Source organism: Canis lupus, chromosome 4 (genome assembly GCF_011100685.1).
Source record: "Canis lupus familiaris isolate Mischka breed German Shepherd chromosome 4, alternate assembly UU_Cfam_GSD_1.0, whole genome shotgun sequence".
NCBI lineage: Eukaryota > Metazoa > Chordata > Mammalia > Carnivora > Canidae > Canis > Canis lupus.
In genome coordinates, this window is record NC_049225.1 from 80,316,261 (window position 1) to 80,388,349 (window position 72,089).

General features: G+C 33.8%; 1 pseudogene; it reads left to right on the top strand.

Moving 5' to 3' along the window:
- The first annotated feature begins 11,080 nt into the window (after window positions 1–11,080).
- LOC100684764 lies at window positions 11,081–14,747 on the top strand (annotated as a pseudogene).
- Window positions 14,748–72,089: the final 57,342 nt, after the last annotated feature.

Sequence of the window (72,089 nt, forward strand, 5' to 3'; positions counted from 1 at the left end):
ATCACTACAGCTTTGTAATATAACTTGAAGTCAGAATTGTGATGCCTCTAACACTTATTTTTAATATAGATTGCTCTGGCTATTCAGGGTCTTCTGTGGTTCCATACAAATTTTCAGGACGTTTACTCTAGCTCTGTGAATAATACTTGTGGCATTTTGATAAGAATTGCTTTAAATGTGTAGATTGCTTTGGGTAGTATAGATATTTTAACAATATTTGTTCTTCCAATCCATGAGCATGGGATGTTTTTCCACTTCTTTTTGTCCTCTTCTATTTCTTTCATCAGAGTTTTTACGTTTTCAGAGTAAAAGTCTTTCATATCTTTGGTTATGTTTATTCCTAGATTTTTTTGTTGGTGCAACTATAAATGGGATTTCATAACTTCCCTTTCTTCTGGAAAGAGAAACAGAGGAATGCAACAGATTTCTGTGCATTGATTTTGTATCTTGATACTTTATTGAACTCATTTATGTGTTCTAGTGGAGAACACTAAATGGAGTCTTTAGGGATTTTACATATAGCATCATGTCATCTGCCAATAGTGAAACTTGACTTCTTCTTTACCAATTTGGATGATTTTATTCCTTTCTCTTGTCTTATTGCTATGGCTAGGACTTTCACTACAGTGCTGAATAACAGTGGTGAGAGTGAAAAATCTTGTCCTGTTTCCTACCTGAGGCAAAAAGCTCTGTTTTTCATCATTGAGTATGATGTTCACTGTTGGCTTTTCATCGAAGGCCTTCATATATTGTGGTACGTTCCCTCTAGATCCACTTTATAGAGGATTTTTTTTTTTTTATCATGAATGGATATTGTGATTTGTCAAATACTTTTTCTGAATCTGTTGAAATGACCATATGGTTATTATACCCTCTCTTACTGATGTGACGTATCATCTTGACTGTTTTACTATTATTGAACCCACCCTTGTATCCTGGGAATAAATCCCACTTGATCATGGCATTTTATATTTTTAATATGTTGTTGGATTTGGTTTGCTAATAATTTGTTGGGGATTTTTGCATCTATATTCATGACAGATAGTGGCCCGTAGTTCTCTTTTTTTGTAGTGTCTTTTATCTGATTCTGGTATCAGGGAAATGCTAGCTTTATAGAAAGAATTTGGAAGTTTTCCTTCCTCTTGTATTTTTTTTTGGAATGGCTTGAGAAGAATACGTATTAGTTCTTCTTTAAATGTTTGGAAGAATTCACCTGTGAAGCCCTCTGGTCCTGGACTTCAGATTTTTAGGAGTTTTAAAATTATTAATTCAATATCATTGCTGGTACTTTTTCTGTTCAAATTTTTTATTTCTTCCTGCTTTTTTGGTAGGTTACATGTGTCTAGGAATCATCTTGTGACAATTTCTTAAAATTAGACAATAAACCTCACTGCATAATTGACTCTACCTTGCACAAAAGATCTCTCTATAGCATGTGATGCTGTTTGGTAAATATTGTGACCCACAGTAAAACTCAAAATAGGAGACAATCCTCTCAAATGCTGCCCTTGTTATATCAAGTAAGTTTGTGTAGTGCTCCAAATGCCTTGTCATCATCTCAATATTACATCTTTACCATAGATTTCATCTCAAGAAACCACTTTCTTTTCTCAACCACTAAAAACTCTTCATCCATTAAAGTTTTATCATGAGATTGCAGCAAGACATTCACATCTTCAAGCTCCACTTCTAATTCTAGTTTTCCTACTATTTCCACTACATCTGCACTTCCTTCCTTCATAGAATTGTTGAACCTTCAATTTGTAAAAACAGCAACATCTGTGAAATAAAATAGAATGAAATATAATAAAACCAGGTATGCTCTATTTAGAACTTCCTTCATTTTTTAACAAGGTTTCATAGTTTTTAGTTTAAAAATCTTGATTTTGGGCTCCTGAGTGGATCAGTTGGTGAAGTGTCTTCCTTAGGATCAGGTCATGATCCCAGGGTCCTGGTATTGAGCCCCACATCAGGCTCCCTGTCAGTGGGGAGTCTACTTCTCCTTTTCCCTCTGCCCCTTCTTTCTCCTTGTTTGTTTTCTTTCTCTCATAAATAATAAATAAACAAGTAAATATATAACATCTTTAAAAAGTCTTGACTTTATTATCTTATTCTTAAATGTATATATATATATATTATTTTTTAATAATAAATTTATTTTTTATTGGTGTTCAATTTGCCAACCTACAGAATAACACCCAGTACTCATCCAGTCAAGTGCCCCCCTCAGTGCCTGCCACCCAGTCACCCCCACCCCCCACCCTCCTCCCCTTCCACCATCCCTAGTTCGTTTCCCAGAGTTAGGAGTCTCCCATGTTCTGTCTCCCTTTCTGCTATTTCCTATAAATTTCTTCTCCCTTCCCCTCTATTCCCTTTCACTATTATTTATATTCCCCAAATGAATGAGACCATATAATGTTTGTCCTTCTCGATTGACTTATTTCACTCAGCATAATACCCTCCAGCTCCATCCACGTCGAAGCAAATGGTGGATATTTGTCATTTCTAATGGCTGAGTAATATTCCACTGTATACATAAACCACATCTTCTTTATCCATCATCATTCGATGGACACCGAGGCTTCTTCCACAGTTTGGCTATTATGGACATTGCTGCTATAAACATCAGGGTGCAGGTGTCCCGGCATTCATTGCATCTGTATCTTTGGGGTAAATCCCCAGCAGTGCAATTGCTGGGTTGTAGGGCAGCTCTATTTTTAACTCTTTGAGGAACCTCCACACAGTTTTCCAGAGTGGCTGCACCAGTTCACATTCCCACCAACAGTGTAAGAGGGTTCCCCTTTCTCCGCATCCTCTCCAACATTTGTGGTTTCCTGTCTTGTTAATTTTCCCCATTCTCACTTGTGTGAGGTGGTATCTCATTGTGGTATTGATTTGTATTTCCCTGATGGCAAGTGATGCAGAGCATTTTCTCATGTGCGTGTTGGCCATGTCTATGTCTTCCTCTGTGAGATTTCTCTTCATGTCTTTTGCCCATTTCATGATTGGATTATTTGTTTCTTTGCTGTTGAGTTTAATAAGTTCTTTATAGATCTTGGAAACTAGCCCTTTATCTGATGCATCATTTGCAAATATCTTCTCCCATTCTGTAGGTTGTCTTTTAGTTTTGTTGACTGTATCCTTTGCTGTGCAAAAGCTTCTTATCTTGATGAAGTTCCAATAGTTCATTTTTGCTTTTGTTTCTTTTGCCTTCGTGGATGTATCTTGCAAGAAGTTACTGTGGCCGAGTTCAAAAAGGGTGTTGCCTGTGTTCTCCTCTAGGATTTTGAGGGAATCTTGTCTCACATTTAGATCTTTCATCCATTTTGAGTTTATCTTTGTGTATGGTGCAAGAGAGTGGTCTAGTTTCATTCTTCTGCATGTGGATGTCCAATTTTCCCAGCACGATTTATTGAAGAGACTGTCATTCTTCCAGTGGATAGTCTTTCCTCCTTTGTCGAATGTTAGTTAACCATAAATTTGAGGGTCCACTTCTGGGTTCTCTATTCTGTTCCATTGATCTATGTGTCTGTTTTTGTGCCAGTACCACACTGTCTTGATGACCACAGCTTTGTAGTACAACCTGAAATCTGGCATTGTGATGTCCCCAGCTATGGTTTTCTTTTTTAAAATTCCCCTGACTATTCGGAGACTTTTCTGATTCCACACAAATCTTAAAATAATTTGTTCCAACTCTCTGAAGAAAGTCCATGGTATTTTGATAGGGATTGCATTGAACATGTAAATTGCCCTGGGTAACATTGACATTTTCACAATATTAATTCTGCCAATCCTATGAGCATGGAATATTTTTCCATCTCTTTGTGTCTTCCTCAATTTCTTTCAGAAGTGTTCTATAGTTTTGAGGGTATAGATCCTTTACCTCTTTGGTTAGGTTTATTCCTAGGTATCTTATGCTTTTGGGTGCAATTGTAAATGGGATTGACCTCTTAATTTCTCTTTCTTCAGTCTCATTGTTAGTGTATAGAAATGCCACTGACTTCTGGGCATTGATTGTATCCTGCCACACTGCCAAATTGCTGTATGAGTTCTAAGCAATCTTGGGGTGGAGTCTTTTGGGTTTCCTATGTAGAGTATCAAGTCATTGGCGAAGAGGGAGAGTTTGACTTCTTCTTTGCCAATTTGCATGCCTTTAATGTCTTTCTGTTGTCTGATTGCTGAGGCTAGGACTTCCAGTACTATGTTGAATAGCAGTGGTGAGAGTGGACATCCCTGTCTTGTTCCTTATCTTAGGGGAAAGGCTCCATGACCAAGTAGGATTTATTCCCAGGATGCAAGGTTGGTTCAACACTCATAAAATAATCAATGTGATTCATCATATCAGCAAGAGAAAAATCAAGAATCATATGATCCTCTCAAAAGATGCAGAGAAAGCATTTGACAAAATACAGCCTCCAATCCTGATCAAAACTCTTCAGAGTTTAGGGAATGAGGGAACATTCCTCAACATCTTAAAAGCCATCTATGAAAAGCCCACAGCAAATATCATTCTCAGTGGGGAAGCACTGGGAGCCTTAAATATATTTTTTAAAGTTTACATTTAGTCATGAGAGACAGAGAGAGAGAGAGAGAGGCAGAGACATAGGCAGAGGAAGAAGCAGGCTCCCTGCCAGGAGCCCAATGCTGGACCTAATCTCAGATCTTGGCATCACACCTTGAACTGAAGGCAGACACTGAACTGGTGAACCACCCAAGCATCCCAAATATTTTCTTCTTTTAGATAATTTATTTGAAAGAAAAAACAAGACAGAGAGAGAGAGAGAGAGAGAGAATGCACACAAGCGGTTCTTTCTCATCTAAAAAAAAGTACTATTTTCTGAATATCTTGTTATTTCTTCCTTGATTCATTCTTATTTAGGAACTTGTTCTCTAATTTCCATATATTTGTGTATTTCTCAACTTAACTTCTGCTATTTATTTTTGTTTAATTATGCTATGTTTGGAAAAAATATTTTGTGTTTTCACTTTTTTTTTTTTAATTTACCAAGGCTTGTCTCATGGCCTAAACTATGATCCAGAGAATGTTTCATATGTACTTGCAAAAAATGTGTCTTGTGCCATTGCTGGGAAGAGTGTTCTATAGACATGTTAGGTCTAAGAGGTTTATCGTATTGTTCAATAGTGTATCTAGGAATTACTTAAAAGTCTCCTTCAGGTATGACATACAATTTTGCTGGACATAAAATTCTTGACTGGCAGTCTGTTTCCTTCAGTTATTGTAATATGCCATCTATCACTTTTGGCCTTCATTAGTTCTGGTAAGTCTCCTTTAATTTTATTGAGTATATTTTGAATCTGAGGAATCAATCATCTTTCTCTTATTTTCAAGAATGTCCCTTAATCTCTCAATAGTTTGAGTATAATGTGACTAATTAAGAGTGTCTTTTGAGTTTACCTACTTGGGGTCTGTTGAACCCCTTGTATTTGCAGCTTAGCATTTTTCATTAAATACTAAGCTCAAGCACAATGAGCACATTTCTCCTTCCTCTACCTTTTCATTCAATTCAGACTCTACATGAACTGGATGATGCCTATAGGCATTGGTGAAGGAAACCTTTGCTCAGTTTACTGATTCAAATGCTAATCTCTTCTAGAGATACCCTCACAAATATGCCCAGAAATAACTTGTTTACCAGCTATCTGGGCATCTTTCAGCTCAATCATGTTAACACACACAGTAATAACCATCATGATAGATATCTTCTCAAGTAAACTGTAAGCTCTTGGCCACAGCTGTGTTTATTTTGTCATAACCATAGCATGAACTTAAATATGTGTTGAATAAGTAAATGAGTAGTTTAAATTAAGCTTGGCAACTTAATAATATATATCCAATACTGGAAAATATTGAAAATAAGCTTACTTTTAGTGAGCAAAATTTTCAGTGGGCACAAATAGGTTTTAGAAAAATTCCTTTCAAATTAATATTCAAAAAATCTTTCTACTGACAATATGTCTCCATTTTCTTAAGGCTTACTAACTTGCTTTTTATGATAAAAACTAATAGATATGTTTGTAGAAAAAAGCCAATTTTAGTATTATTTTCTTTATTTGTGACTTACTATATGAGAGACTCCTTTCTTTTCAGTATTGTATACTATCAATGTCTCAATAAGTTAAACTTGTCCAAGTTTCTCACCTTTACCTATTACTCTGTCCAGTTCAAATAACCACAAATTTGTTGGTTATTAAAATAAATTCTTATATAAATAAAATATACAAATGTTAAATTCATGGAAAAGATGTGATTAAATAACATATTTAAGCTTAAGCATATTATATGACATGAAACTTGAAAAACATACCAACAAAATATAGGACACATAAAAAAGTTCAGTCCTACTGTAAGACTAAAGAATCATAACTGATGCTCACAGTGATAAACTAAGGAATGGCAAGATCCTGAAAAAATGTGTGGTGGGTTTGGGGGTTTTGTTTTTCTGTTACTGTTTTTTTTTTTTGGGGGGGGGGTTTTTTTGAAGAAAGATGGGCAATGGATGAAATGTTGAACATTTATCCATATCCTAAGGTATAGGAGAAAAAAGAACTTGTAGTTTTTTGGGTTTGCTTCTTCTACTTGACAAGTAAGGAGTCACTAAATGTTCCTGAATTGTAGTTTCTTTATCTATACAATTAAATATATAAAATTATAAAGATAACTTCAAAAGATTTATGTGAATATAAAAATATTAAAAAATAATTTTAACATGCAACTACTACTACAATCAGCAACACACATTGTTGATAATTTATTAGGACTTTCCATTAATTGCCTCATTTTCTTCTCATACATACATTTAGGCATGTTCTGTATTTTTGCTTGTTACAAAGGATGAATATGAATTCTATTGAGATCATATAAGTTGCTCTTGAACACCAAACTCTACCTTTTGAGCAAGAATTTAAATGCATGCGGTTTGAAATCTTTATCCTTAACTGTAATGTGTAACATATATGAAGATTCTTTATTAGTAGCTTAATCATTTCTATGACCTTTCTAACTTATACTGAAAAAAACAAAACCCTCAGTATATTCATAAATATATAAATATAGAGCAGAACCGATAAGTACTTTTTTTTTTTTTTTTCTAAAGCCTGGTAAGGTTCAGCTGTAGTCATACAAATCAATTTGGAGTATCACTCTAATGGCAGCAAGAATCTCCAAGTGAATGGAAAATTACAAGGTTGGATTTATTCCATTTACCAAATGAAAACTACAATGTTGTCTTCTTCTTAGTATAGAGAGATCCAATAAAAATACTTCATTCTGCAAATGCCAAGCACTGCTTTTTGGACAATTACAGTACCAACTCTTCCCTTCTAACTGTATATTTGTGGGTTTTATGTACCGACCAATCAAGACTATTTACTTCACGTAGAACTTCTCCTGCCAAACAAACATTTTGTGTATAAATGGCTCCAATCTGGGAAGCCATCCAAAAGAAGCTGTTCAGGTGAATAACAGTGTGATTTACATGCAGGTGCAAAACATAAACCTAGAAATAGTTTGAAAATGCTATCTAAAGATATGGAGTAGAATTAAGTTAACTAGACAGGTATATCATTTTACTTCTGGTATTTTAAACACCCTAGAAATGTTCTATTTTTGTTTTATTATTATTATTTTTTATTTATAATATGCATCTTCCTTTAAGGTTTGCCTATGCATTTGATTTTTAGTAAGATAGGTATTAGGGAAATGATTCCTGGCCACACAGTATCTTATGGTAAAAAATACTGTGGAGTGAAAAAGATCTTTCCAGCTTGACTAAACAGAGAATTACTCCCAGGGAATGTTTTCAAATACCTAAAAATATAATGCAATTTTTTTCTACTTTCATCATAGCCCTTCATACAACTATAATTTTATTTGTTTATTAATAGCATACAGCATAAAACAATCTTGCAAATCATCAACAGGCCAAAGTTAGAATAAGAGACCACATCTCGTGCAAGTTGGAAATACATCTACCTACACTATTGCCCCTGGATAATTTCAGAAATCAAAAAGAAATTATGAGCCACAGAATCTATGAAATAAAGATTTGAATCATTGTTTGTGAGATGTAAAGGCTTTGTGTGTTTCTTTCTTTTGTCTTGGGTACTCTTTTAAGTTCTGATTGGCTAACAGTTGTAGCAGGGATGTTAAAGAAGAGGATGGGGCATCCAATGACTGGCATTTTGGTGCCAGGACCAACAGGTATTAAAAATGGAAATTTAAGAGCACTAAATGATAATTTTATTAGAAAATAATGCTTTTACTGACTACCCTTTAAATCTGTTATAAGAGTAGAGTGATTTAATAGTCATAAAACCTTATTTTTATAAAATGGATTTGTAAATGGGCTTTATAGGAAAAAAAGGAAAAGCACTTTAAAACTACTTAATGAATAAGTGCAATAATTTACAAAGTGTTACTAGCAAGTATCTTAGATACTCCAGGTATTATAACATTTTTTTTTAAGATTCCTATTTGAGACATTTAACAACAGTGCTTCTAATATGTTAAACATAATGTGATGAAATAATTCCTAAATATGAGAACTAAAAACATATCAAATGTATGTATTTTTGGATCTGTGTAGCCACTGCTATATTCCAATTATTTCAAACAAACAGTAAATATAAAAATTTTGCATGAAAAATAGCCTAATATTTCTCCAATGGCCTAATTATTTACCAAATAAGTAGATGAATATTGTCCATAATCAGTCTTTCCTGAATATCAGATGAGTTGCTAATTTCATAGTTAGCCATCCTTGGATTTACACTTTATTTCTGTCACATACTGAAGTCTATGACCTTCGATAAGGCACATAACTGTTTCAGTCTCCTTCTCTTTATTTATAATAGTTAGTATAAGAGGCCATAGAAAATAGATGTAAGAGAGAAGAGGATTAAGATAGGAAAAAGAGAATTATTTCAGAAATAAATGAAGGAGCTGGAAATTAAAACTACATGAACTCTAAGCCATTGGTTTATAAAACTGGTTTAACAATATATGTTTGTCCTAATTGATGAGAGGACTCAAAGGAAAAGTTCTGTTATGAAAATAACTGTAAATTTAGCTTTGTCCTTTTCTACAAAAAATTTTTAATATAGTAATATTTTGTATATACATAGTCACATTTCTGTGAATTATTCTGATAGATTGTGACTTGTATTTTCCTTACTTATTAATTATTAATAAGCTTACTTATTAATTAGTAATTGATAAAGTAGAGATCTGACTTTTATACTTTATCTAAATTCCTAACCCTGAATTTGATTATTTTTCTACAATAATTCTGTGCATTAACCAACTTTATTGTATTTTTAGTGCTTAGCTGGATAACCATCAGTAGGGTTTACAAGAAATCACTAATTAAGCCACTAGAAAATAAAAGTTGTTTTAAGCAAATATTAGGCAAGTATTCATTACATAATAGTGGCCCTGGTACTATGGGTAATTGAGCAAATGTGTAAGTGATGGCTTCCAAAGGAACATCCAGTAATTTTAGATAAAAGATGTGGTAATAAATGGAGTTATATTTGCATAAATATTCTGAGAATTCAATGGGACCCAAAAGGAATTGAATAGAAAGAAAGAAAGAAGGGGATACTATATATGAAAGGAACTGGGTTAAATTGCTATTTTCAGAAATAGACACTTCTATATATTAGAAGTACCTGCTTTAGTGATCTACGGAATTAGGGCAACGTGTAAGATTAAACTAACTGTTTTTATACTTATACACGATATACGTATTTTACAAACCCACAGTGGAAATATGGCCACCTCTCTATAGTCAGTAAATACTGCATCATAAACACTTTCCATATTCTCATAATATAAGATATAAAACACAATTACCACAAAATAAAACTTTAAAAAATTTTACCAATATTTAATAAAATATAAAAGGTATAATATAAAGTGGAATTCCCCAGCAAAAACACTACTCCCAAAATAAGTTCTCAATAACGTTCATGGTATGTTTCTACAATATTTCCTATTATATACACACACATGCAAGGGCATGTGATTTTACAACTAGTATTTTTACTACATAGTATTCCAATATGTGAAAATACAATTAATTAAATCAACTAGATTATTAGAGTTTATTATTAAAAATTATGACATTAATTATTCATTCAGAGTATGATCTATATTAATCTGTGTGACTCAGGAGAAATACTTGTACTTACATAGGACACATTTTAATCATGAAATTGCAGTTTATGTGCATTCCATAAATAGATAGATATTGCCAAATTCCCCATAAAGCATATGATAGCAATGAGAAATCTCATCATTTGTTAGTGTAGTTTGTTAGTGTATTTTCCACTCATTATTGATATTTAGCAATATATTTTTTAATATTTTCTAAATGATACTCAAACATATATAAAATGAATGCTATCATTTTAATGTCTCTATTTTTCATCACAGTTCACTTCTTTACCCATGTTTATTTACCATTTTTTCTTCTGCTTTAAATTGCCTTTTCATATCTTTGCAGACATATTCTGCTTTTTGTTATTTATTTGTTGGCTATGAACATTATTTTCTTTTAACATGTATGAAAATAATCACGTAAATTTGACATGTAGCTCCTTCTTCTTCTTCTTTTTCTTCTTTTTCTTCTTCCTCCTCCTCCTCCTCTTCTTCTCTTCTTCTTCTTCTTCTTCTTCTTCTTCTTCTTCTTCTTCTTCTTCTTCTTCTTCTTCTTCTTCTTTTTAAATGGAAACTATTCTCCAGTGAGAGTTTATAATCTACAATTTTTGCTTGGTGTCACACCAAGAAAACTTTCCCAAGACACCACCATTCCTCTTTTTAATACATTTTTTAGGTTTGATCTATAAGTATGTTACCGTTATATGAAGCTTTTGAAATTGTTTAAATTGTTTAGGCAATGGGTTAAATAAAAAGCACTGCTTATCGCTACTGTCCAATGAGTGATTCAAAAAGCTAAATTTATTATATGTTAAATTTATATATTCATAAATGTGTATCTCTCATATTTTTCAAAATGTGACTGCCATGAATATATATTTTTAAAGATTTACTTATTTTAGAGAGAGAGCGAGCGTGCATGTACGTGTGCGAAAGTGGTGGAAGGGGCAGAGGGTGAGGGAGAGAGAGAATCCTCAAGTAGACTCCCCACTGAGCACAGGGCCTGCTGATCCCAGGACCCTGAGATCATGACCTAAGCTGAAATCAAGAGTCGGCCTGCTTAACTCACAGAGTCACCCAGGCACCCCATCATGATTCTTCAGGATTTTATTAACTTTTCCTTCCCTATTTATTTTCCCCTTTATTGTCAACTTGTAAAATTGACAATAAGATTTTCATTAGAATTTTAGAGGCAAAAAAAAAAAAAGAATTATTAGAGGCCACCCTTAGTGCTTGTGAAATGTGACTCTCCCACATGACAGTCTGCTTCACCAAAATAAGGAATAAATGAGTCTATTAGCATCATGGACGCCATAATCTTCTGTAACCTAATCACAGATGGCATCCTTCAGTGCTGATCTGTTCTCTTAGTTAGCAGCAAATTACTAAGAGAGAGGTCTGCTCTAGTCATTGGATACTACTACGTGGAGATTCTTAGAACTACTGTACAGGGGGAGTATGAAACATCAAAACCAAATAAAAACATTGGAAAAAGGGAATCTGTAGACCAATATCCTTCATGAACACAGCTATAAGTATCCTCAAGATATATTATCCAATTGAATCCAGTAATTTATAAAATGATAATACATTCTGAGTAGAGTTCATCCTAGAAATACAAAAGTTGTTCAACATGCAAAAATCAACCTGTAAAATTCATCACATTAACAGAAAAATAAGAAATACCGTTTGATCATTCCAATAGATGAAGAAAAGTTATTCAACTATATTCGGCAACCACTCCTGATAAAAGTCTCTTAGGAAAATAAGAATGTTTTCCTTGTTCTACCTAATAAAGTGGATTTCTTAAAAATGTATAGCTAACATCTTACTTATTGGTGGGAGACTGAATAGTCTCTCACTATTATGGACTAAACTATGTCTCCCCAAAATTCATACATTGAAACCCTAACCTCTAATATGATTACATTTGGGAACAGGGTCTTTAAGTAGAAAGGTAGATGAGGTAATAAAAGTGGTGTCCTAATTCAACAGGACTTCAGATCTTAAAAGGAGAGAGAGGATATGTACATAAAGACTATGTAAAGATGCTATGAGAAGGTAATTGTCTGCTCCTGAAGGAGAAATACCCCCGGAAAAATCAAAGACATTGCAAGGTGGATTCAAATTTTATTCAGAAGAAAAAGGAACTATAATACCTCCAAACAATTCTGAAAAGAACAAAGTTGGAAAAGCCATACTACCATATTTTACTATGTTTACTATAAACTACTCTATGAAGACAGGGCTGTATTAGTGAAAGAATAAATACATAGATCAATGGAACAGAATAAGACCCAAAATAATCCACACCAACAGAGTGACTTGATTCATTATAAAAATGCAAAGGTAATTCAATGAAGAATCTGAATCTCTCAACTAATGGTAGTGGAATGGTAGTGGTTTTCTGAATGCAAAATGTTTCAGGCCTCATCTCACACCTTATACAAAAATGAATTTTAAAAAATGAAAATTAATTCAAAGTAGATCATAAACCTTATTTTTTTATCATAAACTTTAAAATAAAATGTAAAACTATAAAATATCTGGAGAAAATCTGTGTGACCTTGGGTTTTGCAATGAGTTTCTACATATGTATTCATTATCCTAATCTATGGTTATATAGGAGGCAGGTTTTATTTGAAAAGATGATGCCTAACACATTAACAATAACAGATTATCTAGTTCTAATTAATTCAACAAGTATAAACTGTTCATTTGTTTTTAAAATTATAGATACACACCATGTATAATCATTGCACAACAATATCCATCCACAGAGCATTCCGCAAAGCATGGTGTATTCATATAAAATAGAATACGATAGCAATCATCTAGTGATCAATGCACCACATATACATTATCAATATGGATTAACACAACAATCACAGAGGTTAGGGAATAAAGAGACCTGTAAAAATATACTTAGAGTGTTTTGCAATTAATATATATTGACAGAACAATTTTGTGTCAGTAAAAATACAAAGATAGGATATATATGAACTATATAAAACTTGTATGGGAATGATAAATCTCAAAATCAGTATAGTGATCATATATCTTCATAGGGAAGAAATGTGTCCATCAAGACAAAGGGATTTATTTTATTTGTAATATTTATTCCTTAAGCTAGAAGAAAGATAGTTTTCCATGGAAATATTCTCTAGCAGGTTCTCTTAAATCGACTGTCTGAGAGTCATGCTGTAAGAAGCAACAACCTCTCCTTTTCCTCACCACCAACTCCTTGGCAGGGGCAAAACAACAACCATGTGTGAATGCATCTCCATCTCCAGGCTGGTGTCCAGATTGGCAATGCCAGTTGGAAGCTTTAGTGCCTGGAACATGGCATTCAGTCTAATTAATGGTCAGATGTCAAGTGACAAGACCACTGGGGAAGGAGAACACTCCTTCAATATCCTCTTCAGTGAGACAGGTGCTGGCACACACGTGCCCAGGGCAGTGTTTATAGATCTGGAATCCACGGTCACTGATGAAGTTCGCACTGACACCTACCCCCAGCTTTTCCACCCTGGGCAGCTCATCATGGGCAAGGAAGATACTGCCAATAACTATGCCAGAGGGCACTACACAATCAACAAGGAGATCTTTGACTTTGTCTTGGACTGAATTCAGAAACTAGCCAACCAGTGCACGGGTTTTCAGGGCTTCTTGGTTTTCCATAACTTTACAGGGGGAACTAGTTCTGGGTTCACCCCCCTGTCAATCATGGAGCAAGTCCAGACTGGAATTCTTCATTTACCCAGGCCTCCGGGTTCCCACATCTGTAGTTGAGCTCTACAACTCCATCCTTACTACTCACACCACCCTGGAGCACTGTTATTGTGCCTTCATGGTAAACAATGAGGTCATCTATGACATCTGTCATAGGAACCACAATATTGAATGCCCAACCTACCCTAACCTAAATAGGTTGATAGGTCAGATTATGTCCTCCATCACTGCTTTCCTCAGATTTGATGGAGCCATGAATATTTGTCTGACAGAACTCCAGACCAACCTGGTGGCCTATCCTTCCCTCTGGCCACATATGCACCTGTTATCTCTGCTGAGAAAGCCTACCATGAATAGCTCTCTGTAGCAGAGATCACCAATGGATGCTTTAAGCAAGCCAACCAGATGGTGAAATGTGACCCTCAACATGGCAAACACATGGCTTGCTGCTTGTGCTGTGGTGATGTGGTTCCCAAAGATGTCAGTGCTGCTGTGGTTACCATCAAGGCCATATAGTTTGTGGACTGGTGCTCTACAGGCTTCGAAATTGGCGTTAATTACCAACCTCCCACCGTGGTATCTGGTGGAGACCTGGGCAAAGTACAGTTGTGTGCATGGTGAGCAACACTGCTGCCACTGCTGAGGCCTGGGCTTGCCTGAACCACAAGTTTGCCCTGATGCACGCCAAGCATGCCTTTGCTCACTGGTATATGGGTGAAGTCATGGAGGTGGAAAGGTTTCTGAGGCCCGTGAGGAAATGGCCGCCCTTGAGGATTATGAGGAAGTTAATGTGGATTCTGTCAAAGGAGCAGGTGAAGAAGAAGAGGTATGCTAAAGTTAAAAACGCCACAAAGGTCCTGCTTTTACAAGGAAGCTTATTCTGTGTTAAACATTGAAAAATTATGTTCTGATCAGTTAATTTGTATGTAGCAGTGTATATATATGCTCATATACAGTCACTATCCTATGCTTTAAAACACACCACTTTGTTACAGACCCAAGCTGTCCATTTCCCTGGTGGCTTTGAATAAAGTATTTCCTGTCTTAAATGAAAAAAAAAAAATAAACAACAATAACTACAATATTCCCAGTGACTTTAATCAGTTTGAAATACTGTATAATAAATATAGTAATGGGACGCCTGGGTGGCTCAGCGGTTGAGCGTCTGCCTTTGACTCCGGGGCATGATCCTGGGGTCCAGGGATCGAGTCCCACATCGGGCTCCCTGCATGGAACCTGCTTCTCCCCCTGCCTGCGTCTCTGCCTCTCTCTCTGCATCTCTCATGAATAAATAAATAAAATCTTTAAAAATTAAAAAAAAAACAAATATGGTAAATTGTATGTTCCTTCACATTTAGTATTACACATGACCACTATTTGGAGAGGTTAAGTATAATCTAAGATTGATGTCATTGTTGGTCAGAACCTGAGTAAAATTTTGGAAAGCAGACTCAGATGCCCTCCTGGAGGAACACATTTTTGTTCAAATTAAGGGCTGTGGGGACATGAAGAACTTCCAAGTAAGATAGAGCGGGTTTGGTAAAATGCAAATATGGCCAGAAGTCATTCCTTTCTTTATATACTGGACCTTTGGTAATGCTCTTACATGCTACGCTGAGGTTGGCCATGGGAATGACATATTTTTCTAAATAGCCTTCACTGATAAGAGAGCTAAAAAATAAAAATACTTTATAAAATTAACATAAAGATATATGAAAATACTTCCTCTTTTCATTCTTCAAGAGACTCAAGATTCAATCTTAAATTTCTGCTTGTACCACTATATTTTCATTTGAGACTTGTCTGTCTTTCAATTTCCTTCTGCTTTTCTCCTTTCTTTATTCTGCACTTATTGCCTATATTCCCCTTCTTTTCCTTTCTCTCTCTCTTTCTCTCAGTCTCTCTCAATTTAAGCTAATAGCTTCTAAATGATTTTTTTAATCTCCAGAGATAGAGAAGTAAATTATTTCTTAGAACTGCTGCTATTCTGTATACTGAATATAAAACAATTAAATCATCAATTATTACCATGTTTCCAATCAACAATGTATGTTTTGGGGGCTAAAGGAGTCTGATAAGTTGAATTTATAAATGAGACACACCACTGTTCAGAGTAAACTAGTCACCATTAGGGTGACAAGATAAGTCTTCAGTTCTTGAAGGCTTATCTGTAATCTAGGATCTTTGGATGTAGGCTTACAGAGTATGAAAGAGGAATGAATGCCTGTAATGAAGAAGGAACAAAAAAAAAGAGGAATTAAAGGAGTTGAGGCAGGTAGTCTTGATTTAGTAAGAGCTAATGTTGTAATTTAAGGCTGACCAGCATGTTGCTCCAGGACCTTAGCCACTTTCCTCAACATTTATCTTTCACTGGCATTTAAGTAGTCTAATATTATCCTTGTAATTTTTAAAATAAAATAAAAATTACATGTTTACAGATGTGCTATTTATTTCCATTTCTTCCAAATATTTGTTCTATAAATGCTGGAATTTTATCTGGTAGTAAAAAGATATAATTTCACTGTATCACCTTAGTTTTGAAATTTATATGACTAATTTAAACAATCATCTAATCATAGGAAAATGGAAGTACACTTTGCAGTGACTATAATTTTTTATATTTACATATTCTAAATATTAAAAGTATATGTATAATAATATACAGAGGTCCCTCATTAAATAATATTTGCAGTTGATTTAACTCCATATTTTTAAAGATGTTTACTATAGCTAGTAAAAATGTATAGCTAAAATAACCATAGTACTAACATAATGCTATTGAACTATAAAAAGAGAAAAATGTAGAATTTTACCAGTTAAATTTTCTTATATTTCAACATATTAATAATTACACAGCAATTAAAATCAAGATCTCAAAGATATACCTACACTCTCAGGTTCATTTCAGCTTTATTCACAATATCTAAGCTATGGAAACAATCTAAATGTACCTTGACAGATGAATATATAAATAAAATACAGTGTATAAATACAATGGAATATTATTTAGCTTCAAAAAAGAAGGAAATCCTGTCATTGCAACCATATGGATACATCTGGAGGTCATTATGCCAAGTGAAATAAGCCAGACACAGAACGACAAAATAATATATTTCACTTATGTGTGTAATCTAATATAATCACATTCATAGAAGCAAAGAGTAGAAAGGTGTTGCCAAATGGGAAATGGGGAGCTGATGGTCAAAGGATACAGTTACAGTAATGTGAGATAAATAATTCTGTTGATCTAACTCATCTAACTATACACATTAAATACATGGTTTTTACATGTCAAACATCTCAATAAAGTGGTTTAAAAATTAAATTATTGTGGTTGTTTCTGCACTATCCATCTATTGATGAATTTTAACATGTTTAGATTATTCTCTCTCACACACACACATAGAGTTTTACAATGGCTAGAAAATAATTTTGGATTATATGCATCTACTTCAGTTTAAAATGTCAAAAGACAGCGTGCACTCAGATTGACAGTAAAAAAAATCAAAGAAAAATATATATGCATATACTTGTGTTACAAGAATAGTAAATAGAAAATAAACCTTAAATATCATGTCATTTGAACGTTCAGTATCATAAAAAATAGTGACATAAACATACAAGGAAAATCTACAGGACATATTTATTGCAGAAATTTGAAGAACTTGTTAAAAAGGGATCTGTTTTGAAAATTAAATGTATCCTAAAAAACAAAACACAACTAGTGTGTTTTAAGAAAGAAAAACTAGTGAGTCATGAGAAAAATACACATGAACATCTAAAATGTTATAAAAATGACACTGACTAGGTACAATCAATGACAAAATTTCCATCTTGGAAAAATTAGATATAGCTAATGTATAAACCAAATGAGAAATATACTTTTAAAATGTAGAGAAAAGGAAAGGATAAAGATGGTATGAGAGACAGTGATAGGCACATATAATTCAGAGCAGACACGAATTTACAAATAACCAGAACCCCGGAAGTGAAGAGCTACAAATGAAGCAGTAAAAATATTGGTAAAATAAAACCAGGATTCTTAAACCTAAAACAAATCAGAAAACAAGTCTGGAAGATGTATATTCTTAGAGCAGAGTAGGATTCAAAAATATATATTGTACTTTAAAAAAATTTAAGAGTGAAGGAAATATCTAAGAAGTTCAGTATCATACAGGCTGAATTTTTATTGGTGAAATCTGCAAAACTCACTTGCCATATATTATACTGTCCTCCAAATTTTGCAAATTATATATTCCGTTTGAAAAGATGAGACATTTGTCATTTTCACTGTTATCAAATAGCTTGTAGCCAAAAAATAGTACCAATGAGAATTAGAAAAGCAGATTAAACATGAACAACAAGAGCAAACAACAGTCTCCTATTTGAAGATACATGAGATATGCTGAGCCAGCCAGGATTTGAAGAACTAGATGTGGAAAGGATTATTATTTATGTTAGTCAAGTTCAACTTTCTGCACCTGCTTTCCTACCGGAGTATTTGGTGGTGCTTGGCTCAGGGCAAAAAGTCTAAGAAGTGTGGCATAAGGGTGAACAAGTGCTTTAGACTATCTCATGGACTTGTGGCCACAAAAACTGCATTTTAGGATTATAAAAACAGTCAGAATATTAGGGACCAAAGTGCCAGAGAGAAAGGACATGACATACAGAGAGACCTCCACAGAACACTCTCTTTTTCCAATTAATGGTTTTAACTCAGTGATTTTTTTTTTTTTTTTTAAGTATTCTAGCACCAAGGTAATGCAAAATCTAAGTTCTGTGTCAGTCAAGGATAAGCTAGAAAGTCAAAACAAGGCTCCAAGTTGAGATGACAGCTACATCTAAAGACTGGAGTAAACCAGATTAAGTAATGTGTCTTTAGTCTACAAATCTGCCTTGATTAGGTACAGATGCTGATTATTTATAAGTGATCTGTTCCCATGCTGATTATCAGAGATGAAGTGAATACTTCCTGTATGGTGTAACAGCATTTATAGCTTCCAAATTTTTTTCATACAAAATGTCTGGCATCCAGTTAAAAAACAGAAGTTTATTTTTTTTTTCTTTAAAAACAATCGAGCAACTTATTAAAAATTCATAGAAATGCAAAGGACCAAAATGTAGTTGAAACAATTTTCAGTAGTTTAGGACCTAAACTACAAGATGCCAAAAATTACTATAAAGCTCCAATAATTAAGACATTTTGGTAGTGGTTCAAGACTGACTATAGAACAAAAAAATGATATATTAAATTCAAAACAGGTCTAAGGACTCTGAATTTGACAAAGCGACTTTACAGGACACTGGGTAGATTAAGACATTTTTAATAAATGGTACTGGGTAAATACCATGTAACAACATAGTTACATAATTAGTCCTCAAAAAAACAAAACTATATAGGGTTGAAAACTTACATACTACACATAATTACCATACTACCAAAATGGCTAAATTGGAAGAGGCAAATACTGACATATCGACAATAGGTATTACCGAGTACTGATCAAGGTATAAAGCCACTGAAATCCTCCTTTCACAGGTGGTTAGAGTCTGAGTTGGGACATCTGCTTTGGAAAATCATTTGGCAGTATTTTAAAAAACAAACATGGAAATAGCTATGATTCATCCACATATTTCTCCAAAAGAAATGAGTACACATTACCAACTTACTCAAGCATGTTTAGAGTAGCATAATTTATAAAAGGCAAATGGTAAAGTGACTTGAATATTTATTGATTGCATGGCATTCAGATAATAATAACAATAAAGATAATGATATTGAAAGAAGCCAGATGCCAGGCACAGAAATGAACCTGGAGCATGATTCCATTTAAATAAAGTTCAAAAGTAGGAAAATTTAGATTTCAAAGTAAAAATATTGGCTCTTCTCAGATGCAGTAATGATTAGAACAGTCTCAAGTGAGGATGTGAATGTTGGTAATTGTGTGTCTTAATGAAGATGTGATTTCAAGGACAAGTTTACTTTGGAAAACTTCATGGAGCTGTACATTTAAGATTTGTTCACATTCTTTTCTTAATTTGAAAAAAGTCTACCAAAATTAGGATGTATATTTATCATCAGTGAAGTACCTCACTTTTTTTCCCCTTTTAATAGTTTTTGGATTTTTTCAAAATTTCAATGAAGAGAATGAGTTATTATTACTTTGAAATTAAAACTTTATACTTAATAATGAAACTGGAGCATGAGAAACAAAAATGAGGTGAAGCAGAGGAAGAACAGCATAGATGTTGCTAGAGTAAAAGGACATCTACTTCAATGACCACATGTGAAATAAAGCTGGCTATGTCCCCAAATCATAATACTAGCTAAAAACATACATATGCAGTTACTTTTTTAAAAAAATATTTATTCATTAGAGACAGAGAGAGAGAGAGAGGCAGAGACAGAGGCAGAGGGAGAAGCAGGCTCCCTGCAGGGAGCCTGACGTGGGACTTGACCCCGGGACCCCGAGGTCATGCCCTGAGCCAAAGGCAGATGCTCAACCACTGAGTCACCCAAGCGTCCCATATGCAGTTACTTTTAAAACCATTTTCTCCTTGCTTTTAGGCTTAAGCAAAGTGCAGCCTACTATATTTTGGTAATATTGTCTTCAGCACCATTTACATTTTTTAATTTGAGGAACAAATATAATTGGTTCCTCCAGACATGACTAAAAATACCAGACAGAGTCATGTATATATTTTATGGTCCCAAGTTACTTTATTTATTTATTTATTTATTTATTTATTTATTTATTTATGTTTAATGACAATAAAAATATTTTTTTTTAATTTTTATTTATTTATGATAGTCACAGAGAGAGAGAGAGAGAGAGAGAGAGGCAGAGACATAGGCAGAAGGAGAAGCAAGCTCCATGCACCGGGAGCCCGATGTGGGATTCGATCCCGGGTCTCCAGGATCGCGCCCTGGGCCAAAGGCAGGCGCCAAACTGCTGCGCCACCCAGGGATCCCCAATAAAAATATTTCAAAAGCAATATGAAGAAGACCGGGCTGAAGGCAAATGTGATCATAAGTTACGAAACAGTTTTCCTTTACCAAAATTAAAAGTACATACATTTGAGATTATCTTTTTTTCTGACTCTAGTAGATTTTAAGAGTAGGGAAATTTTGGAAGAACAACCTGGGAAGGCAAAACAAGCATGAAAGGGCCTAAGTGTTATTCAACTTAAGCCTGTACTTTAGAGAACAACAACAACAAAAAAGTCTTTTAGCAATTAAGAAACATTCATTCACGTATTATTCATTTAGATGTGCTCTCACTGTTTGGGGAAACATTGAGTTTGCATGTGAAAACTAAGAAAATGCTCCATGCCGACTGCAAGATGTAAACGTGCTCCATAATTTTGCCTATCCTTTCTCGAGATGCCAATGTTCCCTATCTGCCTTTTGGCTGTTACTTTGTGGAACATTTATTTTTGTTTTCATAAACCCTTTAAATAAAAAGCCATTTAATCTAGTCATCTGAAGCATAACATATGCTTTTCCAAGGTTATCAAAATATCTTACTTTTCTTTTAAAGGATCTTAACTATGCAATTCCAGTTTTGGGCTGGCTTCCAAACAAGACTAAAATAGACTTGCAGTTGCACAATAAACAAGGGTTGCTAATTGCCAATTTTGTAGAAAATCTTACAAAAAAAGGAATATCACTTCGAAATGTGTTTTGATGGAACTTTTCCCTCTCTATTCATCCTGTTTCTGATAACTCAGGACTATTTCTTTGCACTTGTGCATTTGAATTTTGCCTATGTTTTGAAAGACAAGTTTCTTTTGTTTAATTTTCTCTTCACTAAGTGCATTTTTTGCCTTTCTGTTCCAGAATAAGAATGCAGTAATTTTCACAATTTATAATTTACCCTCATAACATTATGCTTATGTGTTCATATTCAAGTAGAAACTGAGTAAGATTCTTAAAAGTCATGATTAAAGAAGATGACTTCAACAATATAATCAATAGAGTTGTTGCTTCCAGTTGTTTACCAGGATGCGGATCTTGCCCTCTGTTTTGTTTACGTTCACTGCTCTGGACTCCTATGTGCTTAGTTTTGAGATAAAAAGCCATTTTTAAATAGATTTTTATTTATTTATTTGAGAGAGAGAGCGCACCAGTGAGGGAGAGCACTATCAGGGAGATGGGCAGAGGAGAAGTCGACTCCCCATCAAGCAGAGAGCCCTCTATGGGGCTGCATCGCAGGACCCTGGGATCATGACCTGAGCTGAAGGCAGATGTTTAACCGACTGAGCCACCCAGGTGCCCTGAGATAAAAAGCCATCTTTAAGAATGTTTAACTGTTGGGGTGTTTGGGTGGCTCAGTTGGTTAAGCATCCAGCCCTTGATTTAGGTTCAGGTCGTGATCTCAGGGTCTTGAGATCAAGTCCCATGTTGGACTCCCCACTCAGTAGGGTGTCTGCTTGTTTCCCTCTCCTTCTCCTCATTCTCTCTCTCTCTCTCAAATGAATCAACACATGTTAAAAAAAAAAAAAAAAAAAAAAAAAGAATGCCTAACTGTTGCTAATGATTAAAATAACCTTTATTGGGGTAGCCCTGGTGGCACAGTGGTTTAGCGCTGCCTGCAGCCCAGGGCATGATCCTGAAGACCTGGGTCAAGTCCAACATGAGGCTCTCTGCATGGGGCCTGCTTCTCCCTCTGCCTGTGTCTCTGCCTCTCTCTCTCTGTGTCTCTATGAATAAATAAATTTTAAAAAAAAACCTTTATTTTATCAATTTCTCATATTTATTAGTTCTATAAAATGCATTATTAGATACATAAAGTCTCCCAAAGAAATTTCTGTCACTAGCTTTCCCAGAATATAGAAATTTTTTAAAGGTCAGTGAACTGCCAAGCTGTCAATCAATTCAGAATGTTTTTATATATTGTTCTTTGCTCAGAACCACTTCCTTTCATCCCCTAATCTTTCTCCCATTCATTTTTCACACCTAATTTTATAAATCATTTCAATGATCCTTGATTTCTTAAACTAGGTAAAATTCCCTTGCTATAGGTTCCCATAACTCCTCCCACAATTCCTTTCTATGTCGTAAGCACAGCATACTAGACCGGCAATAATCTCCTAAATTTAGGTACTTCCCACCCAATGGTCTGCAATCTTCTTTAGGTGGGATATTTTACCTACATTTATAGGAGCTAAAAACTTTGTTGTTACCTCTCTCCTTCTTAGTAATAGCTATCATTAATATATATGTTTTAATTTGTTAAATGACAGACTAGTGTTTTATGTGAGGGAGAATGTTTGTAGGCAGGAGCTTATAACTCATGTCAGATTATATATATTTGAAAGAAGGAAGCAAAATTTCTGAGGCAACTCAGGCCAAAAGTGGCTTGAGGCATATTTGCATAAACCATGTTTTGGATTAAGACATGGATCTCCATATTCAAATCAGGAAAAAGACCACTGCTAGTGATGTGGAAGCCAAGGTCAGTTTGATCAGCTCCAGGAAGCCATCAGTGGAGCTAGTTTTATAAAAGTTGTATGACTAGTACCTTTTTCTATTCCAAGCCACAGAGGCAAGGCCAGAGATTGGCTTACAATTTTGGGAGAGAAGAGAGTATGCTGGAGGTTGGAGCTGTGGTGCCTGCCAATATCTCCTGCTGCCTTTAAGCAAAGTCTATGGCAGAGCTCCTGATTGCACAAAACCCAGCCAGAATTTCCACTCCAGAGGTGATTTTCCTGACACATGCCACATGCTAATACAAAAACCATAGAGCGAGGCAATGAATAGTTGGTACAAGATACGAGAGTTAGACTTTTTAACAAAATAGTGGGGAACTGTTTGGACACTAAAATAGGAAGAAAGGAGAGCATCTACCACACTTTAACAGAGCCCATAACACAGGTGAAGTGTGAGAGAATATAAACAGCTTCCCATTGGGAAATCTGCCCTGAAGACGGTGTCCTCGGGGAACTGTCAGATTTCAGTTAGAGGAGGTGGGAAGGAGGAATGTCCAGGGAACAGGTGAGAATATATGAAGGGGCATTGCTGATAACAGCTTGTCAGTTATAGGCAGCACACAACACAACAGAAGGTCTTAGAGGTTGGGGAAGGTAGAGAATTAGGATAGATGAGTAAGTGTGTGGAACAGAATCGAGGTGATGATAGACAACGAGGGGTATTAAAGAATTCCAGGGCTGCTGCATGGAGTATACTGCCTCTCATGTCTATTCCCTAGACCTTTTGGAGAAGTGGTTTCAAAACAAGTCAAATGGCTCATGCGGCTTATTCAAAAAGCCTTCAAGAGGAATCTGGGTGTGGGCAGTTTTAATAACTTCAACTTCAGAAATGAAAGCTTCTCTTAAAATCAATCTGCATGAGATGGTCTTTTTGAGAAGATGCAGATTTTCCATTCCCATTTTTTCCTTTCAAAACGATCACATTCTAGTTTTACATAAAAAAGGCAAACCTCTCACAAATCCTTAATGCTGTTATCATACAGGGTCCTGGGATTCAATCAAAACAAACAAAACCGACCTGATCCCCTCTAGGATAACTAACTATTCTAGGAGGAGACTGAGATTGATCCTGGTCCTATGATGTTAAAATAATCCTAAAGACTCCATCGCAATTCAACTTTTTAGTTAGATTTCTATTCTTTGTTTTCTACACATTTAAAGAACAAATCAAATCCATTGTCAGCTAATGGATCGTTATAAATAGTTGTAGATAAAAGAACACTGTATTTTTTTTTTACTTATGAGTAATTCCAATATCTAAAGGATACTCCCTGTGTCCTTATTTAAGTTAACAAAATCACTAAGCTTTTAGATCGATAGAAACATTTAAAAAAGTAGAAATACAATTGTTGCTAAATTCTCTCATCGCAACACATGGAATTTATCCAAATGTGTATTAATTATGAAAAATACAATCTTAGCTCATTAAGAACTTCATTTTAAAACCCTTTTATGTTTAATAGCTGTTTATCCAGTTTTGAAGTATATTTGTGCTGTTTTAATCAATCATGTAATTTTAGAGATCAAGCAATCCAGAAGAAAGTTTTGGGAAGTTAGGCTCATATTGGAACAACATTAACAACAAAAGTATTTATACGTCTGATTTTGATCAGAAGAGTATTATCATTCAGGAAATTTTAAGCATTTGATGTGTCAGTGTAGTATATAACATCATGAGCAAATATAATAGAAATAGGTCCTGTGAAACCATTTAAAGATTCTCATTATTAGAAATATTTATTTGCACATAAATTTTAACTTCATTTGAAACATTTTAGGTGTACACAAAGGTAGAGAGAACAATATAAGAAACCTATATGGTTCCGTAACACATCTTTATATAAACCGTCAATATTTTAATAGATTTTTTTTTTTTTTTTTTTATTCATGAGAGACACACACACACAGAGGCAGAGACACAGACAGAGGGAGAAGCAGGCTCCATGCAGGGAGCCGGACATGGGACTGGATCCTGGGTCTCCAGGATCATGCACTGAGCTGAAGGCGGCACTAAACCGCTGAGCCACCCGGGGCTGCCCAAACTGTCAATATTCTGTATCTCCACCTTCCTTTCTCCACTCGAGCATTTTAAAGAAAAACCAGGCAGGGTGCCTGCATGGTTCAGTTGATTAAGTGTCCCACTCTTAATCTCAGCTTAGGTCTTGATCTCAGGGTCCTGAGTTCCAAGCCCCTCTCCCCCCAAAAATCATGGACATCATATTGTCAACAGATATCAAGCAAATGGTTATATGTTTCATTTAACATATAACCATCATTTTATTTATTTATTTTTTCTTTCCTTTTTTTTTTTTTTTTTTTTGTAGAATTCCTGACATCCTGCCTATGGCTGAATGAATACCAGTTTGCTTCTTTTAAACCATATATTTCACTAATTGATGAGTTTATTTGAATACCAAAAAGTATCTCAAAATTAGTATGGCTAATGAAGAACTCATGATATCCGTTGACCACAATTCTGTTTCTCCTATTATCTTTCTCTCTTTGTTCATGGTACAATTCTCTCCTTTGCTCAAGGGAAAAACTTGATAATTATCATGAATGCTCACATAGGTTCCCTGAGGACTCAACTTCCTCTGAGGCTATCCCAGCAGAGAATTTCTGTATTGTACAATCCAATGAACCATTTCATTAAAATGGGAGATAATACATTTTCTAAGAATGCAGAAACTTTCCCAAATAATATTTTTCTGTTGTCATATAATTTTCCCCCTACATCATCAAGTGACATTATGTTGCTCGCAGTCTTATTCTCCATTCTTGGTTTTTCAACACTCTAGATTTAATGTATATATGAATTAATTCTGAATCATTAAATACATTCACTTCCTTCACAACTCCGACTTTTTCATAAAAGTCAAATATTTATAGCAATAGTCTTAGTATAAACCTTGTTAAAACACTAACTGGCCTACTAAAGTCTTTAAATCAAATGTTGTAATCAGTAATAATGAACCATGAGTGCATTTTCAATAAACCTAGCTTTCCATGTGCATGCTTCTTCTACATTTGTTATTGGTCTTATGAAAATATTATTTCATATTTACTTTTTTCCCCTAAAACCACTGGCTGCCTTTGACCTCACTTTCCTTTTTCCCCTCATTCCTATCTTTACTGTATGTTTTATCAAATAGCATATATACTAAGGCTTTCCTTAAAAATAAGGGAAAAATCATCACAGCAACTTAAATAAGATAGAAGTTTATTTATTTATCACAAGGGTCATCAAATTCAGCCAGATGCCTGTTTGCCCAGCCCAGTACAGAAGGAAGAAAATGTCTGAATAATAATAAACACTAATGAACAACAGTAAAATCTATCATATCTGTTTTTTTCATACTTTTACTACCTCCTGTGAATAATCGGCTATTATAGAGTCTCCATCGTATCACTAAATTATATATTTATATGTGCATATATGTGTATATTTCAGTATTATACCTTGTATTTACCTCAGAATTTTAAACTAAGGCGATCTTTTCCCCCTGAATTGCAAAATTCTAACTCATCTTCTTGACGTATAGTAGGCAGTAAATAGATATTTGTTAGATGAGTCAAAGAATGAATGAATTGGTGCATGCATGCATGAATTGAGTAATAGCATTTTGGCATTTTCTAAGTACATTTGTTTAAGATGGTGGTTTTATTTTGTCTTTCTTTTATTTATTATTAAATTATAGATATATTCTATATTATCCCATAGCCATTCTAAAACTCTAATACAGATACCTATGTGGCACAGTCTGTTAAATGTCTGACTCTTACTTTCAGCTCAGGTCGTGATCTCAGGGTAGTGAGACTGAGCCTGCAGCGGGCTCATGCTCAGTGTAGAGTCTGCATAAGATTCTCTCTTCTTCTACTTCTGCCCCTCTTGCTCATGCTCTCTCTCTCTAAAATAAATAATGTTTAAAAATTCTATGATACATATTGTATACTTTCATGAAAGAATATATTAATTCTTCCCCAGTAATGATATTTTCTATGTTTTTAATTTTTAAAAGTGGTTGGGGGTGGGAGACAAAACAGGTGAAGGTGATCTAAAGGTACAAATTTCTAGTTGTAAAATAAATAAGTTTGGGATAATAATGTACAACATGATGACTACAGATGACAATATCATCTCACATTTTTGAGAGTTGCTAAGGGAATAGACCTTAAAAGTTCTCATCACAAGAAAACAAAATGAACCCGTGTGGTGATGGATGTTAACTAGACTTATTCTGGTGATCATTGTGCAATATATACAAATGTAAAATCGTAATATTATACAATTGAAACTAATTTAATGTTGTAGGCAAGTGTATCTCAATTACAAAAAATAATTAGAAAGCTATTTGTGCTGATTTATATATTTTTAATCATTTTCATGTATAGATTTCTACTTGTAAAAATGGTATTTTCTGATAATTTTAAAAAATTTTATATAGCTATATATATTATATATGTCTATACATATATATGTATGCATGCATTTATTTATATACATATGTATTTAACACTCATGATGCACTTTGCCATGCTGATTTGTTATACAGATTATGAAATGGTATTATTCAATTAATAATACAAGAAAATCCACCTAGCACAACTCCAATAATATCAACTGTTAAAAAGGGTGGAGTTTTTCAGGTACCCATCCAGAAAACACTGTTAAGTCAGAAAGATTTTAAAGCTTCACTGTCCAAAAAAGTAGCCATTAGCTATGAGGCACATTTTTTTAGTTTAAATTTAATATTGGATTAAGTAAAACTTCAGTTTCCTATATCATACTAGCCACATTTCATGTGCTCAATAGCTTTATGTGGCTAGCAGCTATCATACTGGGAAGTATAGGTATAAAACAATTTCATCACTACAGATATATATATATATATACATATATATATACACATATATAAATTTAACTTGTATTATATATAAAATTTAACATATTTGAACATATTTAACAAATATAAAATATATATACATACAATAAGTAACTATATATTTTACTTATTTATTTATATAAAAAATTAAAGTGTTTTTCTTAGTGAATATTTAAATCCTTTTCAAACTTTTGAGATGTCTATAACTACACAAAGCTCTTTTTTTTTTTTTTTTGCTTTGGTTTAAATGATATCTGAGCTTCATATATAAAAGAAGTAAAAACACACTAAATACTCATTCCAGGTGGAATTCTTTATCAATCAAGGTCCACATTTTAATTAGGTAATTTCAGGAAAGCTTAACAAATCAATTCCACACAGTCATGTGGGCTGGGGCAGGAAGCCACAAAGGAGAGCACAGAACCACTGGGCTCTTCACAACAGTACAGTTCTAACCCCAAGGTTGAAGAAACAAGGGTGACAGAAAGGAAACAGCTATATAATATCCCAGAAGCCTTCAGAAAGCAGCTAATATGGGGCTTCAGCAACCCATAATCTGGTATCTGGACTTTGGTGTAAAATGAAGATCAAAGTTCTTATTAATTCCTACCATCAAGCAGATATATATTTTTAAGATTTATTTATTTATTTTAGAGAAAGAGAGAGCATAAGTGGAAAGGGCAGAGGGAGAGAGAATCTCAAGCAGACTCCACACTGAGTGGGGAGTCTGACACAGGACTGGATCCCAGGACCCTGAGATCATGACCTGAGCCAAAACCAAGAGTCCAACACAACCAACTGCACCACCCAGGCACTTCATCAAACAGATATTTTTAAATTAAACATACACATACATAAATGCAATACATGTAATGCCCAATTAAACACAAAAACCATTTGTACAATATTCCTAAAGAATACCGATGGTTCTGAGAGAAAGCAAATCTTCTCTTCATATTACTGAAGAGCTACTTTTTTCTAAAAATAAGACAATATACTCTATACCCGAGGTGTTGATATCTTGAGCTAAAATTTGTACCCAGGGCAGCCCGGGTGGCTCAGCATTTTAGTGCCGCCTTCAGCCCAGTGCATGATCCTGGAGACCCAGGATCGAGTCCCGCGTCCGGCTCCCTGCATGGAGCCTGCTTCTCCCTCTGCCTGTGTCTCTGCCTCTCTCTCTCTCTCTCTCTCTCTGTGTGTCTCTCATGAATAAACAAAATATAAAAAAAAATTATACCCAAAGCCAAGGCGAAGACTGAAACACAGATGGATCTTCAGGAAACGTTCCCCTTAGCTGTCTGCTCTTCTTAGAAAGCCATGCTCACATCTAAGAGGTGATTGGAATGATTACAGAGCAGTTTTATTTCTAGTCCTTGGACATATCCCCTGAGCTCCATCTTAAATACTGACCTTACAAATTAAACAATCTAGTTTTGAAGGAGGCAATATCTCTGTGTTGGCTTAACAACCTACCTCAGAATTATAATAGCACCTCTAAATTTGGCACACACACAGATGTACATACCTCCATATATTCTTAGAAGGACCGTATTCACACAAAAATTCATTTTTTAGAACTGTAGCTTCTGATTCCTGTATTTCATTTTTTTCCATGTGCTAAAAATATTATGTAAGGAACAATTTACTACTAATCATTCAAAATATGTCTTTTTATTTTTTAGTATTTGAAATTTACATATATGCTAAAATAAAATAGCTCCTTTCTCTTTCACATTTAAAAACGTCCTAACTTTATCTCAATCTAATTCTCATTCTCTTTCCTATTGCTTCTGTTTTGCTGGTTAACTAAGTAAATGCTTTATTTGCTAGTTATATTTGCAAACAATGGGTATATCCAAAGGTTAAGAGGACAATTCATTTGGACAGAAGTCAGAGGAGATTGGAAGCATTGACCTTCCAAATTTAAGCAATTCCATCTCCCTCCTCTAATTTGCTGTGCACTTCTTTTTATCTTTTTTGTTTCAAGTTTTTGCTTAAATTTTAGTTAACATAATTAGTGTAATATTAGTTTCAAGAGTAGAATTTAGTGAGTCATTATTCACATATAGCACTCAGTGCTCAACACAACCAGTGCTCTCCTTAATACCCACCACCATCTGGCCCATTCCCCCTTCCCCTCCACTCCAGCCAGCTACTCTCAGTTTGTTCTCGATATTAGAGTCTCTTAAGGTTTGCCTCCCTCCCTCCTTTTTTTCCCCTTTCTTCTATTTGTCTTGTTTCTTAAATTCCACATATGAGTAAAATCACATGGTATTTGTCTTTCTCTGACTTATTTCTATATCCTTCTAATAATTAGTTGAGAGAGCCAGCCTTTTTGCACTATGTGGGGCATTGCTTTTTAGTAAGACCTTTAATTATTTAAGCAGATGAGGATGGAAATGCAGACTTTTCAAACTACATCTCCCATGGTCAGTAAATTTGTACAGTATCTTACTTTAATTTGTTCTATTACAATGTTTTTGTGTAGATAAGCAGAGTCCTCAAGATATGACTAATTATGGGCTAATCTATCCCACTGAAGAATTTACCAGAAGTTCTCAAATTACACAGTGAGAGCCAATTTACTTTCTGTAGTCTCTGCCTATTATGTAGTTTCTTTGTTATCATGCCATGCCATCATGTTGGCATGAGTCAGGTCAAATTATCACATAAGTTTCTTATCCCAAGTTTTAAAGAATTAGTGATAGTGGGGCTTGTTCTTTTTGTTTGTTCTTTTTTGTTTTTATTTTTACAAATTACAGATTTTATTATAAAGGCAAAATATGTGTGGGAAATATCAGAAAGGGGAGACAGAACGTAAAGACTGCTAACTCTGGGAAACGAACTAGGGGTGTTGGAAGGGGAGGAGGGCGGGGGGTGGGAGTGAATGGGTGACGGGCACTGGGGGTTATTCTGTATGTTAGTAAATTGAACACCAATAAAAAAAAAAAAGAATTAAAAAAAAATAAAATAAAGACAAAATAAATGTCGACATCCAGGATAGTTTTTATGTAGTCTATTTAAGGATGTTTAGATAAAGTAGCTGATAAAATTTGTGGTCTATATCCTGTATTGTTCAATGTGTTTCGTATTGATTTAGAGGACAGGCCATACAGAGGCAAGTCCACAGTTCATATTCATAGCCGGAACTAACTTGTCATTATTTTCTATATCTAAAACTATTGTAAGATAATGGATTACTACAGATGCACAAATAGTCAGGGCATCTTACATCAATAGGCATTGAGAGGAAAAAGTGCTGGGCAACAACTGAACTAAAGGAAATGGCTTTCAAAAATAACTTCTTTCTTCTCATACTCATGAATCTTCAGATCTACTTCAGATGAATTAATCTAAATAAAGCTGTTTGGGGACTCTGCTTCTAGCCAGGGGCCCAGTTTGATTCTTTATTCCAGGCTAGTTATCAGTGTGGAACAATAGGGACCCAGGCTGGAGGAACAGCAGCTACCCAAGAAAACCTATTTTCAGTGACAGGAGAAGCACATGTGGATGAGTTTAACCATCAAAGCACAATAGAAACATCTGCATTTATCACACTGGATAATATCTCATTTGTCAAAGCAAGTCATATAGCCTAGCCCATAGGCAAGCTCTCAGGATAAACAATCTGCTCACTTTTTAGCCAAAGCCTAACTAAAATGGCTTTGAAGTATTACTTCCCCAAAAAGATAGGAAGTGGGAATGCATGTTAATGAAGAATAATCTGATCTATCTCAGAATTTAAATTGTATGTGATGCAGTTTAAGTACATACCGGTTTAGGACACAACCAATGAAAATTTTTTGACATATATATATTTTTTCTTCTTCTGATATATATGTGTATCTGTTTAATAAATTTGAATATGATTATTATTAAAAAATAATTAGAAGTTATTTAAATTTTAATACTGTGTTTTATTTAACCCAATATAAAATTTATTAGTGAGATATTTTTCACTCTTGGTTTCATTCTAAGACTTTAAAATTTGGTGTGCGTCTTATACTTACTGATGCAACATGACAATCTAAAGCAACACATGTTTCTGGATAGATTCCTGCATGGTGTAAGAAAGATCCGTTGTTGGGAAAGCTGGAAGATTTGAATGTGAATAGGGTCTGTGAATTTAATGGTAGTCCTGTATCAGTGTGGATTTTCAGATTGGTAGGGTTGTATGGTTATAATGTATGAGAGATCTCTGGGAGAGACACACTAGAAGTAAACTTTTAAACGTATTTTTATATGTAAATTTTATTTTCAAAATGTCAAAATTTTGCTATTTGAACCAGTCATTAAAAATGATGATGCTAAAAATCCTACTTTTGGTGGCAGCCCGGGGTGGCTCAGCAGTTTAGCGCCACCTTCAGCCCAGGGCGTGATCCTGGAGACCTGGGATCGAGTCCCACATCGGGCTTCCTGCATGGAGGGAGCTTCTCCCTCTGCCTGTGTCTCTGCCTTTCTCCCTGTGTCTTTCATGAATAAATAAACAAAATCTTTTTTAAAAAATCCTACTTTTGTATAATTGTTTACTTTAATCAAGAGGCCAAAATAAATTTGCAAATGTATCAGAATAAAGCATATCTATTTTTTAGTTTTAAATACTAATAATAAACAATAATTTATATTAATATATGATGACAAGTCATAATTATCATTTAAAATAGCTTGAAAACTGGTGTATTTTAAAAAATACAGATTTAGATACACCTAGGGACAAAATTTAGGGATCTTACATTACAGGAAACTTTAAAAAAAAAGCAATCTGTCATCTAGTACAATGATAATAAATTTGGTAGAAGTATTAGACATACAGAATATAATTTGTGTAGTAACATATTTTAACTTCTAACTGGAAAAGAAGCTAAGATTTTCATGTTGCTAATAGCAAATCATGTCATTTTAAAACATGATGCCGTTACTTCAAAACCTCTAGCCATTTTAATTAAAAAATGCATTCTGTTAATAATCCAGATGTTTCATTTTAATTACACCAAGCATCTGGGTATTTTGGAACATCTGTTTGGCTCTCTGTTTTACAACATCCAATGTTAACTTTTGAATTGAACCAGTGCATTTGCCTATTAAGAAATATGGGGCAAATGTACACATACCCATAAACTTAAACCTGTAAGTACAAATTCTCCCTAAAATCTTCTATTCCAAACAAATTGATGAATGCATGCAGACGCCTTTTTAAAATGAAAGTTAATAACAGATTTATTATCAGCCTAATAAAATATCCATACATATATGTTTATAATACCTACATGCTGCATACATGTAGGTATAGAATTTATATTATACATGTAAGACACTATATACATATAATATAATCAGGAAATACATATTTATATGGGGGGGAAAGGCTGTTCTGGAGAACTAACAGAATGGTGTCCCCTGGTTAGCAAAATAAAATCTGTGTATATGTTAGAAAAAAATTATCCTGTAAGTGCTATCCGAAGATTATTTCCAAGATACCTAAATTGAATCACTATAGTGTACATCTAAAACTGAGACCACACTGTATGTTAACTAACTGGAATTTAAATATAAACTTAAAAAAGAAAGAAAAAGAAAAGAAAATTAGTTATAAATCATTTAATTGTATATTTCATCATGTAGATATATGAAATCTGTTAATTCTTGTCAAATTTCTAACATGCAGGTGATTTTCAATAAATAATCACAAAATTTCACAAAACATAAAAAAAAATAAATTTTAAATGGTAAAAGTTTAGGAACCTGATCTAAAATCTCTATTGTTTTCTAGTAGATACAACAAAATACAAGTCCCTAAATTATGGATGTCCCTTAAACTATACACAAATATGAATGTGTATATGAATGCAAGTTGTTAACCCACAAAGAAAGCGTTCATAATTATGATAATAATGAATGAGTTTTCCCTTTTGAGAAGTTTTTGGAATAAAGCTATTATAACTATAAAATGGTGACATTTCTCATATAACTGGTTTTCTCTAAATAGGCTCACATGTTATATTTTATATATTTAATAGTCTTTTTTGATAATATCATCATTATTTTAAAGTATAGAGAATTACCAATGATTATCTAGAAATGTACAGCATTCACTTTGGAACACACGAGAATGGAATGATTTTATAAATCCTTGAATTTTTACATATGTAATTATGCCTATTTGCATAAAGTCTTTAATTATAATTATTTAAAATATGTAATTTTTAAATCTGGAAACAAATCCTGCCTAGTATTTTGAACACTCAGGTTAAAATATTATCTGAAGAAATTCACATCTCTTAATTTCTGTAAATAAATAATTTATGGTCATTCAAATTAATGTGCTTCTTAACAGTCCCTCTGACATTACAATGTTATTTCCTTTTTTCCTCCAGGTATTTTTAATATATGACCAGTATTTCCCTACTTCCCCCAATCCTCAGCCCCTGTTCTGCTTTTGAGTTTGATGACTTTATATTTCCACATATAAGCGAGATCACACAGTACTTGTCTCGATTTCTCTTACTTATTAGACTTAGCATAATGCACTCATAGTTCATCCATGTTGTCTCAAATGGCCCATTTGCCTTCTTTTCTTATGGCTGAATAATATTCTACTGTGTATTTGTACATGCACACACACATCTTCTTTATCTTGCTTATTGTGAATAATGCTGCAATAATCATAGGAGTGCAAACATCTCTTCATATCCTAATATCATCGCCTTTGGATATGTACCTAGAAGTGGGATTGCTGGGACATATAGTAGTTCAGGTTTGAATTTTTGGACGGAACCTCCACACTGTTTTCCATAGTAGCTGTACCAATTTTCATTCCAACCAATCAATAGTGCTCAAGGGTTCCCTTTGCTACACATCCTTACCAACAGTTGCTCTCTTTTGTCTGTAATTATAGCCACTCTAACAGGTGTGGGATGAAAACCTGTTCTTTTTTAAGATTGCTTCAGTAGTATGGGCATTTTAAAAAATATTAAGTTTTCCGATCCATAAGCACAGTATATTTTTTCCATTTCTTTGTGTCTTCTTAAAATTTTTCATCAATGTCTTATAATTTTGGCGATATAGAATTTCACTTTCCTTTAATTTTAAATTTATTCCTAAGTATTGTAAATGGGAATATTTTATTTCTTTTTCAGATAGTTCTTTGTTAGTATATGGAAATGCAACTCATTTTTGGAGATTTATTTTGTATCCCAAAACTTCCAAATTTATTATTTCTGTTTTTTGGTAGGGATATTAAGATTTTCTATATACAAGATCATGTGATCAACAGAGACATTATTACTTTTTCTTTTGATACGTGGATAGCTTTTAAATCTTTCATGTCAAATTGCCAAGATTAAGATTTCCAGATTGTTAAAGAGGAGTGGAGCAAATAGGTACACTTACCTTGTCCTCGATCTTAGAAAGCTTTCAACCTTTCAGACTTGAGTATGGTGTTAGCTGTGGGGTTGTCATATATGGCTTTTATTACATTGGTATAGGTTTCTTCTATATCCAATTGTTGAGAATTTTTCTCATGAAAAGATGTTGGATTTTATTAAATATTTTTATACATTTACTGAGATGATCACATGGTTTTTCTTTCATTCTATTAATGCAATTTATCTCATTTATTGATTTGCATATGTTGAACTATCCTTGAATCCCAAGGATAAATCCCACTTGATATGGTTCTTTTAATATGCTGTCAAATTTGGCTTGCTAGTATTAAGTTTAGAATTTTTGTATCTGTATTCGCCATGATATTGGATTGGCCTGTAGTTTTCTCCTAGTATCCTTATCTGGCTTTGGTATCAGGGTGATGCTGATCTTGTGAAACAACTTTGAAAGTGCTGCCTTTCTTCACTTTTTTCAGAACAATTTGAGAAGAATTGGAATTAGCTTTTCTTAATGCTTGGTTGAATTCACACATGAGGACATCTGGTTTTAAGATTTTTGGTGGGAGGGGATCCCTGGGTGGCGCAGCGGTTTGGCGCCTGCCTTTGGCCCAGGGCGCGATCCTGGAGACCCGGGATCGAATCCCACATCGGGCTCCCAGTGCATGGAGCCTGCTTCTCCCTCTGCCTATGTCTCTGCCTCTCTCTCTCTCTCTGTGACTATCATAAATAAATAAAAGTTAAAAAAAAAAAAAAGATTTTTGGTGGGAGTTTACTGATTACCAATTTAATCTCCTTACTTATTATATGTTCTTTGAGATTTTCTATTTCTTCACAAATCAGACTTGATAGATTGTAGAAATTTATCCATTTATTTTAGGTTACCTGATTTGTTGGTATATAATTGTTCTTAGTAATTTCATATGATCCTTTGTATTTCAGTGGTAACAGTTGCAACGTCTCCTCTTTCATTTGTAATTTCATCTTTTTTTCTTATGGTAAGTCTAGCTAAATGTTTATCAATTTTGTTTATATTTCTGCAAAACTAAATCTTAGTTTTGTTGATTTTTTCTATTGTTTTTCCATTGTGTTTCATAAATTTCTGCTCTGATCTTTATTACATATGACCTTCCTTCTGCTTCTGCTTTGTACTTATTTGTTTTTCTATTTCCTTGAGGTGTAACACTCAGTTGTTTATTTGAGATCTTTCTCTTATTTATTTTATTTTTTAAAGATTTTATTCATTCATTCATGAGAGACAGAGAGAGAGAGAGAGGTAGAGACACAGGCAGAGGGCAATGCAAACTCCATGCTGGGAGCCCGATGTGGGACTCTATCCTGGGTCTCCAGGATCAGGGCCTGGGCTGAAGGCGGCGCTAAACCGCTGAGCCACTGGGTTGCCCTTTCTTTTATTTTAATATAGGTGTTCATCCCCATAAAATTTCTTCCTGGTATTGTTTTGCCAAATCTCATTAATTTTTTTATGTTCTATTCCCTAATGTTTCCTAAATATTTTCCTATTTCCTAATTTTATTTCCCTTTTGATTTCATCTTTTCCCATTGGTTGTTCAAGAATGTCTTGTTTAATTTCCACATATTTATGAATTTTCCAGTGTTTCTTCTGTTATTAATATCTACTTTCATACCAATGTAGTAGAAAAATGCACTTGGTATGATTTCAATCTTTAAGTATTTTGAGACTTGTTTTGTGACCTTACATGATCTATTGTGGAGAATGTTTTATGTGTCAATGAAAAGAATGTATATTCTGTTACTGTTGGATACAATGCTCCATATATATCTTCTCATAGGCCCATTTGATCTAAAGTACAGTTCAAGTCCAGTATCTTTTCTTTTGGGGGGGGGGTTAAATTGATTTTGTTTGGATGATCATCCATTGTTGACAGTGAGGTACTGAAGTCTACTACTATTATTGTATTGTTGTTTGTTACTCCCTTCAGATTAGTTAATATTTGCTTACGTATATTTAAGTGCTCCAATGTTGGGTACATACACATGTACAACTGTTATATTGTCTTGATGGACTACTTTATCATTTTATAATGACCTTCCTTTTCTCATGGGGTTTGACTTAAAGCCTATTTTATCTGATAAAATTATAGCTACCCCTGTTCTCTTGCTTTTCATTTGTATGCAAGATCTTCCTCCCTTCACTTTTAGATTATGTGCGTCCTTGAAGCTGAAGGGAGTCTCTCAAAGATTGCATATAGTTGGCTCTTGTTTTTATTCATTCAGCCAATTTATTTTGATTGGAGAATCAGTGTTCTTTAAATGAATATGATTTTATTTTGTTTCTATGTGAAATATATATTATCCATCAGCAAAAGACCTTATTTTTATTGCATTTCTAATGTTTAGAAGTCTAACTATCTATTTTCCAACTATTGTCCTTTCTTAACAAGGAAAATTAGAAAAGGGAAGGATTTAGGAAAACATCTACAGAAGTAATACTAAGATTTAATGCCTGGAATTCTGACATTAAAAAAATAAAGATAACAAAAAATGGAAGCTTATAAATTCAAAACCAAAATTATGTTTCAATGTCAGAGAACATAGCTTATACAATATATTATTTCCAAAGCACACTTCTCAGTCATAGTACAATAATAAAATTTATAATGATGACTGCAAGACATCTAAAGTATAAGTTAAATTGTGTGCCACAAAACTGACTTACAAAATTAGGAACGCAGGTAATATATTCAAGAACTCATTTCAGGTAAACCATTGATCATTCAATTACATAATGACTTCATGGAAATACTAAGGCATATACACTTAAGAGTTTATCAAGTGTTCTTATGATAACTCATAGTGTCAAAGTTATTAATATTGTTCACAGTTCTGAAAATTTCATGTAATTTTTTGCATGTTTTTAACATTTCTCTTTTACTGACAAAAACTGAAAGTAGCATAGATGGGTATCTATGCAATTTAGTTAAAGCCCTAGTATCTAACATACTCAAGATTTCTGTGGCCAAATTAGGCTGAAAAGATAACAGGTACACTTACTAGAGTAGTTTATAATTTTTAAGTTAAAAGAAATGGTGAATCTACTAAAAATACATATATTATGATTCAGTAGGATAGAGAAATGAGCAAGACTCTGCTTTTGACAAGCATAACAAGGAAACACATTTCTGAATCCTCACAGAATAGAGTCTTATTGCAATATGTTGCACTACACCACACTGAATCCAAAAGATGTTTTTAAATGTTCTATGGATTATTCATATTGCTCTTCTTGGATCAAGTTCTAATTTGTGGAGTTAATATCTTAACCATATATAAGTATTAAATTAAGTATTATATATGTAAAAATGTTTATACATGTATCATAAACGTTTACAAATATATATACATTAAAGATTTTATTTTGCTCATTATTTAAAGGAGGGAAAATAAGCTGTCATGATCAATTTTAGAAGTTCCTGAGAATATGAATAATTATATTATCAACAAACAAATATATAAATACAGAGAGAGAGAGAACTTTAACAAAAAACGTTTAAGATTGTTGGGTTAAATACAAAAATGATTTATTTTCCTGTTTTATAGGAGAATAAACCTTGAAGGTTATTTGTTACACTAGACAGAGATTATTTGCATCCTTACCAGTCAGAGATCTACAAGTTAACCTCTGTTCCTACAGAGCTCTAAAATAGGTTAGGAAGTAGGAAATCAAGCCCAATATTGCACTAAAAGAGCATCTAGTTGTTTTTTGTTTTTGTTGTCTATTTCCAAGTTTCAGATGATAGTTGTGATCCCTTTTAAATTATTATAGATAACTTAATAGGGACCATACATTAAAATATTTTTTTTGTTTTATAACAATCTAATATTATATTCATACCTTTTTACATTAGTTTTCTAATATATAATTAAAAATAAAATGATACTCAAGGCAAAAGTGAATAAGTCCAACATTAGTATTTTGCAATGTGTATATAAATTAACTTACACAAGATTTGTTTAAACTATGTAGTAATTATTTTTCTGAAAGAGGTATTTTAAATAGTTTTTGTATATTTCAGATATTGTTCTAAGAAGCTTAAGATATATTAAGAACTCTTCCAATATATAAGAAATAAAATTGACATATGTAATAAATATATAAATGATATATGAGGTGACTGTTTCTTAAGAATGGTAAAAAATTGAGACTAATTAGGGAGCTAAGATGTGAGGCATGACTTACACTTCTAAATAGTTTTGTCAGATAATCCTAATGAAGGAGGAGACATCAAACAGATAGAAGGAGGTGAGAGGATCATGGAGACATCAGGAGGAGAGAAAAGGTAGAGAGACCGCAAGGGCACAAATTCGGAGGCTGGAATGTGGCAGGCCTGCTGTCTAGGCCAAATTACTGATGGAACTTACATATTAATAGGTCAGGGGAGACGCATTAATAAAAAGAGAATGTCTGATATTTAGCTGAATAGTATGATATTTATCTGATAATTCTTCTGAAAGTATATTATCAAATATCTCCTATAATTTACATGTTTTATTATAAAGAGAAGAGGGAAAAAAATTCCTCAACCAGATGTGATTCTCAAATGTTTAATAAGGACATTCATCATTACAAAATAATGCTAGTGTAGGGCTGACCCCATTTATGTATTTGTTTGTTTAAGAGAGCCTGCGTGCGTGAGCAGGGTGGAGCAGCAGAGGAGAGAGAATCTTAAGCAGTTTCCATACTGAGTGTGGAGCCCCATGCAAGGCCAATCTCAATCCTGATATCATGACTTGAGCTGAAATCAAGAGTCAGATGCTTAACCCACTTAGCCACCCTGCATCCCTAGAGTTATCCCAACTGAAATGTGCCATTGTTCTTAGTACTAGGAATCTATGAGATGATCTTCCCCTAAAATCAGTATTTTTTCTCTTTTTTTTCCAAATTGTCTTGATTATATTTCAAATACAGGTAAAGATTAAGACAATTTGGAACTTCACTTATTCTTAATATTTATTAATTATATAAATGTGCTTATGTTTCTTTCTTGTGTTTCTATATGACTTTCAAGAAATACTGTTAGGAGTTTTCTAATTTTAACTTGAATTGCAATAATACATATTAAGCAAATATAAACAAGTAGGCTTTTCTGTGCACTTCATACAAGTTGAAACAGATATCTATTTCATAAATTTTTATGTTAAATTACCATGTTTTATCTCAATTTTTTCTTTAAACTCAGTATTTAAACTAGCAACTTACTTAAAATATATAGTTTGGTCCAAATTCACTTAGCTTTTTATTATTTTTAGAAAACAACTGGAATTTAATGCTATTTTTCCCAGGCTAGGGATATTTTCAGTTTTTCTGGAATCATAGTCCTTAATAACCTATGAAGTTTTACTTAAATTGCTTTAGCAAATAGGTCTCAATAAGTTAACAATCACAAAGAAAACGTTTTATATCAACAAACTAAAAGTTATTTGATTCACCCAAGATAGAGGTTGTGCATTCTTGAATGAAAACATGCTTTATTTTGAAATATGTGTCCTTGAGAAGTCACCTTCAAAGGTTATTAATCACTACATTGATAAACAGATAACAAACGTAGTGGTTTTGGAAAGATGGTGGAGTAGGAAGCACCAGAAATGTGTCTCCCTACTTGGACAGTGATGCACTGACAGATTTTGTGTAATGTAACTCTTTTGCCTTTCTGGAGTCTATGGAGGGGTTGCATCTCCCAAGGGAAAGCTTGGATGGTCAAATGTGATCAATTTCAGCTCTTAGCACAGTAGCAGCTACTCATTCCTCACCTCTGAGACCCACGGCCATCATCTGCACAACTGTTCTTAGAGCAGATTGCTTTGCTTGCATGAGCCTGAGTGGGCAAAAAGGACTCGGTCCTCCAAATATTGAAGATCATTATTCTGATCACTATTTGCTGCTTTTGGCCACAGAGGTACACATAAAGTGGCAGTGGCTGTTGTTCTTGCTTATCGCCCTATCATGCACTCCCCTCCCACAAGCACTAGCTTACAAGATTTCCAGTGAATTTAAAGACTTCCCCCATCCTTTCTTTGTTTTTCCACTAGGGAGTCAGACATTAAAGACTAAGACTTTCAAAAGTAATCACATATATGGGGGGAATTGGAAAATTGCCACACGTGCACAGCAGAAGAAAATAACAAAATAATAACAGAAAATGGCAAGGGTGTAAAGAAATTGGAATCCTTGTGCACTTTTGTTGGGAATGTAAAATAGCCATTCTCTGTGGAAAATGGCAGGGCAGTTCTACATTAAAAACTGAATTACCAAATGATCCAGAAATTCCATTTTTTGGTATATATTCAAAACAACTGAAATTATGGTCTTGAAGAGACATTTTGACTCTTATTTATTTATTTATTTATTTAATCATGAGAGACACACACAGAGAGAGAGAGAGACATACAGAGAGAGAGGCAGAGACACAGGCAGAGGGAGAAGCAGGCTCCATGCAGGGAGCCCGGCATGGGACTCAATCCCAGGTCTCCAGGATCCGGCCCTGGGCTGAAGGCGGTGCTAAACTGCTGAGCCACGCAGGCTGCTCAATGCTCATGTATTTAATAGCAGCAGTGTTCACGACCTAGAGTGTGGTAACAACCCAAATGTGAATCTATAGGTGAAGGGGTAAGCAAAATGTGGTATATGCACACAATGGGGTATTATTCATCCTTAAAAACAAAGACAATTCTGACATCTATTACAACATGGATGAACCTTGCAGAAGTTATGCTAAGTGAAATATGGCAGTCACAAAAAGATACTGTATAATTACACTTAACACGAGGTATTTAGAGTACTCAAAATTATAGAGACAGAAGAATAATGCTTGCCAAGGGCCAAGGACAGGGAAAATTAGGAATTATTGCTTAATGTGACAGTTTTGTAAGATGAATATTTCTGGAGATGCATAGTGGTGATTGGTGTACAACAATATGAATGTACTTAATACCGTTGAACTGTACACTTAAAAATGGATAAAGAGGGACAACTGGGTGGCTCAGTGAATTAGCACCTGCCTTCAGCCCAGGGCGTGATCCTGGAGACCCGGGATCCTGTCCCGGGATCGAGTCCTTTGTCGGGCTCCCTGCATGGGGCCTGCTTCTCTCTCTGCCTGTGTCTCTGCCTCTTTCTCCCTCTCTCTGTGTATCTCATGAATAAATAAATAAAATCTTAAATTTTTTTAAATAAAAAAATAAAAATGGATAAAGATAGTAATTTTATGTGTATAAATAGGAATATATACAAAATACAAATAGGAATATATATATATATCATATATGCATAATTTTAAATTACTATTTAGTATAAAAATATCCTTCCCTGCTCTATCTCCACTTTACTCTGGGTCTCCAGCATCTAAACAATCTCTGGTGCAGTGTACATGTTCATAACTAGTGTTGAAATAATGAAGGTTGGATTAATTTTTAGTTGTTTAATAAAGGTAAGTGAGCATAATTTGCGTATTTTGTTTTCAAACACACCTGGTTAATGCTCATCAAGGTTATACATTCTGTAATAAACTTTTTAAAATAAACTCACCTATTGCATAGAAAGATTAACTTAAAGTCAAATAGTCTTTCTGGTTTACTCATCTACTATAACTATATCTTCTAAAAAACAAAAACAAAAACAAAACACTAAAATATTTAGCAAAATAAATTGTAGAGGCTATTCTTCAAACAAAAGAGTAAAATTTTCTTTCCAAAACAAGAATACAAGGGTCACTGAATGACATAAAACAATGGAGAGTTATAACTCAATTTTTTAATAAAATTAAATTCAAGATGCTTGCATTAAAAACACTAATTCAATATTTATTTATTGAGTTTAAATGTATGAAGTTATATAGAAGTCCTGAATCTCTTTAGATAGTAAGAAATACTTTTTTCTTAGGGAATAGAATACCGAAAATAAGATAAAATAAAAAAATAAATAAAAAGGAATATAATACTGACAGAATTCAGTATTATATAATTATATTTATATAAAATTATATAGAGAAACATGCACAGAATACAGTGTGGTATATATTAAGGGTAAAACCATTTTATGAAGCTATTAGAAACTTCTTTTGAACAAACAATCAGTGGTTATTTTGTATGCTGAAATATTCAGATATCTTCTCAAACACAAAAATTATTTTCACTTTGCACATAAAGTAGAACTGTATTGCTTCCTGGATGGACTGGTTCAGGCTGAGGGAGGAGTATTTCTAGAAAAATTGCACAATGGCAAGTGTAATTTTGCAGCTTTAAGGTGATCCAAGCAACAAATGCAAAGAAACATCCATCATAGTTCAGCAATACATTGAAATCTATATATAGACAGGGCTTTAGAAGAAGGAGCAGGGATGAAATATAGGGAACAGAGAAACATAAACAGTTTTGATAAAATATATCTCTCTTCAGAGATAAACAAAGGCAAGATCAACAGAATTAGACAAACAGAATTGTAGAAAATCATCACAAGAATGCAGACGTTTGGAAATGAATTATTACAAGAAGCAATATATTTTAAAATAATCATTGTACATTTGTCCACAGTGGCTAAAATCAGATGTCCTAGGTTGAATCACTCTACAATTTCAGCGAATGACCTTAGACAATTTACTAAATCTTCTGGTGCCATCTATGAAATAAACACGTAATACTTCATATGGTTGTGAGATTAAATGAACCCATGCTCAGCATAGTGTCTGACAAAAGATGATTTCAAAATAAATGTTAGTCATTATTTTTAGTGTTATCAGCGGATCAGAAAATGTAGCTGTAAAACAGGAGCCAAAAATCAGAGACAAGTGGCTAAGCTATTTTTTTTTAAATCAAGTGAAAAGGGAGATGAGTGAGATCAATAAATGATTTAAAATAAACTATAAATGTAAAAGGAGGTTTTAAGTAGCTTTTAGCTTATTAAAGAGTAGAACTGACTCTAGAGAAAATTGCATTTGCGGTGTTTTCCCAATGTAGAAGACCAAGGATGGAGATAAAAATGATGAGAAATATAAGCATTATGGTTAGTAATAGTGAAGGGAAAATTAGAGTGCCTAATATGCCCAGATCATATCTCACAGTGTTTATCTGTGTGACTCCCAGTATATTTTTCTCCCCATCAACTCCTTGACAAGGGCAATTTTTCCCTTTTCAAATAAATACCGAAGCAGAAAATGGCTCACAAATCTGCAGGCTCAAGTTCCAGTCTCTATAGCAAGCTTTGCTGTACCAGGACTGGAATATAAAAAAGAAATAAAGCCCTGAAGAACAAGGTGGGCACAGAATGGGCATCCTGAAAGGGGACGAGAAAGATGTACTGTCTTTGGTGCATTGAGAGTCGAGGAATGAATATGAATAAGACCCAAGCAATAGATTTTATTTTTATTAACTTTGCCTTTTAATTAGTTTCCCTCTCCACAATTTTCTGCCTTCCATCAATGTGACTGTTTTTACTTACAATTTTCTCCCTCTACTCCTTTAGAAGATGCACCCCTAGGATAGTTACCACCAGTCTCTGTATCTTAGTTGCCACCAACAGGAAAATAGGTTGAGAGTTATTTTGGCTACCTAAAAGGTTGTTATGAAATTCAAATTAGTTTCATGCATATGAAGTACATGTGGGAAAAAAAGTCAATAAATAGCAGTCATTACTATCATTCTTTTTTTCCTTTCATATTTGAATTTGTTTTTAAATATAATTTGATGCTTTTAAATGGCAAATGGAAAAATAGATTGCCATATATATATATATATATATATATATATATATAGTAAATTATGAGCTTATATAAAGAAACATTTTCAGAATATGTGTCAAACAGGTTAAGAAAGACTGGCTTTTAATATCCAGTTCATTTACCTACTACCTTAACAAAATACACCACATCACTTACCTGGAATGATTTTTTTTTTAATTTTTATTTATTTATGATAGTCACACACAGATAGAGAGAGAGAGGCAGAGACACAGGCAGAGGGAGAAGCAGGCTCCATGCACCGGGAGCCCGACGTGGGATTCGATCCCGGGTCTCCAGGATCGCGCCCTGGGCCAAAGGCAGGCGCCAAACCGCTGCGCCACCCAGGGATCCCTTACCTGGAATGATTGTTTACTAAATGACAACTATTTCCACAATGGAAATTATATCGGTAATATATACCTATCAATATATCTGTACCTGTATCTGTACCTATATATTTATATATATATAAATATGGAGAATTAAATATAATCTAGATCTAGATACACAGATGTTTTTATATATGCAGATATAATATATAGAGATCTAGAGATAGAGTCAGAGACAGAAACAGACATAAAATTAAATCCTAAATGTAACACGCTTCAACAGTATAAGATATCATGGACTTGGTTTTTTTTCAGTGTATAATTGTATGCGAGGGTTTATTTGGATAGTAGATAATATTGGTGCAGAATTTATCCTGACCAAACTGGGAGTGGGTATAAAAATAATGACTTTATGTTTTCAGTTTCCAAGTACCTCTTAACAGAATTTTTTATACTTAGAAGACTATAGCTTCTTTAAAGGGTTGCTGAGGTCTTCTTTAACTTACCATTGTAACCAAAATGTGCTCAATTGTACCCTAGAGGCCTAGTGATTAACTCAACTATCTTCAGTAAAAGTCAGCTCATTTAGAATTTTACCTTCCTCAATTCTCTTAGCCCAAACTCATACATGCTCAATAGTGATAATTCACGTTTATAATGATAACTTCGAGGAACTGCAAGACTCAGTGTACTTCTTGACTCTTTGAAGAACTAATATGTTTAGCACTGAGCTAATTTTATTATGCTCCAAGACTTTTCAAATAACTAATCCTCATATTCTCTAGAAAATATAATAATTAACCAAGATTTCTCATACCCCCTATAGCATTTTAGGTAATTAAATTTACTGTACGGAGAATTGATTTGAACTCTGTGGATAGTAGAACCCAATGTTCTTTTATTTTAAAAAATGCCTTGGGCAGGTTTATTTTTTCTATGTTTTTTCACTTTTACTGTTGTACTATTGGTGTGCAGTTTGCTAATTTAAGGTGCCTGACGCACAACAGGAATGAATAAGTGAGTGTTCTAGTATGTTCTATGTGCCATTCTACAATATCAGTTTATTCCATAACATCCACAGATAGAGAGGATGGGAGCAGTGTGCCTCAGTGGATCACAGTATTTTACAGCTGGTTTATATTCAAATCTTGGATCTCATATTCACTTATTAATTGAGTTCCCAAACCTCAGTAATATTTTTTCTTATCTAAAATGGGTCACAGAAGTGCGGTGCCCTATAAATTTGACCTATGTATATATTATAGGAGTTGGTAATTTATAGTAGCTTATGTGATTATTGCTATAGCAAAAACCCTTGATATAAACTAGGCTTAAGTAATTAAACCATTTTTTGAATGTGTATATAATAAACATGCCGCTACAAAGTTTAAGTTCCAAAAGGTATGCAAATACTAATAGCCTCAAAAGTGAACTCAAGTTTATGGAACTAAAGTGATGAAGTATGCACGTAAAGAAAGAAAGGATCCCCACTTCTTTTGTATAGGCAATTCCATATCTATAATGAGAATCAGAAAGCATTATTTTTGTTTTGAGGGGGATAAACAAGGTTTATTATCTGTAGAAATGCCATTTCTGCTCATTATATTTTAAACAATGCAATCACTTTGTGAAAAGTTGCTTATGCACTCAAAAATTAATATACTCACAGTTTTGATGAAGATAGTCATAAACTAGTCTGCAATTACAATGATTGTTTGATTTTAAGAAAACAAATGGTTTCATTTTGTGATGAGTGTCAAGGAAGCACAGAATGATAGCTTGTTTAGTTGAATATACAATATGCAAAATATTTCTTTTTTAAATAGTGTTGACTTGTGGAAAAATAATAAATTTTCCAAATGCAGATGTTCCCACAATTGTATAATTCTCAATGCAGGGCAGTGAAGATTAAATCAAAGCATATATTAAAAATAGTCGAATTATTTTCATCTTCAGATATACCTACTCAGTCTTTCAGGGAATTATAATTACATACAGAATACATATGATTTTAAATAATTATTTTATTATAATTCAGTGAGAGAAAGGTAGAGTAAAATATTCAATAATAGATGTTTGTCTTCTGATAATAAGGATGTCAGTAAAATTCAATCATCATCCTACATATTTGCTGACAATATAGCTTGTGTCTTTTAGCTATACTCTGGGGTCAATACATGATACATTTCATGGTTCTCTATATAATGATTTATAAATTTCAATGAAAGTAAGTCAGAGTCCAAATTTCTACTTGAGAAAATAATGTAGAAAAAGATTTGCTCTCTAAATTCAAAATAAATCTTTCAGTATAAATTACACAATGACCAAGTGATAGAAGAACATTAAGTGGGTTTGAGATTGCATCAAAACTAGAAATAAAAACGATTTAGCCACAGAACAATCAAATATTTTTCTTTCAATGATGCCCAATGCTGAAAAATCAATCAGGTAACTATGACGTCATTTTAGTAGTCTGTTTCAATACATGGGCTAAGGATTGCCGATTAAAGGAAAAATGTCACTTTATTTTAACCCATAGCATACTATGATTAGGGCAAGCATTACCACTATAATTTGTAGTAGGTTGATGAAGGTACAGGAGTTGGGGGGTGGAATCACGCTCATCTCCAAAGACATGCTATTGAAATAAAGATGGTCCTGAAAAGAAATCAAGCACAAACACACATAGTACTGGCAAACACATATTATATAATATGAAAGGAATTAGGTAAAAGTTGGTAAGTGTGTTTTAATAAAGAATCTAAGGCTTTGATTCTTTTTTTTTTTCCCTTATTGAGTTTTTCTGTTTCTCTGTCTATAATCTTGATTCAGAGGTGAGAGGCATAGAAAGGAAATGGAACAGAAAACGAGATACCAACTCAGCTACACAACTGAATAAGTTGAATAGAGCTTTTTGTTTATGTATTTGTTTGTTTTGTTTTATTTTTTATAATGGATAGCCACATTATCAGAAAGATGGTCTAAAGCATTGGTTCCCCCCAAATGACTGAATATTTAGAAGAATCTAGAAAATATTTAAAAATAGAGAATATATTGCTAAATATTGCTATGATATACATATTGATTATAAACTTAGTGTAAATATCAACATATTAACTGTTAATAAATTGAGGAAACAACTTTGGGGAAATGCAGCTACAGTCCAGTTCCATTAAGGCAGATTCTCTAGTGAAGCAGAATAAATACAGGTTAGAACAACAAACCACAGATTTTTTTCCTTGTGATATCAAAGTCAGAAAAGCTCTAAAAATTTTTGCAATCAAGTTAATGATATAAAAATGCAGAGATAAGAGTGGAAGAATGGAAATCAAGGATGGAAGGAAGTTAACTTAGCATGGGTAGATGCTATTATAAATAGTATATGCTCTGTACACAAAGAAAGTGGAACTTTTGAGGGTGATTATATCATTAGGTCCTTAGGAATGGGATTAGTGCCTTTGGAAGAGAGGCCCCACGGGAGGTCTCACTGAGAGGGTACTCTCTATGAACCAGATCAGATATCCTGATCTTCGACTTCCCAGCCTCTCAGCCAGTGAAAAATAAATTGGTTGTTACAAGCCATCTGGCCTAAGGTATTATATTATAGCAGCCCAAATATATTAAAATAATCTCTAAATGTGGTTTTCAATTATTCCAAATGGATTTTGGAACACTGACAAAAATTATTGGAATCATGGAAAAGTAGAAACTACTAAGTCTTTGTTTCTTAAAAATTTTAGTTATGTACATGTATTTCTAGTCTATCTCTTCCCCAATGCATATTTATATTATCTTGTGGTCTGTAGTGTGGTATGAAAACTTGGTTCTAGATTGTATTATGTGTATGTTGACTGATGCTCCTGGACTCATAGTTAATGCTAAATAGTCTTATCAATTCTGTTGAACTTTTGAGCTTTGAAGAATTGGTCAATTAGAACACAGACTTAGTGGGAATACAGATTCATTTTGCTATGTCTGAAGATGCTATACCTCTAACTCTGTAGGTCTTCACATGATGTATGTGCTAAAGAAGAGGAAAAAAAATCTCCTTCAGGCAGCTTTTAAGAATGTTCTGACCGATGCTGAGTGGAACTGAAGAAATAAAGTAAAAGGAGGAGGGAGATGCCTACATCACATAATATATGAATAAAGGTGACTTCAATAGCTAGCTCTCACTTTGTGTCAAGATTTCTTCGTTAATTGTAAGGTGTCATTATAAAGTGATAGATCCTGGGACTCCTTATTTTTAATAAATGTATGAAATACCAATCTTGGAAGACAAATGACATGCAAAACCTTCATTACTTAGGAGAACCAGCTTCTCAATCAAATTATCACTTTCCTTAATAATGTCTGTTTTACTTCAATGAAAGATGCACGTCTGCTTTACGGTCTTTACTCATTCATTCTTGATCACACACATAAAAACGTATAAATGGTAGAGAAGGTATTATAAAAGGTAATAAAAAATAAATAAGTACTATATAACTTGCCAAAATTATTCCTATTTTGTCCCTAGTGAAAATTATTTATTTATTTATGTTTTAAAGATTTTATTTATTTATTCATGAGAGACACAGAGAGAGAGAGAGAGAGAGAGAGAGAGGCAGAGACTCAGGCAGAGGGAGAAGCAGGCTCCATGCAGGGAGCCCGACGTGGGACTTGATTCCAGGTCTCCAGGATCAGGCCCTGGACTGAAGGTGGCGCTAAACCGCTGAGCCACCATGGCTGCCCCATAGTGAAAATTAATCCAAAATCTTTTAGCTCTTTTATGTCTCCAAATGGAATATTTGTTACACACAAGCTGTATTTAGATTCTATTTATCATTACAATCTCTTGAAAATTTCAGTGAATTTTAACATTTCTTTACATAGTATGCTGATTGGATTGCAAATTTTTGCTGACTTCTGTTGCTCTACATTATCAAGAATAATTAGCTAACGCTGTCTGTACACTCTAAATATAATTTAACTATATCGAGAAACATGTACTTCTATTGTTTGAATAAAACCAAGGGTATAACTAAACATATGTATTGATTTGCTATTAAAACTGGAGAATTTTAGATGTTTAAGATCAAATTCATAGCAATATGAGACATTGTAAATTCAGTTACACAAATTTTAATGGATTTTATTTTGCTCAAAGGAGTATGTGAGACATAAAAAACAAAAAAGCACCAAACTCTTTGACCCTAATTAATTGTTTGTTTAGTGAGAAATTTTATTGGAGTATGTATATATCAGTCAGCTATTTCTAGATTACAGCACTTACCTGTGCAGTGGCTAGAGTTCAGCTGATTTTGGTAGGGCTTTCTCAAGGGTCTGTGGGATCCAGTGTTCACTCATGTGTCTGCTCTTTAACTGAGACTATTTTCTAAGCTGGGATCATCCCTTGAAGTCTCTTTAGACCAACCTTGCTGCCTGTGTTTTTGATAAGCACATTAACCTACTGAGAACAGTGGGCCAGCCTTGTCATGGTGATGACACAAGATCAAGAAACAAGCAGAAATATGAAAGTACTGTCAAACATCTTACATGTCAGCTAAAAACACAGTGATCTAACAACAGGTTAAATAGAGTCAAACTGGGAGGATATTGTGTTCCAGTTACCACCGATGCATAACAAACTAGGTCCAATCATAACGGTTTAATAAAACAAATATTTTACTATACAGCATGGCTAGGTGGTCTGGCTGTTTCTCTTGCCTCCCATGGCATTGGATGTGGTCACCCAGTGATTATCACCTAATAAGTAGGTTAGTCCAGAAGGTCCAAGTTGGCTACATTAACCTGTCTGGCATGACAACGATGAAATTTGTTTCTTATATGACACCAGAATGCCTAGATATGACCACTCATGCATGATGGTCCCAAGTAGTCAGATTTCTACATAGTGATGTCTTCCTCCAGAGAAAGCATGTAAAGAGATCCATGCAGAAGCTGAATGAATTTTCTGACTGAGCCCAGGAAGTTGTGCAGCACATATCCCACCATACTCTATTAATTACACGCAAGTTGTAGGGTGAGACCCAATTCATTGGGAGCAAAATGAGACTTCGCTGGCTGATGACAAAATCACACTGTACCAGAGTATGTAAGATAAAAGATATTGTCATGGATGGACATCTTTGGAAAATCCAATATGCCATATATAGCCAATGCTTATATGGTAAAGATCATGGATACAAGGAGAGATAAACAACTAGAACTGTTAAGGTAATTCATGATAGACATGTATATTGATATTCATGAAAATAATTTTAATATTTTGTGATTAAATTTTAAGTGATATAATTTACTTACTCTTAGTAAGTATTCATTTTCTATATTTTGTAAGAGTGTACTTTTGGATTTTGTGCCAACTTACATTGACCCAGTATTAAATTACCTGTCAAATGCCCTGTAAATCACCTGTAAAATATACAACATAAAATCATAAAATGAGAATGTAAACAACTGCAGTTTTTAAGATCAATAATTAATGTCATTGTTGTAAAAAGTACGTTTAAAAATTGTTCTGTGTGGTTTCAGTGAGGACATTATAAAAGAAGAATACTTGTTTAAATAGCAAGAATGTAATTTGACAAAATGTATAAAATATAAATATGCACACTATATTGTCCAACAATATCAAAGTTTTCAAAAATTATATTAAAACATTTTTAAGAATGGGTTCTAAGGTTTAGTTATAGGGATAGTTTTTGCAGGATTTATAGAATGATAAAATCCAGAAGAAACATATATGATCAAAAGTGAAACTATGATTAAAAACCTAAAGCTTTTTGAAATAAAACATAAGCACATTAATATAAACACATTTAGTTATAAACAGAAATATATTGGGGTCGCCTGGGTAGTTCAGTTGGTTAAGCATTTTAATCTTTGGCTCAGGTCATGATCTCAGGGTCCTGAGATCAAGCCCCAGAGTAGGGCTCCCTGCTCAGTGGAGAGTATGCTTCTCCTTCTGCTGCTCTCCCTTCCACCCCCCACTTATGTTCTCACTCTTGCTTCCCTCTATTTCTCTCTCAAATAAATAAATTAAATCTTTAAAGATAAACAGAAATATCTTAACATATTAAGTTAAACAACAAGTTTTAAGTCAATACATACAAGCATAACCTAGACCAAGAGCTGTTAAACAACAACTACCACCACATCCCACTTTGAGTATACAGCTAAACTGTAACATCTCTGGTATCTACAGCTATGTAAGGCCGTTTATCACTTCTTTCCTTTTCTTTTTTAAAGATTTTATGTATTTGAGAGAGTGAGAGAGAGAGAGCACTTGTGGGGGCGGGAAGGGGGGAGCAACAGAGGGAGAGGGAGAAGTAGGCTTTCCGTTTAGCAGGGAGCCTGATGTGGGACTCGATTCCAGAACACAGGATCATGACCAGAGCCAAAGGCAGATGCTTAACCAACTGAGCCACGCAGGTGTCCCTACTAATTTCATCTGATTAAATAATTGCGATGACATGTTGCTTTGACTGGTGGAAAAAAATCTCACAAATAAATAGACACAGTTCCCCAAGAACTTTTCTTCTTCCAAGTAACTAGATGGGCAACAACCTGAGTGACTTTGAAACCAACATCAGCTGCCTAGACACTTATATGGGAAAGAAATTAACTTGTTATTCTTTAAACATTACATTTTTTTTCAGATTTGCTACTTCCCTAGTTTATCCTTACTTCACTTATTCAGTAATGCTGTCTTATTGCTATAAGATTCTATGAGCAGAGTGCAGTTATTAAGAGAAATGTCTTTGGAGCCATACTGTGGGTTGGATCATGGGCTCTGACCCTTTCTAGAATGCGTTCTTTAGCAAGTTATTCAATTTCCCGATACTTTCAGCTCCTGTAATATTACCATGTGCATAAAAAGAGTCCATACTGTTAGAAATATTTCAGTAACTGGAAGATGAGGACAGAAAATGGTTGAGGGAGCCTACAGTGTCATGCTGTAGCCTTGTCTAACAGGTGAATCCAAGGATTATTTAATTCCCTAGGGATATGCTTCTGTGTGCTATTTACTCCTTGAAGGTACATATTCAAATGGAGCTTTCTGTTCATTAGAGATTCTAGCTGTCTAGTTAAAAAAAAAAAAACTGCATATTCAGGCCTGTTATTGCCTGAAGGATATTAAAGATTTGTTTCTCACCTTGTGATTTTATGCCAATATTCTTTCTTTGATGCCTACAAATACTCAATTTTCCAAATGTTCCTTGAACATTGTTTTCTCATCCTGGTGGTTTCCTCATTAGTGAGTTAAGTGAAACTTTGATATACGTTATTCCTTGGAAAATACAGAATATGTGCATAAAAGGCACATGATAAAAGTGTTAAGAGAGTGTGTAATATAAAATCTATCCATAGTACACGTCATTGGATATATCTGACAAAAGCATATTTAGTAGTTTGGAAGAATGAAAATCAGTTAGGAGTTGGTTTAAAAGAAAACAGGAGATCCAGAGATGGTGATAGGAGCAATATAGTTTTCCTTTCTCTTTCCATTTCTCTCCAAATTCTCACATGAGATTAGATAACAAGGATGGCAAAACCAGTAACCCACTGACATGTCTAAAGGTAAAAAAGTACCCTGACCAACTCTTCAACCATGAAGGAATATTGTAAACCACCAACAGCTACAAGATCAATGTGACAGACCAATAACTGTGGGAGAAATACAAATCAGACAACTCTGTCGTTTGTCAGATGCTACCAACAAGAAAAGATGGTGGGATCACTGGAGGTGAGATTAAATCATGGGGGCGGGGGTTTACGCACACTAAGATGAATATAAGGGGTGGGTGGAAAAGCTGCAAAAGAATCAAGCTGTCTGAAGCCTGAATTTGTAAATTAACAAAATTGATTTCTCTTCCTGGACAAAGACTCCTGTACTGAATAGAAACTGCTGAAAATAGAATCCAAATTATGCATGAATAGAACAAATGGGGAATTAGAGATGTGAAGTAAAATGTGTGAGAGGAAGCAGAGGCAGCTGATCTAAGAGCATGGAGTGCCATATTTATAACAGCTTCACAGGAATAACAGGAGAGGGAGCTCTGGGATCGTGAAACTGGAACATTTGTTCTGATCTGCTCCTCCTACAGGAAAATCATGTGATATAAACTGGAGCAACAGAAGCTATTGCCAAATCAGTGAACCTTAGAACTGGAAAAATTAAATTACAAAGCCAAATCCATACCTAACAATAAGGAAGAATTAATAGAAAGACATAATAACCACAAGACCTGAAAACTGTGGCCAACATTTTAAAACTAAAAAGAAATTAGGAAAAGGAATCTATGAAAACACAGCAGTGATCAGTATGAAATGACTGAAGAATAGAGAGAAGTTCAAGCAAAGTTGAAAGAACTCTAAAAATTATTAAGATACATTCATAAAATCCTTTTGGATATAAAGACTAAATTGAAAGGGACAAAATTAAAAACAATTAATTATAACAAGAAAAACAAATGAAGGAAAAATATAAAAACTAACAATAAAAAGGTAATAGGATAAATAGGTAAAGTTGTAATTTAATAAAATATTTCTGAACTTAATTTAAAAAATGGTCAGTCTTAAGAACCACAAAGAGAAATGTAGAACTGTTTTAGAATATAGAGAAACAGAGATACGGCCATGAAATTTAATGCATGATCCTGGATTATATCCCAGAGCAAACAATCAAAATCCTGCTCTCCCCAGAAAAAGAAAAAGCAGGAAGAAGAAGAAAGAAGGAAAAGGAAAAAGAAAGAGAAGAAGAAGAAAGAAAGAAAGAAAGAAAAAAAGAAGAAAGAAAGAAAGAAAGAAATAAAGGAGGGAGTAGAAAGAGAAAAGAAAGAAGAAAGAAAGAAAGAAAGAAAGAAGAAAACGAAAGAAAGAAAGAAAGAAAGAAAGAAAGAAAGAAAGAAGAAAGAAAGAAAACATAAAGGAGGGAAGGGGAAGGGAAGAAGGGAGAAGGGAAAGAAAGAGGGAGAGGCTTGAAGGAGAGGAAGAGTTGAACCTGAAAAGTGAAAGAATACATAATTACTCGCTGGGTAAATCAACCAAGAATGGCCAATAAAATGATACATATCTCAAAAAACTATGAAGTAAAAATTGGGGTATAATGGTGACTTCTCAAAATTCAAGAGGATTTTCTATGTTAATGCAATGGGACTTACGGAACTGAAAGATGAAAATAATTGGTAGCTGTTATACCCATAGATGGTTGGCAAAGAATAAATGCACTTTCTGAAAAAAAATCTAAAAATGTGATGATCCCTGTTCCACTGCTTCAACCTCAAGATCCAAGGTTTGTGCCCACAACTACACCCCCAATCAAAAATAAACAAACAAAAACAAAATCTTAGTCATAGTCTTTCATCTGGAATCTTTGCTTTTTTTTCACCTATAAATATATATCTTTCAAAACCTTAGGAATAAATTAGCCTTGGAGGCCCCACATTTTCTGGTGTGGGAGTTGAGGTCATCAGCAGTAAAGCCTGTGTATTAAGATACAATGATTAGGATTGTGGAATTCTGTGTACAGCTTTGGTTCAATGACTGCAAAAGATACAGAAATTTAATTCTAAAATAAAATTACAGGGGTGCCTGAATGGCTGTCGATTAAGCAGCCAACTCTTGATTTCTGCTCTGGTCATGATTTCAGGGTCCTAGGATGAGCCCTATGTGGGGCTCTGCACTCAGCAGGGAGTCTGCTTGAGAATTCTCTCTCTCCCTCTCCCTCTGACCCTTCCTCTCTCTGTCTCTCAAATAAAAAGATAGATAAATAAAATAAAATAAAATAAATAAAATAAAATAAAATAAATAAAATAAAATGACAAAATTGAAACCTGCCTAAGATACTGATACCAGAATTTTGGTTCCTAAACTCATCTTTTGCTACAAATTTTAGAAATGCTCCCACCACGAGATAAGATAACCAACTTTCTGTTTCTTGTCTCATTTTGATTTCCTTTTTCTTTTTTTTTAACTGGTAATTGTTATTTTTTCCCCTCTAATACAGATACAGTATTATGTAGATTATGAAGAGCTCATACAATTTCTTTTAACACTAACTTTTTTTACTGACATTTAGAGAATGTTACCCAGTTAATGTCTGCTTTTACCTAAAACACTCACTGGATTATAAGTAGAGCATAAATGTAAATACTAGACCTATGATTATTGATATAAGTAATGTTTTTTTGTAAGTAGCACATTTTATATGTGCTACTGTAGCCCCTGGCACCTGTCAATTCTCTGTACATGTTATAAAGAAAAAATAATGCCTGATACTTGACAGGTTCATTAAATATGTCAGAGACATGTGAGGATAGACTTTTCACAATATTGAAAAATATTATATGAATGCCAGATTTTCAAACATCTGACACATATCCATGAAGTTTCATCACACAAGACACGTTTAGCTGACAGCTTGCTCTGAAAAGAGTTGGTAAAGAAGCAGCAGTAGTGGGAATTCAAGACAACTGTTGCCTAAGACACTATATTTAGATTGTTACCTTTCCGTTGTTAAGATGATTACCCTACATCTACAGTAGCATAAGTCCGAGAGGCCAGCATATAGTGAAGTAGATATCAAAAAGTGGTTCAGGATATAAATTTAGATATCACATAAATCAAGAAGGAAGCTTGCAGGGAAAATCCATCAAGGAATAGAGTGTTGCTGACAAAATATCTATGACACACAAAGGAAATACCAAACCACTATGGTAACCTCATTGAGAGGCATCACACACACACACACACACACACACACACACACACAACTAAATACTTAATTGTATATTGAAGATTAAATAAAAATTGAATTTTGCATTATTATATAGTGATACAAATTTAATAGAAAAATAAAAGTTATATGATGGAGAATTATAACACATCTGTAGCAACACAGTGCCATGAGATTATTGAATTCCCTCATATATTTAGAAATTATTAATAGACATATACAAGTCTCACACAACATGAGCAAAGCACATTACCATAGAACTGAAGATCAAAATTAACTAGAATGCAAGAAGAGAATAAACACTTGACGATTTTGGAAAATTTATTTCTCAATAGTTGAGAACTATTAGTAACTGCTTTTCTTCACAAGGGAGAATGTAGGTAAAACTAACTTTTGAGGTTGCTATTCTCTAAAATAATCTATTAATTAAAATCTCAATATTTCTGTCAAAAGTTCTTAAAATTGGGGATATCACTTTAATACTGAAGCTACAGAGAGCCTGTTCATTTTTTTATCTTTGTTTTTATTTATTTTTTTAAAAGATTCTATCTATTCATTTATGAGAGACACAGAGGGAGGCAGAGACATAGGCAGAGGGAGAAGCACGCTGCATGCAGGGAGCCCGATGTGGGACTCGATCCCGGAACTCTGGGATCACATTCTGAGCTGAAGGCAGACGGTCAACCTGCTGAGCCATCCAGGCGTCCCATATTCATTTTTTTTAAATAACCAATCACCTGTTAAAAAATCTGACTAAGAAAGTTTTAATATGTTTTAACTTTCATATAAGTGAATGTCTACAAAAATACATAAATAACCTTTCTTTACAGCTCTGATTACCAAATTTTTACTGTGTATCATAATTACCTGGAGTTCTTATTTAAAAATGCAGGTAATTTGTCCTCATCTTCAACATTCTGTAGGTGTTCCCATCTTTTCTTGCATGAATTTGCATTTCAAATGACCACTCCAATGAATCCCATCAAGCATTGATCAGCCACAATTTAAGAGATATTGGTATACAGAACCGATACTAAGAACCAATTGAAAACTCTAATATAAACTCTCATATAAAGAATCTCCAGATTCAAAGTAAATAGATGATAAGAAGTATATATATCATGCTAACATTAATTTAAAAAAAAAGGAGTAGCTACATTAATTTCATAAAGAGTGTACTTCAAAGCACAGAGAATTATCAGGAATAAATAAGAGCATTAAATAATGATAAAGGGCTAACTCTCCAAGAAAACATCAATCTTTAATGTGTATGCACCTAGCAACAGAGATGCAAGCCATGCAAGAAAACACAGGTAGCTTTGCAAAGACAAATAGTTGAAGCCACTTTCATAGTTGAAGATTACAGCATTCTTCTGTCAGAAATGGTCAAAGTAGCAAAATCAGTCAGGACATTGTTGAACTCAACAAAATCATCAAACAGGTTTAATTGGCATCTAGAGAAGACTGATTCATCTAACAACAACAGAATACTTATGCTTCTAAAGTTCATATGGAACATTCACTGAAACAGACCACATTCTAGGTCATAAAACATTTATTTATTTATTTATTTATTTATTTATTTATTTATTTATTTATTTCTGTTGGGATAGTAGACAGGATGTATTTTCTTTGCATTTTGCTATTGTTTTAGTTGTTTTATTATTATAAAATAAAAATTATACAAATTGGGAAGGAAGGTATAAAACTGCCTTTGCCTGCAGATGTCATGATTATTGATGTACAAAAGCCAGAAAAATAAACAACAAGAACAAATCTCCTTGGATGGAGTAAGTGATTATATTAAAGTTGCAAAACACAAGGTTGATATACAAAAGTCAATAGTTTTCCTATTCAACAGCAATGGACACTGGAAATTAAAATTAAAAACATAATAGTAGCATAATTTAGTAGCACCTTCCAGAAAAGAAATAATTAGGGATAAATCTTACAAAATATGTACAAAGTCTATATGAAGAAAACTATATAATTCTGATAAGCAAAATCAAAGAAGAATCAAATAAATGGAGAGATATTCTGTGTTTGTGGATAGGAAGATTCGATATTGTCAAAATGTCATTTCTTCCCAGTAATCTATAGATTCAATGAAATACTACTTGAATTTAAGACTTACTAATTAGCCATAGTCATCAACAGAGTGTGGTATTAGCAAAAGAAGAGACAAACAGATCAAGAAAATAGAATAAAAAGCCCATAAATACACTTACCTAAGTATAATTAACTGATATTTGATAAAGGAGAAAAGATAATACAGTACAGCAAAGATAGTATCTCCACCAAATAGTGCTAGAATAAGTAGACATCAACACTTCTTTAAAAAATTAAAAATTAATTTGATCTAGGGGCAGGCACCTGGGTGGCTCAGTCAGGTAAGCATCTGTTTTCAGCTCAGGTCACGATCCCAAGGTCCTGGGATTGAGCCCTGCATCAGGCTCCCTGCTCAGTCGGGAGTCTGCTTCTCCCTCTGCCTGCCACTCCCTCTGCTTCGGCCTAATCTCTCTATCTCGCTGTCAAATAAATAAATAAAATCTTTTAAAAACTTAATCTAGAGCCAGACTTTACATTCTTCACAAAATTTAACATGATATTGATCATAGACCAAGATACTGTAGAATGCAAAAGTATACAACATCTAGGAATAACGGGGAAATCTTGAGGACCTTGGGTATGATGATGCTTTTCTAGATAACATCCCAAAAGCATGGTTCATGCAAGAAATAATATATAAGCTGAACTGCATGGAAATGAAAACTTCTGCTGTGCAAAAGTTAACGTCAAGAGAATGAGGGAACAATCCTTAGACTGGGAGAAAATATTCGCAAAAGACACAATGGATAAAGGACTGTTACCCAACATTTACAAAGAGATCTCTTAAAACAAGAAAACAAACAAACAAACAAACAAAACTCTGTTTTTAAAAATGGGTCAAATGCCTCAACAGCTTATCAAAAGAGATATACAGATGGCTAATAAAATAAGCATATTAAAAGGTGGTCTGCTTCATGTATCATCAGGGAAGTGAGAATTAAAACAATGAGACACCACTACAGTCCTACTGGAATGCCCAAATCTGGAACGCTGATAACAGCAAATACTGGTGATGTTATTATGGAGCAACAGCACTGTCATTATTGGTGGGAATGCAAAGTGATGCAGCCAGTTTGGTAGTTTCTTTTCTTTTCTTTTTTTCTTTTCTTTTCTTTTCTTTTCTTTTTCTGGAGGGGCGGGGCGGGGGTGCTTTTCTGTGGGCTTTTCGGTTTTGTGCTGAGGGGCGGGGAATAGGAGGGAAGGGAGGGAGGGAGGGTCTTTTGGGTCTTTCTTCTTCGTCCTTCTCCAGTTCCTCCTGCCTTTATTCCTTTTTTTTCTTTATTTCTTTCTTCTTTTTTCTTTCTTTTCTTTTCTCTTCTTTCTTCCTTCTTTCTTCTTTTCTTTCTTCTTCTTTCTTTTTTCTTTCTTTCTCTTTCTCTCTCTCTCTCTCTCTTTCTTTTTTTTAGTTTCTTACAAAACCAAAGCTACTGTTACCATATGAGCCAACAATCATAGTCTTTAGTATTTACTCAGAGAAGTTGAAAACATGTCCACACAACAACCTGCATGTAGATTATAGTAGCTTTATTCATAATTGCCAAAACTTGGAGGCAATCAAGATGCCCTTTTGTAAGTGAATGGATAAACTGTGGTACATCCAAACAGTGGAATATAATCCAGCACTAAAAAATAAATGAGCTCTTTTTTTTCTCATTTCTATTTAAATTCCAGTTAGTTAACATACAGTATAATATTAGTTTCAGGTGTACCATATAGTGATTCAACACTTCCACACATCACTCTTTGCTTATCACAAGTGCACATCTATTTAACCCATCCCTCCACCCACCTCCCCTCTAGTAACCATCAGTTTGTTCTCTATTGTTAAGAGTCTGTTTCTTGGTTTGCTCCCCTCTCTTTTTTCCCACCTGTTCCTTCTTTTTTTTAAAGATTTAACTTATTCATGAGACACACACACACACACACACACGCAGAGGCACAGGCACAGGCAGAGGGAGAAGCAGGTTCCATTCCATGCAGGGACCCTGACATGGGACTGGATCCCGAGTCTCCAGGACCACATGCTGAAGGCAGCGCTAAGCTGCTGAGCCACCCGGGCTGCCCTTCCACCTGTTCCTTTGTTGTGTTTCAGAAATTCCCCATATGAGTGAAATCATATAATATGTATCTTTCTCTGACTGACATATTTCACTTAGCATAATACTCTCTAGCCACATCCATGTTGCTGTAAATGACAAGATTTCATTCTTTATTTTTATGTTTGAATAATATCCCATTGTATGTATAAACCACTTCTTTATTCATCAATTGATGGACATTTGGGCTGTTTTCATAATTTGGCTATTGTAGATAATGCTGCTTTAAACATTAGGGTGCATGTGTCCTTTTGAATTAGTATTATTGTACCTAGTAGTGCAATTGCTCGATTGTTGGGTAGCTCTATTTTTAACTTTTCGAGGAACCTCCCAGAGTGGCTGCACCAGTTTGCATTCCCACCAACACTGCATCGGGTTCCCCTTTCTGCACATCCTTGCCAACATCTGCTGTTTCCTGTAATGTTAACTTTAGCTATATAGGTGCAGCAAAAGCATTTGACAAAGTACAACACTGATTCTTGGAAAAGAAAAACTTCAACAGAGTAGGTTTAAGGGAATATACCTTAACATAATTAAGGCCATATATGAAAGCCCACACACAGCTAATATCATCCTTTATGAGGAAAAACAGAGTTTTTTCTCTACATCAGGAGCAAGACAGGGAAGTCCACTCTCATCACTGTTATTTAACATAGTACTGGAAGTCTAGCCACAGCAATCAGACAACAAAAAGAAATAAAAGGCATCCAAATTGGCAAGGAAGAAGTGAAACTTTCACTCTTTGACGTGATACTCTATACAGAAAACCCAGAAGACTCCACCAAAAACCTGCTAGAACTGATAAATGAATTCAGTAAAGTCACAGGGTACAAAATCAATATACAGATATGTTGCATTTCTACATACCAATAACAAAGCAGCAAGAGAAATGAAGGAATCAATCCCATTTATAATTGCACCCAAAACAATAACATACCTAGGAATAAACATAACCAAGAGGTGAAAGATCTGTACTCTGAAAAATATAAAACACTGATGAAAGAAACTGAAGATGACACAAATAAATAAATGATCTCCTAAACCAAGAAAAGACATGGATGAAACTTAAATGCATATTATTAAGTGAAGGAAGCCATTTGAAAAGCTATATACTGTATGTTTCCAACTATATGACATTCTGGAAAAGGTAAAACCATGGAGATAGTAAAAAAGATAATTTCTTACCAGGTTCTAGGGGGAGTGATGAATAGGTGGAGCATAGAGAATTTTTAAGGCATCAAAAATAGTATGATACCATAGTGATGGATACATGTCACTTAGAGATCTTGGATGACTATGATGTGTCTGTGAACGTTCATCAGTTTTAACAAATGTACCACTCTGGTGAGTGATGTCACCAATGGGAAATAATATGTATGTGTGGAGATAGGGAATAAAAGAAATCTCTAACCCTACTTCAATTATACTCTGAAACTAAAGGTTCTCTAGACATATGGTTTAAAAAAAAAAAAAAAAGGATTGAGAATGTAGCCACCTGAATGGTTTATTTTTAAGAAATTGGTAGGAGGCTTTATCAAGATGTACCTACCATTTATTTACAAGTGAAAAGTAGCAAAGTGAAATGTAACCCTTTGTAGAAGAGTTTATCTTGTCCTTTATCTAAAACACAAGTTCTAGCCTTTCCGAGGCCACTATAGAGAAAAATTTGACAGCAAGGTAAGCATGTATGGCTGGGGGGTGCCAGGGGAGACAGATTTTTCTTCACTACTTTCCTAAAGTACTGCTAGGAAACCACAGACTATTGCTGACACTGTTGAATGAAATCTATTTCTCCACGTATGGTTACATATCACATGTCTACACATAAGATACCTGAGACCTATAATAAATGTGGGTATTAAAATTCAAAAGAGAAATGTTCAATTTTGTTACTTCAATGAATAGCATATTTTAAAAGTAACATGATTTGCCATTTTCCCAATTACAATAAAATGATTTTATTTACTTGTTCTATTTGTTTAAAAACAACACTTTTCAGAGGTTGCGATTTGCATGTTATCCTCTAGTTATTTCTTTTATATGAAACAATTATGCCACAATTATTCAAAAATTATATTTCATTCTTCCTATTTTCTTTAATATCTGAATTTAAGTATTTGTAACAATTTGTATTTCTACTTTACACCATCACATAGACATTTCTTGGGCTGATTTAATTTTTTTGTAATATTTCTGCTTCTCCAATATTCTACTTCCATTTACACGTATCATTCAAAAATACTCCTTAAGAACCTTGTTTTCTAGGTACTGGGACCTCCTGGAGAGTATATCCAAGGCCCACTTACAATGATATCAATGCAGATTTCATAATGTGATAGAAAGGATTACTATCCTATTTTGTTAAAGTTATTTTCACATCACTCTTATATCAAAGATACACATATCTTGATTCATGAGCTTTCTGGAAGTAAAGGATCATCAAGGAAAGAAAGAAATATTTGGGGAACTAAAATACATTTTTTCTAGTGTCTCTGAAATTCTGAAGGAGACGTTGCTGGTATCATAAAGAAAGCTTAACTGATACTACACCTGATAGATTTAATGCAAAAGAAATATACTTCAATATAAAAAAATAAAACTGACTTGAGTAGCATTTCTTAACTCACATCCTTCTTTCCAAATGTGCTTTTTTAATGTTTCTCAGAGGTGTCTGCATGCTGGATTCACTTGATAGAACTGTAAATGTTTCTTTATCATCAATGTATTTATCAACACACCGGAAACTTAGACATTCTAAGCATGAGGAGGTAAATCTTACTCAAAATCTTGCTACACTTAAAAGTGTATACCCAAATATTAAATGTTCCTTAGTTTTCTCAAGTTGTAAGTAACAGCTCCTCTCTTTCATCACTATTGTATTTGTGTAAACAGTTTAAGTAACTTTTTTTAAGTTATGAGAGTTTTTAAATTATTTTTACATCTTAGAAACTAATATTTTGTTAGAGCAATGAAAATTAAGCAAGGTACATTTTGGTGCCTATTTAAGTTTATTTAAATGTAAGTCAAATATTAAATTTATATCTTAAAAATTTTTTTGGAAATATAGATTAGAACACTTACTAAACTGTTTCAAGGTCTCTCTATCAAACATGTTGCCAAACTTCTTGTAACATGCCAATTGTTTTTATTTGCATCTATTTCAATAATCAGATAGTGATGAAAGAACAGCACAGTTTTATACCGAGAAACTGTGCACGTATAGGTAGAGAAACTTTGACAAGTTTTCCATTCTAAATACTTATTTTGTAAAGTAAACAGTATAATATCTATTTGTAATTAAAGGAAACTTAATGACTTAGAGCAAAAAGTATAATGATTATTGATCAAAAAGCTCAAAGTCTGTGAAGCAATAAGTAGAAAATATCTCTTGGTAGAGAGAAATCTTTTAATAATAAATACTTAACCATGTCTCACAGGTGTTGATCTACAAAACTCTGTTATACAAGTTGTATTGCAGCATGTTCAATTTTTCCTTATGTACTCTGTAATCAGGAAAGTGAAATTAAAGAAGTCATTCAGTAATGGGGAATAATGGGGTTATCTTCATGTAGGATTATTGAAGAAAAAAGTGCTTTTCAAGAGGATCAAATGGAAGAATTACTGGCAGAGCAGTGGGCTTCAGCTACTACAGATACTGATTGCCTTCTATCACAGTATTTAGAAAAGATTATTTCTCATTAAAAATACTTCTTCAAAAAAATCATAGAAGAAATCTTATTCTTGGGTAAATGTCATCCTAAATAAATAATTTTATATATTTTTTCCACAAAGTTACCTGTAATTTGTTATTTTTTAGGAAAATTTTGAAATTGTATTTTGTCCCTAAATAATTAGGAATTAAAATGCTACAAAAATTTTGGAAGTTATATTTAATAAGTACCCCTAATTAATTCTCATTGTACAAACACAAATGATTAAAAACATATATCTCTTCACTTCTCTCTAAATGTACTTAGACAATTCAAGAAAATTGTTAACAGGTGGGTAACTTTAAATTTCTATGTCTATGAATTTTTAAAACCATAAATTCATAGATGGGGATTTGTAGTTTGCTTGTGTTTCTCCTCTCAATAATATTATCATTTTCTGAACCAAGTTCATAGGATGTCAATATTCAATATTCTTTCTCCATTCTCTCACCATGTTGTTAAGAGGTAATGGGCATGCACCTACTCTGGAAAACAGCATGGAGGTTCCTCAGAAAGTTGAAAATAGAGCTACTCTATGACCCAGCAATTGCATTACTGGATATTTGCCTCAAAGATACAGATGTTAAAAAAAAAAAAAAAGATACAGATGTAATGATTCAAAGGGGCATCTGCACCCCAGTGTTTATAGCAGCAATGTCCACAATAGCCAAACTGTGGATAGAACCCAGATGTCCATCAATAAATGAATGGATAAAGAAGATGTGGTATATATACAATGGGATACTACTCAGCCATCAAAAAAATGAAATCTTGCCATTTGCAACAACAATGTGGATAGAACTAGAAGATATTATGCTAAATGAAATAAGTCAATCAGAGAAAAACAATTATATGATCCCCCTCATATGTGAAATTTTAGAATCAAAACAGAGGATCATAGGGGAAGAGAGGAAAAAATAAAACGAGACAAAATCAGAGAGGAAGAAAAATCATAAGAGACTCTTAATTATAGGAAACAAACTGAGGGTCACTGGAGGGGTGGGGAGTGGGAGGATGGGGTAACTTGATGATGGACATTAAGGAGGGCACATGATGTTATGAACATTGGGTGTTACATAAGACCGATAGATCACTGACCTCTACCTCTGAAACCAATAATACATTATATGTTAATTAATTGAATTTAAGTAAAATTTTTTAAGAAGCAACAGACAAATATAACCCCTTTAGGAAGACAACTGTCCCTATAGATCCATGTTAGGTAGGTTGGCATTGCTGGCTCTAACACTGTTGTTTCCTGGTGAACTTTTCCATTCTCTGCAGCTGTTATAAATCCCTAAAATGCTTCCTTTGGCCATCACTAGTATTAGTCAAATATTTGATTGTTTTCTGTTCCAGGCACAGGATAGGACTGACTCTAGGCAAATCTGTATAATCATTCTGGACAGAAAGTGTGAATAAAACATTGGCCAGCATATTTTACTGGTGGTTTGAAACCCTCCCAATTACCTCTCCTGGTACAGCACTGACAGCATTCTAGAATATGGCAGCTCTATCAGGCTCGGTTCCTAAGTGTATACAGTGAAAAGACCTCCCACTTGGTCCCCAAACAACCCTAGATAGAACCATAGATAGGTAGCACCAATGGCAAATAAAAGTTTGCCATTTTTAGACAAGGGTATTTGTGCTTCTTTCCTTATTGAAGTAAGAATTAGTCCATTATGTCTGATTCCACCCTTCTCATACTTAGTTTAATAGAGAAATTAGAAACCATCATATAAGAAACCCATTCAATTCTCATTCATCTCTGAAGCATCCAAACCAATGTTTCCTTCTGAGGAAATTTAATTTTGCCTGTGCTTTAGATTTTGTGTGCTCAATTCTCAACACAAGTATAGTGTTCATACCCTATCTTCTCTCTATAACCAATGCCTTCTACTATATTAAGGTGATTGAGATTTTGTTTCTGGAACTCTATTCCATTTCATTGGTCTACTCTTCTTGGTCTATATTTGCATCAATGACACATTGTTTCAATTATTCTGTTAGATTTTGACAGATCTTGCAAGATATGGTTAAGTAGTTAAGTAAATCTTCAAGCTTAGTTGTTTTTGTTTTTGGTTTTTTTTTCCATCCCACCCCCTAAGATTTCCTCAGCTATTTTTGGTCTTGGGTATTTCCATATTAATTTAAGAATCCACTTGTCAACTTTTTGAAAGATTTTATTTATTTGAAAGAGAGAGACAGAGAGTGGGGACAATGGATAGAGAAAGAGAGGAAGAAACAGACTGCCCTCTAAGCAGAAAGCCAGGCACAACAATCCTTGATCCCAGAACCCTGAGATCATGACCAGTTGAAGGTAGATGTTTAACCAATTGAGCCATTCAGCCACCCCTCAGCTTGTCAATTCTGACAATAATTATGAGTAAGTTTATACTTTCATTAAAAATAAGTTATCTTTATATTATTGAGCTTTCTGATAGATACGATACATCCCTATGTTTGTTGTGGATATCTTTTTGTCATTAATTTTATATAATCTTCAAATAAGTAATGTTGCATTTAGTTTTATTAAACTTATATAAGATTTTGATTTTTTATACCACTGTAAATAGTAATAGTTTTAAATATTTTTTACATTTATTTATTTGCAAAATAGCCCTTAATAATGTTTTCTAGTTTTGAATATAGAAATACAGATTCTTAAATTCTTACACAGGAGTTCTAGTGTTTTTTGCTTATTTGTATGTAGGTGTTCTTGATGTCATTGCTATTGTATTCTTTTTAGGTTTAAATTTCTGTTAGCCATTGCTATTGATAAGTGCAACCAAATTTTGCATATTATCTTGTGTATAGCAAATTTCTAAATTCACATATCCTGTATTTAAATATATATATGTATAAATAAATAAATAAATAAATAAATAAATAAATAAACACACACACTCAATTATCTTGTCTAATTATGTTGAATATTTTACTTCTCAAATCTTTCTGTTTATTTTTCCCTTGCCTTACTCATGTCCAGTCCGAAGTTTAAAAACAGTGGAGGGTGTAGTATTCCATGTCTTATGTACATGTTAACTGAGAAAGTTTCTGAAAATGCCTAGTGACTCTTAGATATTCATCAGTGTTTGATATTCATCACTGGAGATATGCTACACAAATGATTAAATATTACACCCATTCCTTAGCTTTCTTTATCCACTGCTACCTACAATGAGAGTGTCTTCCTACATCATCAAAGATTCTCTCTGGATGTCCCACTTGGCTTTCATTTTCATATCTACTACTGCTTTTTTTCCTAGAGGTTAATCGAGTTTAGAATGGCCATTCTATCCATTTTTCTATCTTATACTTATTTGCCTTCATCAACATTTCAAATTTCTTTAAGATTTTTATTTATTTATTCATGAGAGACACATAGAGAGAGGCAGAGACACAGGCAGAGGGAGAAGCAGGCTCCCTGTGGGGAACCTGATGCTGAACTCCATCCCAGGACCCTGGAATCACAACCTGAGTCGAAGGCAGACGCTCAATCACTTGAGCCACCCTGGTACCCCCAACATTTCAAACCTCTGATGCTACACTGTACCAGCTAGTATCTTTCATTCCACTGGTATATAATCCAAATTCACCAATGGTGAAAGGTATCAATACTGACCTTCCACTCTGTGCCTAGAGTTATCTGCCTTACATCTACCTCTAGTCTTAACTGTAAGACAAGCAGTGGGTGATCCAGCTCCAAAACCCAACTGCCACAGGTTGTTTTTTGCAGACTCTGAGATACATTCCAGGACATGGGATGTTTATTAAGAATTACCATTAGTATTAACAAATGTGGGGGTCAATGGGGGAGGAGGAACGGGTGAAAGGAGAACATAAGCTTTGAGGAAGGCCCATCTGGCCCAGTGAGCTCCAAAAGAAGTCCTGGAGCAGAATATCCCATCAGAGTTCTTTCACTGAACCCTGATCAGTCTTTGTGAGTGGGCCTAGAGGTGGTTTTCTGCAGCAGAGGCAATCCTGAATGTACTGACAGTTAAAGAATGTTCCCCAACAACACATCCAGCTGTGTGCAAAATATTTGTCCATGAAGAAAGAGTCAAGCAACGGAAAACTTTGTTCAGCATACATTTCATCTTCTTGTGCAATACTCTGAACAGATCTTTTTTTATCAACATTGTTAAATTAGCAAGAACAAACAAACCAAAAAAAAAAAAAAAAAAAACCTCAGAAAAACAACAAAATACCTGCCCTTAAATTGCAGCTTCTTTAAGCATGACATAGCTTCTTTTCCTAGATAGCTTAATATATGGCAAAGAGTTCAAGAGAAAAATGATTATATAATTATATCAGCCTCTCTTCTATGTGCTTCTACTTCTGTTTTCCCCTCTGGGGTTACAATTTCTCAATATCAGGCTGTTTTGGCAGCTCTCCGATGTCTTTTATAATTATATTTTTTATAAATATATATATATATTTCTGAATATATATATATATATATATATATTTCAACTACTGTACTGAGAAATGGGATACTGGTGTAAGATTCCATCATTGTCAAAAATAGGCTTCTCTATATTTTTCAATGTATTAAAATTATCTGATAGTTTATTTTTATCACACACTTGTATGTCATCTATTATGTACCACCTACTAGGTAAAACATTCTTTTTAGAGTGTTGGACTCTGACCCAATTGCATTACCTTTTCCATTCTTGGAGGAAAGGGTAAGCAGAAGCAAATGTGGAAAACGACAGGAGCTTTTAAACCCCCTTAAGTGATTATACTTCGAGAGACAAATAGAAATTGAATGATTTATACTCTTGAAATGCATTCTAATCTGAAATGGAAGAGGATAACAATATATTATACTTGTTAAAACCATTTTAGCTTTTATAAATGGATTTTTTCATCTATGCCAGATATTATTTTGTTCTTTCATACTAGTTAAGTTAAATTCAGTCAGTTACCAGAGCTAAATACTATCAGAAAAGGGAACTATTTGCATTCAAAAGGGAAGAAGCATCTGGAGAAAGAGAAACTATGAAACCTATTACTACAGTTAATCAATGTTAGGTATTGAAAAAGAAAATAAAACAATTCCTTTGACATTGATTAACTATAGTGCCCATAAAACAGAGTGGATGACATTCCCTGTCAGAATGGATTTGGGACTTGGATTGAGGAAAATAATTCTTAGCCACAAAAGCAGAAAAATCTACCTGGGTTTTAGACATATGATAAGCTGCCCTTACCCTTATGACCTTTAAAGATTAAATTATATAGAAAGAATAGTTCAAAATTACCCTGACACATCATTCCCTGATGTAATTTGTTGGTGGAATATCATACTTATATAACAAAAATGCACTCAATATCTCAAGTTAATTTGTCCTCTCAATCTAATACCAGATACAGTAATGTAATAATAATACAGAATTCTCCTTGGAAATGCAAGTGAATATATCTTTTTTTATCATGTACACTTTGAGGCAGTATTGTTAATATACTTTAGTATATGTACAATGCTCTTAAGTAATTATGTAATTTTATGACATAATTAGTCCAAGATTAACTTTGCATTTGACTTTGAAAAAACTAAAAGGATGAAGCTGTTGAAAATATTCAGTTCATCAAATATTATGTCTATTACAGTATTTATTAATCTTGTAATCATTTGTATATATTTCACTTTTGTATATATTTCACTTTTGTATTTGTGTATATTTCACTTTTGAATCATATAAATATGAGAAAAACCTTGCCTTTTCTGCATTATTTACTTTTTCCCACAGATCTGTTAAGACTTAATTTCTCCTCTTATTTGTATCTGTAATATGAACAGAACTATAGCTTAGTTTTTCTGATAGTGAGTTATAAAGAATAAAGAAAATAAAGTACAAATAAGTTTTCATATTATACTCTGCTATATCAAAAGATTTGGTGAAAAGGATAAACTGTTATTTTTGCTGTAGCTAAACATGGCCAGTCTACCACTACCTTGTGAACTGAAATTTGGTCCAGTTGGTCTAGTGGATACATTTTAAATTTCATTTCCACAGAAAAAATAAAAACATACATATTAAATTTCTGATTATGTGAGGATAATTTTTAAAATTTTTTGATTTTAAAAATTTTAAAATTCTAAAACATACAAAATTTTGATAATAATATTGTATCATAATTGTGCTCTTGCATGCTCTCTCTGTATATATGTATATGGTATTCTCTTACAGAGCAATAGTAACATTATCTTTTTTAAAAAATTTTATTTTAAAGATTTTATTTATTTGTTTGAGAGAGAGAAAGAGCACACACAAGTTGGGGGGAGGGAGAGAGAGGAGCAGACTCCCCTCTAAGCAGGGAGGCCAAAAGAGGGTTCGATCCCAGGACCCGAGGATCATGACCTTAGTTGAAGGCAGATGCTTAACTGACTGAGCCACCCAGGTGCCCCTAACAACATTATCTTTTTTAAGATAATTAACAATAATCCCTAAATAGAATTTAGTGTATAGTTCATATTCAAATGTCTCCAAAAATATTTTACAGTTTCTGTGTTTTTTCAAATTGAAATCTAATCAAGCTTATCCTTGCACTTTTTGTTATTATTTGTTTTTTTTAGGTCACTTTTAACATTTTCTTTTTCCTCCAAAACATTGATTTTATGGAAAAAAATCAAGTCATTTTTTTATGTAGAAGGTAATAGTAGGCTCTGGATTTGTTCAA